Source organism: Argiope bruennichi, chromosome 11, assembly GCF_947563725.1.
Source record: "Argiope bruennichi chromosome 11, qqArgBrue1.1, whole genome shotgun sequence".
NCBI classification, from domain to species: Eukaryota; Metazoa; Arthropoda; class Arachnida; order Araneae; family Araneidae; genus Argiope; species Argiope bruennichi.
This window is the reverse complement of record NC_079161.1, coordinates 66,714,885-66,775,832: the sequence shown is the minus strand read 5'-3', so window position 1 is coordinate 66,775,832 and position 60,948 is coordinate 66,714,885. Positions and strand designations below refer to the sequence as shown.

General features: G+C 39.4%; 3 protein-coding genes across 3 annotated transcripts in view; 2 read left to right on the top strand and 1 right to left on the bottom strand.

Moving 5' to 3' along the window:
• Positions 1–15,436: 15,436 nt before the first annotated feature.
• Positions 15,437–16,714, top strand: LOC129956603 (uncharacterized). The gene has a single exon (XM_056068532.1). The coding sequence runs from the start codon at positions 15,437–15,439 to the stop codon at positions 16,712–16,714; it is 1,278 nt and encodes a 425-aa protein (XP_055924507.1).
• Positions 16,715–39,831: 23,117 nt separating this feature from the next.
• LOC129956601 (uncharacterized) lies at positions 39,832–40,524 on the top strand. Its single transcript, XM_056068530.1, has one exon. It carries the CDS (start codon positions 39,832–39,834, stop codon positions 40,522–40,524), a length of 693 nt encoding a protein of 230 aa, XP_055924505.1.
• A 20,396-nt stretch (positions 40,525–60,920) lies between these two features.
• LOC129956600 (uncharacterized) overlaps positions 60,921–60,948 on the bottom strand; it is a 592-nt gene continuing 564 nt past the window's right edge. Inside the window, exon 2 of the mRNA XM_056068529.1 lies at positions 60,921–60,948. This exon is cut by the window's right edge and continues 50 nt beyond it. Within this exon, the coding sequence (XP_055924504.1) occupies positions 60,921–60,948 (28 nt within the window).

Sequence of the window (60,948 nt, the reverse complement as noted above, 5' to 3'; positions counted from 1 at the left end):
GAAATATCGCAGACCGTGGTGGAATGAAGCTTGTCGTGACAGTCGCAAAAGAGAAAAGAAACTGTGGAATGTTTTCAGAAGGTATCCAACCACAGAAAACCTTATCGCTTTTAAACAAGCCAAAGCCTTTGCTCGTCGCATTCGTCGTCAAAGCCAGAGAGAATCCTGGATCAAATTTGTTTCATCCATTACTTCTTCAACCTCAAGCAAACTTCTATGGAGGAAAATCAGGGCCGCTAATGGCATTTACAAAGAATTCTCAATTCCTGTACTCAACACAGGAAATGCGAATATATCTTGTCCATTAGATGTTGCCAATACTTTAGGTCATGCCTTTGCTAAAGTTTCTTCAGCAGATTCATATAGTCCTACTTTCATAGCGACTAAGAATCGTGTAGAAAATTTACCTTTGGACTTTTCTGCTCAAAATTTTCTTCCCTATAATACTGAATTTAGTTTGAATGAATTGAAAAATGCTTTATCTAAGACACATGATACCAGTCCCGGTCCAGATGGAATCGCTTACAGCATGCTTCGCCACTTAAATGCTACATCGCTCTCCAACCTGTTATGTTTATTTAATAGAATATGGATTGAGCATCAATTTCCTTCTCAGTGGCAAGAAGCTCTGGTGATTCCAGTATTAAAGCCTGACAAGGAGCCATCTAATCCTCTAAGCTATCGACCTATTGCACTGACGAGTTGTTTATGCAAAACGCTCGAGCGCATGGTAAATGCTCGCTTGGTCTTCGAACTGGAGAAACAAGGCTGCATACCGCAATTGCAGAGTGGTTTTCGTAGAGGAAGATCAACCTCTGATAATATAATTCTACTGGAAACCGAAATTCGTAATGCTTTCGTTCATCGTAACCACCTTGTCTCCATTTTCTTTGATTTGGAAAAGGCTTATGATCGCACATGGCGATATGGCATTCTCCAAACACTTTTTAATCTAGATTTTAGAGGCCATTTACCCATGTTTTTAAAGAACTTTTTATCCTTTCGAACATTTCGTGTTCGGTTAGGAAATTGTTATTCTGATTATTTTAACCAAGCTGAGGGTGTTCCACAGGGAAGCGTCCTTAGCGTAACTCTTTTTATACTCCATCTTAGCCAAATACTACATCAGTTACCATCATCTGTTAGCAGAACCTTATACGTTGATGACTTGCAAATATCCTGCCAAGGATCTGATATGAATTTTATTGAGCAGCAGTTACAAAACGCAGTGAATAAGCTAGTAGCATGGTGCGAGGATAATGGACACACATTTTCTCCAGAGAAAAGTCGTTGTGTGCACTTCTGCAGGAAGCGAAATTTGCACCCAGATCCAATTATCTATATTAAAGACATTGCCATTCCGGTGGTGAATGACATGAAGTTTTTAGGAATGATTCTCGATAGAAAATTGAGTTTTATTCCACATATATTATATCTTCGGAAGAAATGCGAGAAATCTTTGAACATCCTCAAGGTATTATCTAATACGTCTTGGGGAGCCGATCGCACCACCTTACTTCATGTGTATACTGCAATCATTTTATCTCGCATAGATTATGGATGCATGGTTTATGGATCTGCTCGGTCTGCTGTTTTACGCAGACTAGATACCATACATCATTCGGCTCTGAGGATATGCTCTGGAGCTTTCCGTACTTCCCCTGTCGAAAGCCTTTATGTAATTTGTAATCAACTGCCTCTCGATTTGCGTCGAAAGAAAGTCTCAGCACAGTACTATTTTCGTACATTATCAGTCCCCCGGCACCCTATTTGTCAAGGTTCTATTTCCTCGTCTCTCCTCCGACTCTATAATGCTCGGTCCTCTCACATCCTCCCTTTCAGTATTAGAGTTAAAAAAATAATTCATGACTCTGGCTTTGATAATATAACTCTTCTGGCTAATGATCCATTAAAGTTTCCACCTTGGGATCTGCCACAATTTACTTTCCTTAACCCATTTTCTGGATTTGACAAATCTAAAACTCCACCAGTTATTTTCCAACAAATGTTTTACTTTCACCGCTATCAGTATGGATCTTACATCCCAGTTTATACTGATGGCTCAAAATCAGACGAACATGTTGGCTGTGGAGTAGTAATTGGATCTGATATCCACAGTTATCGTCTGGAGAGCTCTTGCTCTGTATTTACTGCTGAGCTCACAGCTATCCTCTGTGCTCTACAGAAAATATCACTTTCCACTCACAGCAAATTTTGCATTTATAGCGACAGCATGAGTTCATTGCAAACGCTCTCTAATTTTCAATGTCGGATACACCCAGTTGTTCAGGAAATATTCATCCTTTTGCGCACTATCCAGAATCAGGGTTTTTCAATTCTTTTCTGTTGGGTTCCCAGCCATGTTGGTATTCTTGGCAATGAACTGGCAGACAAAGCTGCTAGAGATGCCACCTTGCTTTTGCAGCGCCCTCTTGCTTATTGTGATGTCAAGAGGTCCTTTACTAATTTCGTACATGGATTATGGCAGGAAACCTGGGATCAAAAAACCAATAACAAGCTGCATGCCGTTAAACCTTCAATAGGTTTGTGGCCAGTTCTACCTTTGCGAAGAGATGATGTGAGATTGACTCGTTTGCGTGTGGGACACACGCGTTTTACGCACAAATATTTACTATTCGGCGAAAGGGCACCTACATGTCCTACTTGCAATATTATTTTTAGTGTTAGTCATATATTGATTGAGTGCCCAAAATTTAATACTCACCGTAATCATTTTTTCAAAACTTCATCACTAACAATGTCGGATATAGTGGGAGTAAATCCCCATGATAATCTTTTTCAGTTTTTAAGGGCCATTGGCTTTTGCGAATATATCTAGGTTTTACTATTTTATCTAATAACATTTTTTAACTTTTTACCGTGTGGAATTTAATCTTTTAAAGTAATTCTTTTACAAATCCTTAGATACAATATTTTAACATTGTTTTTATTTCCCGATCGTCAATAATCTAACCATACGACTGGTGCAGTTTGGCCAAGGTTGGCTCTTGCGCCACTAAAACTCACAACCACAACCACCACCACCGATTTGGACACATTAAGGCAGTGTGCCAAAGTGCGGAAGAGCGTTGTCCCCGATGCACGGGTAGTCACGCTAAGAAGGAGTGCAAGCGTGACACACCCAAAGCGGCTGCTCCGAAAATAATAAGAAGTATAAGAGTGATCGTGCCACTACGAATCACTCGGCTCTCGATAGGAAGTGTAGCACCTATCTGAGAGAAGTTGAACGATTGAAACGTAACACCAACTATGGATAAAGGGACGGTATCCAAGTTGGGGGGCTGGAAATTCCTCCAAGCGAACTTGGGACGGTCTAAACCTGCAACTGGGGAACTCCCTGTTGTCAAAGGCGGCCCGTATGACATTTATGTTATACAAGAGCCGTATACAATCAGGGGCTCATTGGCGGCTCTACCAATGGGCTGGAGAGCAATACACGAGGCGGGTGGTAGACCGCTATTATCATTAAGAACAACAACTTGGATGTTAAAATGCTGGTGAAAACTAGGTTTATCACCGCGGCTGAGATCTCGGACGGCAACCAAAGCGTGACCGTGGTGTCAGTTTACTTCCCCCCAAGCAGTGAGAAGGAAGAGCTCGTCGCACAATTATTAGCGACACTTAACATGCTTAAGAGCTCAAGGGTAATTATAGGCGGAGACATTAACATGCGGCATCCATTATGGGGCCCTGTTATTAACGACCACAGAAGTGCGGACGAAGGGCTGCCTTTCGTCGACTTCCTAACATCCACAGGTCTTAATATCTGGAACAAACCAGATTCTCCGCCAACCTTCGAAACTGTGAACGGGAGGAGCTGGATTGATATTACGGTGGCGTCTGACGTCTTCGACTATGCGGCTCCATCATGGCAAGTGATCACCAGTACGCTGAGTGATCACAATTATATCACATTCGATCTGGGTCCGGCGTGCACAGTAGAACGTGCCCCGACGTTCCGGCTCAATAAATTTAGATTGGTTAAAATGGCAAGTAAGTTGGCCTCTTTACTGCCAGCTCTCCTCGACCAACTGAGGATAGCAGAAAGCCCGGAAGAGTTGGATAGATTTGTGCTGGGGCTCACTGTTACTATTCAAAATGTTAGCACAACCTATCTGAAGCATGTAACAACACGACCCAAAACTGTGCCATGGTGGGACGCAGAACTTGAAGTTCTCAGAAACAAAACTGTTGCTCTGAAGAGACGATACCATCGTACTCTGAGCCCTGGTGATAAAATTACGAGACAAATAACATATAAAAAGTCTAGATCCATGTTTAGAAGATTGCTCTCCAAAAAGCGGGATAACAGCTGGACCGAGTTTTGCAAAGAGGTTTCCAGCTTAAACACGTTTGCGCTTCCATATAAAATCGCGGCGAATAAGGTTATTCGGCCTCTCGTCATTGGAAGCATTCAAAAAGGCGGTAGGCATTGTAACACCTTACGGGAATCCGTCGAGCACATCGTTAATATCTTGTTTCCGGAGGATGAAATCTTGGATGAAACTCCGGAACAAAGTGCCAGGAGGGTCTATGTGGAAAAATATCGAACCACAAAAAACGACCCGAACTTCAAGGTGAGTGAAGTTAGGCAAGCCCTAAAGAAGACAAGGAAAAGAAGGGCACCTGGCTTCGACGGTATTCCCTACGAAGTACTAGTGGCAATTAACAACAAGAGTCCATTGCTTCTGGTGTCCCTGTTTAACAGGTGCATGGACATGGGACATTTTCCTAGGCCTTGGAGAAAGGCAAAGTTAGTACTTCTAAATAAACCGGGAAAAGACACCAGTGACCCGAGGTCCTACCGTCCGATATGTTTGCTTTCAACAATGAGTAAAGTGTTGGACAAACTGGTCTCCCAACGAATTCTGCACCACTACTATTCTAACAACTTGTTGAATCCGCTTCAACACGGTTTCCGGGCTGAAAAGTCCTGCGAAACCGCGGGCTTTGCCCTCAAAACGGTGGTGTTGGAAAAAGTCCAGGAGAACCAGGGAGTTTGCATGATCTCATTGGACGTGGCGGGAACGTTCGATAATATAAGTTGGGAGTCCATTCTCTATCAGCTGACTCAAGCTGATTGTCCTATGAATATCTTCAGGTTGGTGAGAAGCTATCTCAGTGACCGTTGGGTGTTGTTTCAATCAGTGGCAACCAATATAGAACATCAAGTAAAAAGGGGATGTCCGCAGGGATCATGTAGTGGTCCCTTACTTTGGAACATCGTAGCGGACTCCCTGTTCAATGAAAGATTCCCAGAAAATACGTATGTGCAGGCATACGCAGACGACCTTGTGTTAGTTGTTTGGGGCACTAACAGGTCACAAATAGAGGCACAAGGGAATCAGGCAATGAACATCCTTGAAGATTGGGGAAAGCTAAATAAGCTAAAATTCAGCGCACAAAAAACGCTGATGTTGCCCATTACATTCAGGCGGAAACTGAGTTTGGCGGATCCCCCTGACATCAGGATCTACGGCCAAAGGGTTCTGGCCGTTCCTGAGATTTCCTACTTGGGGGTGAAGTGGGATAGTGGCCTCACTTTCCACTCCCATTTTAAGAGTAGGAAAACGGAAATGGACTCCTTTACTTACAAGATTAGTTGTATAGCGGGTAAGTGGTTTAGCAGGCAACCACAACTGCTAAAAAAGATGTACAAAGGTGCGATGGAGCCTAAGTTATTATACGGACATGGTGCATGGGGACATAGATTGAAACTCAAATCGTTCTGTACCTTTTTAAACACGGTGCAGAGAAGACCCTTGTTGGCAATTGCAAGGGCGTATAGAACGGTGTCGACGGATGCCCTGCAGGTCCTTACTGGACTGCCGCCTTTGGACTTGAAAGCAATTGAGATGTACTCAAGATTCCTGATATTAAGAGCATATCAGAGTGTGACCGTCCACTCTCAGGAATTCGATCCTGGCGATTATGTCAGTTATGTATCGCCCTATGAGACCCATCCGGCCCTCAATGAAGGCATCAGCTTCGATCTGCTGGAGCCAACCGGTAATGGACTTGAAATTTTTAGTGACGGTTCGGGTCTAAATGATCGCATTGGTTCGGCGATGGTGGTGCTGTATTTTGGGCAGCAAATCCACTCCGAGAGGAGACGGATGAGTGACCATTGTACGGTCTACCAAGCTGAGCTGATCGGTCTCAAGCTAGCCCTAGAGTTCTGCCTCACCCTGACCACTACCAGGGTGGTAAACATCTATTCAGACTCTAGATCGTCCTTACAATCGCTAGCAGACCCATCTAACACCCACCCACTAGTAGTGGAAGTTAGAAAACTTTGCCGGAAAGCGAAAGCGGAGAGAAGAGTGCAATTGCACTGGGTCAAAGCCCACGTCGGTTATTTCGGAAACGAGTTGGCCGACGCAGAGGCTAAAGCTGCTTCTGAGTTAGAAAATGTGGACATAGAATATCCAATGTCCCACAAAAGCCTAAAAACAGAACTCAATGTGCTGACGGTTCAGGCGTGGCAGGACAGGTGGGATCTGTCAGAAAAAGGCAGAACAACTTCCCTATTCTTACCCCTGGTGAACACGAGACGCCACTTATGGGGGGACGTAGTGGAACTGCTAAGTGGGCATGGCAGATTCCCGGCCTATCTTTATAGGTTCGGAATTGTTGATGATGATCTCTGCTCGTGCGGAGAGGTCGGGGATGGCGACCACTACTTGCTGAGATGTCCGCTCACAAGTAGTCTTAGGGCAAGGCTTCGGTTTGTTCCCAGTAATCGCTCGACGATGGTTAGTAAATATAACTTGTCGATTCTCTGTCAAATGGCGAGACAAGTTAGGACCTTCCTGCCACACATTTCTAGGTAATCTTGGTGTGGTGGGATGTGGTTAGGTCTGCTGAGGATCTGGTTCGTACAGATTGTTACGACTCTTGGAATATGATTTGGACTTGAAAAAGGACTTGATGTTGATAATGGACTGGTTTATGACATAAACTTGGATTATGATGATGATTGGAATGGAAATGGATTTGATATGGATAACGGAATAAGTAGTAGCAGTGGCTTGAAGACTGTTGATGGATTGGACAGGATTTGGCAAAGACCAAAGGACTGGAATGGGTTGGTGGCTGAGATTGGTGGCCTAAAGATATGATTGGCATGAAAATGGACTATTGGTTATAAAGGATTTGATCTTCGTTCGGAGGGAGCGTACTCACCCGCTCTCTTCACTGGGCATGATGACTACGGGTTTGCGAGTGTCTCGACATAGCTTCCCCCTGGAGTCTTGTAATACGGATTTCGATCCCTCTGGGTTTGTTGACACCCTGGCTGTGTCAAAAGGTGGTGCTTGGCTGTAGGCCTCTCCCATGTGCCGAGTAAGACTCAAATTGTTGATCGGCCCGGGGGAGTGTCCCTACTATTTTTGTCCCTATTTACTGTCTCGCCTCTCCGAAAGGAGAGGAGGGTGAGTGATTCCGTCTCAAATAGGCTCTCCTCACCCAAAGTGGAAATGCCTTCTCGTGGCGCGAGACGTTACGGAGGAAGACACTCCGCCAACTTGTCTTGGCGTAGCAGAGTCTTCTTACTCCAAATAGTTTAATTGCAGATTAAAACCCATAACTAACTTATGCAACTCTTTCCATTACTAGTTATTTCGCTCGCTTGTAAGATCCTTTATGCTGTAAATATCTCATAAATTACTTCAAAATTGTAAATAATGTAAATTTCCTTAGTTAGTTTTTCTTAGTTCCTTCTTTTTGTGCGTATTAGCACCTCTAGACTACAGTCCTGGTTAAGTGCCGCACCAAAAATACAAAAACATTTAAAAAAATATAAAACACAAAAATAAGATAAAATTCCGCACCACGGATACTCTTTTGCACGTTGTGCGGTGACTGGGCTAATCGTAAAAACCGAGGAAGAGGAAATCTGTCTTACCTGCCCTTCAATGGCAGCCATCTCACGCCATTGTTGGGAATCACTGGGGTGACCCGGGCCCTTCGGCAGAACGGGGATGGCGGTAAGACAGATGGAGACTTTCGGAGTGGCACCTCTAGCTCGGTACCTGTTGTGCTCCCTTGCTCATAGAAGGGGAGACGGATGGCTCCACATTCCCGATTAACTTAATGTCTTCGAGAAATCCTCTGGGGGGAGTCCCTCGCTGCGCGTAAGTTTGGTGAGGAGGTACCCTCGGATCGTGCTGGGACGGCACGTTGAGACGTGTTAGTTTGGAAAGGGCCCTGTTAGTTTGCCTTCGTAGACTCCAGGGACTATCTCGTTGGAAACTTTCTTCTGACTGGGGGTCCAGAGGAACGGGGCGGTTCTGGTTTCATCTACCTTAAAAAGAAGAACAAACCCTGTCCCAATTATCTAATTATGGCTACGAACAAAATGAACTCGAATTTGGCGCACAGCGACTCACGCTCTAGCTTAACTTTTCTATCAGATGATAGTGATTTATACGAAAATGCTAAAGATAATGATATTCTTGCGGCAGACTCTCCTCTGCGCAATTCTCAAACTACTTCGGAAGTTGTTGAGAAAATAAAAAATAAGAAACACTCGCTCAGCTCCCGGTTTCTTATGGCTAAAGCCAATAAAACTGCAACCACCGCAGATACTACCAAACAAAAGAAGCGCAAAAAGCGCCTAGCTAAATCTATGAAAAAAGCGAAGCAAAAACTAACTGAGAAGCATCTTAACATCTTTCCAGAGGGTATTTCGCTTAAACCCCTCCCTAAGGTCAGTAACACTGACATTGATAATATGGAGAGTGAGGACCTCATCCCGGTTACTCCGGAGTCCCAACAGGGAATTATTAACAGCAATTTTGAGAAGTCCCACTTCTACACAGTAAATGATCTGCAGACATTTATTGCTAAGTACAAACTTAAAAGCAATGCTGCAGAAGAACTAATGGGAATCTTCTCCCGACTTGTCGAAAGTTTCGACTTGAGTGTGGTTAACAAAAGACTTGATGCTATCGAACAAAAAGTGGGCATTATAGAGACACCTCCAGCCGAACCAGTCACAACAAAAACCTATGCCTCAACGGCTCAGGAGTGGTCGCAGGGTCTCCTGCCCACGCCAAATGTGAAAATTCAAAATAGGGTTCATAACCCTCCCAAACCCAATCCAGCTAAACAACGGGCTCCTGAGCCCGCCAAAATGCAGAAAATTACGGAGAAGACAGACTTTGTGGCCTTGCCCACAATCCTTGTTGCTGCTAAAATCTCAGATCCAATGGAGGAGGAAAATATTTCAAAACTCAACATAAAGTCTCTCCTCGAGTCAAATATACGCCCCAAAGCTCTGGGTGTCAAAATTATTTCTTGTAGGGAGGCAAGATCAAAAAATATCCTGATCTCGGTCCCCACCCAGGAAATGGCCTCAAAACTCTTGGAGGCGATTAACGAGCATACTTACCTAAAAACTGTCTGTGAGGCACGCTTTCGGAAAGCGTGACCCCCAAATTATCATCTATTACATAGACAACACAGGTCAGGACAAAAACGTTGAGGAAGAATTCATTACCAGAATAAGGACAGACAATAATTTACCAGCAGGTAAAATTAGAGTACTGTTTAGGAAACCAGGCAGGGGCGCAAGATCACACTGGGTCCTGTCTCTCCCCAAACATCTACAAGGTCATTAAAAATGACAAAAGACTTCATTATGGATTCGGATCCAAAAAATTCAAAGAGCATCTTGAACCGATCCGATGTCAAAATTGCCTCAAATTTGGCCACTCCAAAAACAATTGCAACGCACCTACAGCTTGCAGCAAGTGTTGCGAAAATCATGCAACAAAAACTTGCCAGAAAAACAACAAAACGTGTCGGTTCTGTCGCGAAAGTAACAAAAAACAAAAAACAACTTTCAAAACAGACCACTCTGCCACCTCTCTAAATTGTCCCTTCTACAAGAAGAACATTGAAAAACTCCGTGCATATACCAACTATGCCTAATACACCAATTCTCAACAAATTTGTTTGGTCAATATTTCAGGGTAATCTTGGTCGCTCGTTCAAAGCAACCAAAGAGTTACCAATGCTTTTCAATAAGAATACCCCAGACATCTATTGCGTCCAGAAACCATATTTGCATGCCGGTTCCTCTTTCTTTCCAACTAAATGGCGCACTATTTACCATCCTGAGGGCAGTGTACTCATCTCTATCAGAAACCCAAATATTGCAGTGGTAACAAGACACATAAATAAGTTTTTCGTTTGTGTAGATGTCTCCAAGGGTCCGGACACATTCACTTTAATATCTTTCTATTTTCCGCCTTCCTCAAATAAGAACACCCTATTCCAGAATCTTAACGATCTGATAGATTCTATCAAACCAAAACAATGGTTCCTAGTGGGGGATGGTAACATCCAATCAGAGTTGTGGGGTCCAGACAGGGACGACAGCAAACGAAAGCGGGACATTGGCGCTCCAATGATTGATTTTTTTATTCACAGGAATCTCCACGTTTGGAACGATTCTAACGCAGGGCCCACATTCGAAACAAACAATGGTCGAAGTTGGATTGATGTCACGCTCTCAACGTCATCTCTTTATGACCGCAAAGAGGCGTGGCAATTGGAAAGCAGCTCATTAAGCGACAATTCTTATATTCTCTTTTCCCTTGCTGGTCAAAACCACTCTCCACCTACACGTTCCCGGATCAGCAAACGGAAACTAAAGCTTCTTGAAAAAACACTCGAGAACCGCTTCAACTCTCATCTCGAGACAGTTAAAAACCTTAAAACATCTGTTGAAGTTGGCAATTTTATCGCTGACATCACCACGCTTATGCAAAATACTTGCTTCGTTTCTCCAACAAACAACCAAAAACACAATGCAGTTCACTGGTGGGACTCGGAACTAGAGATCCAAAGGAAACTCACCAGAGCACTGCGCGCTCGTTTCCAGAGATGCCATCATCCAGATGAAAGAACCAAAAGGAGAATCACATTTAAGAAAGAAGAGGCAAAATATAAATGGATGATTGGCACTAAAAGTCGACAAGCTTTAGAAAAACTTTGCGTAGAGGTCACCAAGTTCAACCCTTTCGACCTCCCTTATAAAATTGCCAAAGGCAAATTAAAAAAGCAATTAATTATACAAAACGTGACCGACCAATTCGGGTCTTTGTCATCCTCTCTGCAAGATTCAGTTCAGGTCATTATTAACGCCCTTTTTCCAAGAGACAACGTAACTGACGAAACACATGCACAAGCAGCAATCAGGGCTAACAATATACTTTATAATTCTCCTATCTCTGACCCTGCTTTCACGCGCCAGGAGATCCGGTACGTTCTGCATACTCTTAAGCCAAAAAAAGCACCTGGTCTTAACCAACTTCCTCTAGATACTGTTAAAATCCTGTTCAAACAAAATCCAGGTGTCATTGAACAGCTATTTAACTCCTGTCTCAGACTAGGTTGTTTTCCCACTTCGTGGAAAGCCGCTCAAGTTATTTTAATCGCAAAACCAGACAAAAATCTCAGTCTGGCTAATTCGTATAGGCCCATTTGTCTACTCTCCATCTTCGGAAAAATTTTGGACAAACTTATCACGCAAAGGATAACTTATCTCCTACACCAAAACCAACATGGATTTAGAGTGGGTCGCTCATGCGAAACTGCTCACTTCCAACTCTGGAGAAATATTCAGAACGCTCTTCAGCACAAAGGAAAGGCTTGCATCCTTTCTGTTGACGTCAGCGGCGCATTTGACAATGTCTGGCGCGAAAGCATTTTACATCAACTGACCTTGGCGGGCTGCTCACAAAACCTCTTTGAACTTATCAAAGATTACTTTAAACAACGTATAGGTACCATTGAAATGCAAGGTCAAACATGGTCCTTCTAAATAGAGAGAGGTGTCCCACAGGGTTCCTGTAGCGGGCCAGTTTTCTGGAACATCATTGTCGACACTGCATTAAATCTCCCGCTCCCACCTGGATGCTTCATCCAAGCATATGCTGATGACTTCGTTGTTGTCATTGGGGGCTCTTGCAAGAAAGACATTGAAACAAAAAGGGCTAACATACTGCACACCCTCACTCACTGGGGTAAAGCACACAAGCTAACTTTTGGTCTTGACAAAATGTTACTCATGCCAATTACATACGGCAACAGATTAAATTCAGATGACCCACCGTCTATCTCTTTCCTAAATTTCACCATTAAAGTGGTTTCTTCTTTCAGATATCTAGGGGTCATATGGGACAGCAAGCTTACGTTCACAGAACACTTTAGGCACGTCCGTCGGAAAAGTGATCTGCTCATGTACAAGTTAAATACAGTTGCCAACAGATTCTTTTCCAGACATCACCATCTGCACAGACGCATCTACACAGGCGCCTTCGAACCTTATGTCCTTTTTGGGTACGGGGCTTGGGGGCACCGTCTAAAATTCAAGCAAATAGCTAGAACATTTGAAATAATACAGAGAAGGCCCCTTATTAAAATTCTCAAAGCCTTTCGGACTACCAGCACACATGCACTACAAGTTCTTGCAGGCATTTTGCCTCTTCACCTTAGAGCTAAAGAACTTTTTGCAAACTTCTTCATTAAGGTGCAAAAAACTCAAGTAAAATTTGACGACACATACCTAGATCCCGAACTTTATGAACCTACTTTCAACCCATATGACCAACATCCTTGCGAATGGTTTACTTTCCCTTTCCAGAAAAATCAACCATCTGGTGATGGAATAGAAATTTTCACTGACGGATCTAAAATTGGCGACCGGGTGGGATCTGCCATTGCTTGCTTTTACTTCGGTAAACTAATATATGTTGACTCCCATCGCCTTGACGACCATTCCACGGTTTTCCGAGCTGAGGCCTATGCCTTTTTCATAGCCCTCGATTACATAGATCAAATTAATTCTTGGAGCAAAGTCTCTATCTTTTCAGACTCACTCTCGCTACTTACAGCTCTTGCTTCGCCTAAACGCAAAAGCAGGATGCTGAAGCAAATAGCAGACAAAATAAAAGCAGTCAATTCCCATCAACGACTCTCCCTCCATTGGGTCAAAGCACACATTGGAGTGCAAGAAAACGAAGAGGCTGATAAACAAGCTAAACATGGTACTGAAAAAGATTCCATCGACACACATGTCCCCAGGTCTCATGGCAACTTGAGGGCTGACATTCGGCGTTGCATTCTTGCTGAATGGCAAAATGAATGGGCAAGAAGCTCAAAAGGTCCTCAGACGCGCAAATATTTTCCAAATGTCTCTACTAAAATGAAATCCTTTCATCCCTTCCTGATACAATTCCTCTCGGGTCATGGGAGATTCCCCTATTACTTCAATAAATTTGGAATCACCAACGATCCACTCTGTGACTGTGGCAAAGTTGGAACACCAGACCACTATATTTATGAGTGCATACACACTCATCTACTAAGACAAAAAATCAAAAATGTTCAGGATAAAGATCATCTTCTTAAAGATCCTCACAACTTACATATTATCCACCAAATCATTGCGTGGATAAACGACCACATTCCTAGGCTCTAACAGGCCGCCGCTGTTTGCTCTGCCAAACGGGTGGGTTGGGTGTGTCCCTTGGTGAAGACCTCTGTGGTAGCTTTATGTAGATAATTGCTCGGGTTCCACCACTCACACCAACGATGTGCTTCGCGCACGGTGTTGGGGTGGTAACTCCGTACATAAATGTCCCTATTTACTGTCTCGCCTCTCCGAAAGGAGAGTAGGGTGAGTGATTCCGTCTCAAATAGGCTCTCCTCACCCAAAGTGGAAATGCCTTCTGGTGGCGCGAGACGTTACGGAGGAGGACACTCCGCCGACTTGTTTTGGCATAGCAGACTCTTCTTACTCCAAACTAAATTTCGACTGGATACCAGTTGCGAGGGGATTGGTTGCGAAAACCATAGCGGCGGTGCTGTTCTTGCTGACGACCGGGCGCCCTTGTTGGCATTTCTCCGATGAGCCATTCCGGAGTAGGCGTAAGCTTGAACTTACAACACCGTTTGCGATTGGAAGCAGCTGAACATCCAACCTCTGGTTCCCCCGCTTCCCTCTCTCAGTTCTGGGCTGGGAGAAGACCTCAATCTAGGCTGTGTGTGCTTTTGATAGTTGGAGAACGGATCCCTCGCGGACCAATCTCTGTGCTGTTTCTGATTAACCAGTCTAAGCAGTCTTCTCTGTAGTGAGGAGCCTGGGAGGAGGTTTCTGTGCAAGTGGCCTTAGAGTCTCAATTATCAGATACTATAGGTTACCCCTACACCTAAGTGCAGCTAGATACTTAGTAGTTAATAATAAGTTTCTTTAAGATCCTCTCAACATGTCTTAACTTTTGAATTTTCAGGCCTCTGCAGGCAACAATAAATTGTTTAATAATCAGCTTAAAGCCCATAGTTAACTTTAACAACACTACCTATTACTAGTTATTTAGATCCTTTTTACTAGCATTTAAGATCCTTTTATGCGTTAAATATCTCCTAACTTACTTTAAAATTTGTAAATAACGTTATTTTCCTTATTTAGTTTTTTCTTAGTTCTTTCTCTTTGTGCGTATTAACACCTCTAGACAACAGTCCTGTTTAAGTGCCGCACCAAAAATACAAAAACACTTTAAAATAATAAAAATACAAAAAAAAGATAAAATTCCGCACCACGGATACTCTTTTGCACGTTGTGTGGTGACTGGGCTAATCGTAAAAACCGAGGAAGAGGAAATCTGTCTTACCTGCTCTTCAATGGCAGCCATGTCACGCCACTGTTGGGAATCACTGGGGTGACCCAGGCCCTTCGGCAGAACGGGGATGGCGGTAAGACAGATGGAGACTTTCGGAGTGGCACCTCTAGCTCGGTACCTGTTGTGCTCCCTTGCTCATAGAAGGGGAGACGGATGGCTCCACGTTCCCGATTAACTTAATCTCTTCGAGAAATCCTCTTGGGGGAGTCTCCCCTCAGGGGCTCACCTACTATAGGTGAGTACGGGTGTCCCAATCCCGAGGTACCCAGGGATCTATACTCCCTTTACGTTTCCCCTCCCCTGCGCCTTCTGCTTTCTGCTGTGTTTTTCCTTCGCTCGACGGCAAGCGAGGGAGCTCTCCATGAGAAGCTGTCGACGCTCTGTTTGCTTCTTGCTTCTCATGGACAGCGAAAACCCCACGTGTTGGCCGTGCGTGGCAACCCACTAGAAAGACGGGTGGTGCACTGTGGTCCCCTGTGCATCAATCGGCTGGTAGCTAGTCACCTGAGTGGCTAGTCTGCTAGGGATCAAGCGAAGGGGTTACTCCTTGGGCTTGGCGTTAAGGGTGGTCACTGTCCCCGGGGGTAACTCCGAGCGTATAGGTAACCGATTAGCACTAAGGTAAGTGCCGAGGCTGGGAATGGCCAGAGCCGGTGGCTGCCTTCCCTTGTTGGGCTCCGTGGTGGGCGGTGCCGTCGGGCCCGAATCTTCCGTAATATCGTATGGCTCCTCCTAAGAAATCTCCTTTCAGTGGGCATCGCAAACTACCTAATATCATTACTAACCTTCCACAATTTGACCGCTATTTTATAGTAAAACGAATCACTGAAAAAAACGAAACTTTTAATTCTGTATCGCCTTTTCTAGTGCAGAAGGCAATCACTGCAACAATTGGTGATGTCTCTGCCATACGTAAAATGCGTTCCGGTGACTTGATGATAGAAGTCTCCAGTAAAAAGCAAGCACAGCAAATATTGAAAATTAAAGCTTTAGCTACAATCCCTGTAACCGCTATCTCTCATACATCTTTAAATTTTTCCAAAGGTGTAATCACATGTGGCGAACTGTTCAATGTTCCCCTTGAGGAGATCACTGCGGAACTGAAACCCCAAGGAGTGACCCATGTACGCCAAATTAGTATTAGGCGGGATGAACAACTCCTTCCCACAAAGCATTACATCCTTACATTCCATAGACCAACAATTCCAGAATTCATATATGCTGGATATATTAAACTACCTGTTCGGCAGTACATCCCAAATCCTTTGAGATGCTTTAAATGCCAGCGTTTCGGCCACTCGAAGGTTAATTGCCGCGGGACGCTAACATGCGCCCGCTGTGCGGGAAAAGACCATGATAGCGAAAATTGTAACGCCCCCGAAAAGTGCGTGAACTGTGCAGGTTGTCATGCATCATTTTCTCGAGTCTGCGAACGCTGGAAACTTGAAAAGCAAATAACTGCAATAAAATTTAAAGAATCCATTTCTTATTCTGAAGCAAGACAAAAAGTAGTGGCTCAAACACCCAAACCTGGTGTGAGTTATGCTTCCGTAGTAAAAACACCCTTTTGTGCAAACTGTAAATGCACAAACTGTGTGAAATATAACTCCCAAACTACAACTGTCAAAAACTCTTCCGATTCTGAAATTGAAAATTCACCATCCAGTGCACCAGAAACTAGCAAACCAGTCCGATCGAAATCGAAATCAAACTCCAATTCTCAAAGAGCACTAAAGCTAAAGCTGTCAAAACGGGGACTCTCACCAAAAGAACTAAGAACGAAGTTAAAAAAATCTGCAACACAAAGTTCTGTCGCTTTGGGACTTGCGACGAAAGGTAATGTCCATAAGGACTTAACGTCCATCTTTGGCTCACCTAAAAGTCCCGATTCCATTTCCCTCCATCCGTCTGACGAGGAGGATGAATTGCAAATGAGTTGCGATGTTTCGCCAACTCTTCATAACACTTGCCGTAATAAACTTAATTCTACTGTTTCTTAATGGGAACTTTCATTTCTTGGAACTGTCGTGGTCTTCGGCCCAAAGTTGTTGACATAAAGCATATTCTTAATCAGCTCCATCCTGCTTGTTTTGCTTTTCAGGAAACATTCCTGAAACATGACATTGCTGTGAAAATCCGTGGTTATAACTGTGCTCGGAAAGATGCTAACACTGAAAATAATCCTTCTGGTGGTGTTTGCATCTTGGCTTCTAACCTCTACCCTAGCTCTCATTTAAATTTACAAACTTCCTTACAAGCTGTGGCTATTCAAGTACATATACGGACCCTTGTCACAGTTTGTAGTATATATTTGCCACCACATGCTGTCATTAACCAACACGAACTTAATAGTTTAGTGGACCAACTACCCAAGCCGTTCTTGCTTCTTGGCGATTTTAATGCTCATAGTATTTTGTGGGGTTCGGAAAGTACAAATTCTCGTGGGCGGCAGATTGAACAGTTTATCTCTGATAACTCTCTCTGTCTGCTTAATCATGATGAGAAAACCTATTTCCATGAACCCACATGTACATTTCACAGTCTGGATCTGGCTATTTGCTCTCCTGATCTCTTTCCGTTGCTCAGTTTTACAGTTGGGAATGATCTCTTTGGTAGTGATCACTTCCCTTTAATGGTCTCCTATGTTGATAGAGGCGGCGTGACTTCTTGTCCCCCGCGTTTCCTATTCCTGCGGGCAGACTGGACTGCTTTCTCGCAACAGGCAATAATTTTGGAGAATATGGTCAAAAAGACTGATATCACAGAGGCATTACAAAATGTCCTTTTCGGCTATGGGGCTTGGGGTCACCGGCTGAAATTCAAACAAATTGAAAGAACCTTTGAATTTATTCAAAGGAGACCCCTTGTTAAAATCTTAAAACATATCGTACAACCAGTACACATGCCCTTCAAGTTCTCGCAGGCCTCTAGCCTCTGCACTTAAGAGCCAAGGAACTTTACGCTAACTTTCTCCTCAAAGTTCAAAAGCTTCCACTTAAATTTAATGACACTGTCTTTGACCCACGAACGAACCAACTCAAAACCCTTTCGACCAACACCCTTGTGAGTGGGTTACATTTCCTTTCCGGTAATCTCTACCTTCAGGCGATGAAGACGAAATTTTAACGAAGGTTCCAAAATTGGTAACCGAGTGGGATCAGCAACTGCCTGTTACTTTTACGGTAAACTAATCCGTGTCGATTCCCATCGACTAGAGGATCATGCAACAGTATTCCAAGCTGAGGCCTATGCTTTCTTCATGGCCCTAGAATATATTGATAATATGTACTCCTGGAGCAAGGCTTCAATCTTTTCCGACTCGTTTCCCTTCTCTCAGCTCTTGCTTCACCAAACCGCAAAAGTTGGATTCTGAAGCAACTCGCGGATAAAATTCAAACCATTATTAACCACCGCTGACTTTCGTTCTTTTGGGTGAAAGCTCACATCGGCGTGGGAGGTAATGAAGAAGTAGACAAACAAGCCAAACTTGGCACAAGCAAACAGATAATTGACTTACCTGTCCCCAGATCTCACAACACCTTGAAAACCGATATCCAGCCAAACATCATCACTGAATGGCAACGTGAATGGGTATCTACCACCAAAGTTCCTCAGACCCATCAATATATACCAACAATCTCCACCAAGAGGAAATCATATCATCCATTCAGTATACAATTCCTCTCTGGCCATGGAAGATTTCCATCCTAATTTCAAAAATTCGGCATCACTGACAATCCACTCTGTGACTGTGGTGAAGTCGGAACCGCGGACTATTATGTTTTTGAGTGCATTTACACACAATCTTTCCCACATAAATTTAAAAATACTCCAAAAAAAAGATCAATTCATACTTGATCCTTCGATTCTGTCGGAAAAGAAACATTCACCAAGATCCTTGAATTCGAATTAAAAATATTCCAATTCCTGTGGTGAATGAAGTACGGTTTTGGGGAATAATTCTCAATCGGAAACTCGACTTCCTTTCGCATATATTATATTTGCGGAAGCAATGTGAGAGATCATTGAAACCTCTTCCTCTTGGTTATGTCAAAGCATCCCATATTGTGACTCTAAAAGAGCCATTGTTCTCGACCTGTTATCAATATGGCATGGAAAATGGAAGTGCAGATTGAAAATAAGTTACATTTCATTAAGCCATCCGTTAGTTTGTGGCCCACGATTCCATTACGAGAGTTGGATGTTAAGCTGACTCTTGTCCATACAGGACACACACTCTTTACCCATAAACATCGTTTTTCTGAGACAGCGAACCCTTGTTGAGTCGTTTATAACATTAAACAGAATTTAATCGAATGTTTCTCAATTATCTTTCCCAGAATTCGTTTTTTTTTTTTTTAATCATCGTTGTTAACTTTACCAAACTTGGAAGATGTACCCCCAAAATATTTTCAAATTCTTAAAAGCTATTCGAATTTTTACATACATCTAATGCATTTTTGTGTGTTTTCAATTTGTGTGACAGCCTTTAAAAAGCATTATTACTTTTTACGTTTTTTACTTCTTAAAATATTTTTAAATTTCTGAATTTTTTATATTCATTGTAATTTAATCAAATTTCGCCTTCTCTTATCGAAGTCGAATGATTTTATATTTTAATTAATGCATTATTTTTATCCCATATGCTTGGTCAGCATGTTAAAACATGGCCCTTGCGCCAAAAAATTCCTACACAACAACTCAAATTATTAACAAATATGAAAATAGAGGCTAAAACATTAAATATTTTATAAAAACTATACATACTAAGCTGATTATCTAAAAATCATGAGTCCACAGCTCAAACTAAACAACAATTAGTCAATTTTTTTTAGCTCTGCCAAATAAAGTTTTCCAGAAGAAACGTTCATATTCTGCACAGAACTATTCAATGGATAGTAAGAATCACCATTGAAGTTCACTACTCGTTCTTGAAGAAAGGATGGACCAAATCATCATGAGTTACTTTGTTGAATTCTATCTGGATCAGGTCCGCACGGAATGAGGTCTGTGGGATTTTGTTCCGAAAATACATACTACTACTGATTCATTTCTGTTAACTCTTGGATAATCACCACTCTATTCGCTAGAAAAGTTTTAGGACTCTTCTCATCCACGAAAGCCCGATTGTAGAATCCGAGTAATAGAAGACTGATGCAATATTTGCTTTATGCATCAATTTGCGGTGTAGAACGGCATTGCATAACTGAACGAGGTATAGTTACCTGCTCCATCGGTGACACTGGAGATTTATTCGCGACTTAGTCCCGGCGTAGATTGCAGCATCATGTGCCTTTCTGGACGAGTCACAGAATCCATGGAGGTCAGTTCACTTCCGCATTTGAAATTACAATACATCTTTCGATGTTGATGTCGTTTAAGTTTGTTAAAAATGTCACGAACTCTCGCCACTCACCAGCTACTTTCGCTGGAAGCATTTCACCCCAATCAATCTTGAGCAACCACAATTGTTGCGTGAAGATTTTTTTTAGTGGTCACTGGGCCATGCAATCCAAGTGAATCAGAAAGTCTGGCGATGATGGATAGGATTGACCTTTTGGCAGGATGAGCATTTTGCTCTACATCATTATTAAATATTTTAAAATACACAAAAATACATTCTTATTATCAATTAGAGTATTTGTAACGAAAGTTGTACTTCACTCACTAGAGGAAACAGAACTTTGATCAGAATTCCCCTACCAATTGTGAATTATTTATGATTTCCACGATTTCTATGTACAGAGGTGAAATACTTTTTGCTTCTTTCTGAAAATGTATAAATTCATTGTGAGTTTTGCCTCAGAAATAATTATTATACGGACACTTTTTAACGCCTCAATCGCGCGATAAACATTTAAAGCAAGCGTTTTAGTCTTTTACTGCCTCAACGCGTTCAAGAATCGAAAATTTCTTAAAATGAGGACAAGCATATAGCGGATGATTTTAATTCTTCCGACATAAATCACAATTTTTATTTTTCACTTCATTGAAAAATATTTATGATGCCAGTTTGAATTTGTTGCTATAATTTTTTTCGCCTTTCTTCGTCTCATTTATGATTTTGCCTCTGGAAGCAAAATATAGATAACATTCTTTTCCTAATTCGAGAGGCGTCAACTAGTTTTGGTTTTGTCTAATATTGATTTAATTTGAAGTTTCTTTGTCTAGCGTTTGGAATAGTTTATCCAAAACCATAAATTGTTTTAGGGTCTCGACATCTTTGACTCCTCTTAAGTTTCAATAATATTCAAAACTCGACATTAAGCATGATGTGTATTGCACATGACATTCGTTATCTCTAGAAGCATTTCTAAAATTGTTTAAAACCGCTTGCGCTGTTGGTTCGAATTCTCTTAAAACAATTTATGTAACCTGGTCATGATTATTTAAATCTTTCTCGGCAATATAAGTTGGGATATTAGAAGCTCTTTCCCTTAACAAATTTAACAAAATCTCTGCTTTAAACTTGTCACGTACCTTTTTAATACTAAATAAACTTGTGGGTACTACTGTTTCACCACCCACCTTTCATGTAATCTGGTCGGAAAGTACCTAATATTTCTTTCTCAACTCGAAAGAGCTACTTCTACTTGTTCTGTTGATATTTCTTGTTTCGTTCTTTTTTGCATAAATTTATTCATGTTCATGTTAAAAATGCCGTTGCGTTTTTTGAAGCTCTGAACATTTAAGTAGAAGAATCATTTCATACCCCCACAAGTGGTGGCCTTGATATTAATATTGTTCATTAATAGTGTCGCAGTTTTTAAAATTAATAAATAAATTAAAAGCACTCACCTTTTTTGTCTGTGTTCGAAAAACTTCAACCTTTTCCATGTAATGATTCCCTTAATGATTTTTCTTTACAATTTTTATTATAATAAAAATTATACATTATTGTAAATAAAAAATACTGATACTATTCAATTTTCTAAATAATTAAGGTGTACATGGATCCGAATCTTTAGATTTTTTGCAGTTATTACATACAGCTTCAATTTCTGAGTGTTCTCGACATATAATTTTGTCGCACTTCACACCCATAGTTTTCGATATCCTGTCCTTGTTTCTTGGACGCAAATAGCATCTTCCATAACTCAGCTTTCTTTTTTTCGTTTGCGACTCATCCAGACATTCTTGTTTCTGCAGCGATTTCATATAAGGTTCTATAAGTGAGAACGCTAAATCCTTCAAGAAACGCCTCCTGTTTCTAAACTTTTCTAGTGGGTTTGCGGCTGATAAGAAGATCCTGGAATTTATTCCTGCAATATTTAGAAGTGAAAAAAATATCACCATAGGCCATCGGTTTGATATTCTGGCAACATAATAAGATCCTCCCATTTCATCGACCACATCCATTGCGCCTTTAGTCATGTTGTAGAAAATAATTGCATCCGATTTTTTAAAATCTCCAAAGTTTTCGTCAATCCTTTTGAAACCCAAAGAGAGTTGTAAGTGCTTCTCTATTTTTATGCGACGCAAATTCAGGCGGGATAGCCCTCTTATTCTTGCGTATTGTTCCAACAATAGAAATTTTATGTTTCAATAAATCCTTGGCTAATTCATAGCTAGTGTACCAATTGTCTGTAGTGACATTTCTTCCAGCATTGTGTACCCCTCAGGGGCTCACCTACTATAGGTGAGTACGGGTGTCCCAATCCCGAGGTACCCAGGGATCTTTACTCCATTTATGTTTACTCTCCTCTCCGCCTTCTGCTGTCTGCTTGATTCTTCCATCCCTCGACGGCAAGCGAGGGAGCTCTCCATGAGAAGCTGTCGCCGCTCTGTTTGCTTCTTGCTTCTCATGGACAGCCAAGGCCCCACGTGTTGGCCGTGCGTGGCGACCCATTAGAAAGACGGGTGTTGTACTGTGGTCCCCTGTGCATCAATCGGCTGGTAGCTAGTCACCTTAGTGGCTAGTCTGCTAGGGATCAAGCGAAGGGGTTACTCCTTGGGCTTGGCGTTAAGGGTGGTCACTGTCCCCGGGGGTAACTCCGAGCGTATAGGTAACCGATTAGCACTATGGTAAGTGCCGAGGCTAGACGTCTAGAGCCGGTGGCTGCCATCCCTTGTTGGGCTCCGTGGTGGGCGGTGCCGTCGGACCCGAACCTTCTTTAATATCGCATGGGCTCTTCCAAGAAATCTCCCTTCAGTGGGCATCGCACAGTCCAATCTTTTGTAAAAAATAATTCGTATCATGATTCTTTCTTTGTCATTAAGCGTGTTTCTGAGTTAAATGAAACTTTTAATTCTGTATCTCCTTTTCTTGTACAGAAGGCGTTTGCAGCAACAATAGGGGACGTCACTTGAATCCGTAAAATGCGTTCAGGTGACTTGCTTGTTGAAGTAAATTCTAAAAAGCAAGCCCAACAAATAATGAAATTGAAAGCTTTGGCTGATATCCGAATTACTGTAAGTCCGCACTTATCTTTAAATTATTCTAAAGGTGTCATAACTTGTGGGGAATTGTTTAATGTTCCCCTTGAAGAAATAGCAAAAGAATTAAAACCCCAAGGAGTGACCAATGTACAACAAATCTCAATCCGGCGGAACGAGCAAATACTTCCCACCAAACATTACATACTAACTTTCCATAGCCGAAATATACCAGAATTTATATATGCCGGCTACATAAAATTACCTGTTAGACATTTTATTCCAAATCCATTACGGTGTTTTCATTGCCAGCGTTTTGGTCACTCGAAAGCCAACTGCCGCGGGTCACTCACTTGCGCCCGCTGTGCTGAGAAAGGCCACGATAGTCAGCAGTGTAGCGCACCCGAAAAATGCGCAAACTGCGATGGCAATCATGCATCATTCTCTCGAACTTGTGAACGTTGGCAACTGGAAAAACGGATAATAGCAACTAAAGTAAAAGAAAACATATCCTATCCAGAAGCCAGGCGAAAGGTTTTGTCCCAAACACCTAAACCTGGTATAAGTTATGCAGCTGTTGTCCAAAAACCATTCTGTGAAAACTGTTCATGCTCTAACTGTACAAAAAGCAATCTAAAAACAAAACCGAACCCTAAAATTTCAGACTCTGAATCAGAAAATTCTACAATAAGTATTCCTGAAACTAATGAAATTGAAACGCACAAAATAAAATCCAAATCCAACAAATCCCTGAAGCTAAAGCTTTCAAAACGTGGCCTGTCTGCAAAGGATTTAAATACAAAATTTAAAAAATCAAATTTGCGTTCATCTGTCGCACTGGGACTCGCAAACCAAGGTGTCGTCCATAAGGACTTAACGTCCATTTTTGGTGGAGCATCCAAGAGTCCCGAATTAATCTCGCTTCATCCATCTGAGGGGGAGGATGAAGAATTTAAAATGAGTTGCGATGCCTCGCAACCTCCACCCATTGTCCCTAATTCTTTACCAGCAACAAAAATTTCTTAATGGGTACCTTCCTTTCTTGGAATTGTCGCGGCATTCGGTCCAAACTAAATGACATCAAGACACTTTTAAACAAATTTCATCCTGTCTGCATAAGTGTTCAAGAAACTTTCTTGGCACCAAACATTCCTATAAAATTACGTGGCTACAATTGTATACGAAAAGATGCAGACACAGGATCTCGCAATTCCGGGGGTGTTTGTATCTTTACTTCAAATCTCTATCCAAGTTCGCCTCTCAAATTACAAACTTCCCTACAGGCTGTGGCTGTACAAGTTCATGTACGGAAATTAGTCACAGTCTGTTGTATTTACTTACCGCCACATGGTGCCATCTGTCAGCAGGATCTGGACAACTTAGTGGACCAGCTTCCTTCGCCTTTTATATTGCAAGGTGACTTCAACGGACATAGTACTTTGTGGGGTTCGGGTACTACAAACTGTCGTGGGCGGCAGATTGAGGAGTTTATTTCTAACAACTGTCTCTGCCTGCTCAATAACGACGAATTGACGTACTTACACGAACCCACACGTACCTTCCACAGTCTTGACTTGGCCATATGTTCTCCTGAGCTTCTGCCGTTGCTAACCTTTGCCGTTAGCAACGATTTATATAATAGCGATCACTTTCCTATAATCGTCTCCCATGCTGATAGCGGTGGTGTGACTATTTGTCCTCCTCGTTTCCTGTTCCAGCGGGCGGACTGGACTGCTTTTTCGCAACTGGCAGATATCACAGAGACAATGGTCAATACATCAGACATCTCGGAAGCAGTAGTACATGTCGTTAACACCATAATGAACGCCGCTAATAACACAATACCAAAATCATCCCCACGTCGACGAAAGTTTCGAAGACCGTGGTGGAATGAAGCCTGCCGTGACAGTCTCAAACAACAGAAAAAATTGTGGAACAAGTTCAGAAGGTACCCGACAACAGAAAATCTTGTTGCTTTTAAAAGAGCCAAAGCACTAGCTCGACGCATTCGTCGTCAAAGTCAGAGGAATTCATGGATATCATTCGTTTCTTCTATAACATCCTATACTTCTAGTAAAACCTTGTGGAAAAAGGTAAAGGCTGCTAGTGGGATTTATAGTGAATCATCACTTCCTATTTTAAATACTGGAAATATGATGCATTCTGCCCCTTTAGAAGTAGCCAATATTCTTGGCCAAGCATTTGCACAAGTGTCCGCAATAGATTCTTATGGTCCTAACTTTCTGAGAATTAAGAATCCCGCGGAACGGTTGCCCTTGCATTTTAATGACAGAAATACCTATTCTTATAACTGTGAGTTTAGGATGTTTGAACTAGAAACAGCATTATCTCAAGCCCGTGATACCAGTCCAGGACCAGATGGGATTACTTATAGTATGATCCGGCATTTGAATGCTACTTCCCTTTCCAACCTGTTGCTGTTATTTAACAGAATTTGGAAGGAGCAGAAGTACCCTTCACAATGGAGAGACGCTATTGTTATACCTATCTTAAAACCTGGAAAAGAATCTTCCAATCCTCTGAACTACAGACCGATTGCTTTAACGAGTTGCCTTTGCAAAACATTTGAGCGAATGGTCAATGCTCGGCTCATATACGAATTGGAGAAACAAGGATGCATTCCCCCGTTGCAAAGTGGTTTCCGTAGAGGTCGCTCTACCTTTGACAACCTCATTTTACTGGAAACCCAGATCCGCAACGCATTCGTTAAGAGGAACCACCTTGTCTCCATATTTTTCGATATAGAAAAAGCCTATGACCGTGCTTGGCGCTTTGGCATACTTTCAGCACTTTATAACTTTGGTTTTAGGGGAAATCTTCCCATATTTTTAAAGAACTTTTTATCTCATCGAACATTTCGCGTTCGTTTAGGCAACTTTTATTCAAATCATTTTATTCAAGCTGAGGGAGTTCCCCAAGGAAGTGTCCTCAGTGTCACGCTTTTCATCATCCATCTTAGTCAGATTTTAACAATTTTACCTTCATCTGTACATGCCAGTCTATATGTTGACGATCTGCAGATCTCGTGCCAAGGTAGTGATATCAATATAGTAGAAAAACATTTGCAAACCGCCGTGGATAAATTGGTAGGCTGGTGTGATAACAATGGACACACTCTCTCTCCGGATAAGAGTCAATGTGTTCATTTTTGCAGAAAAAGAAAACTTCATCTCGATCCGAATATTAAAATTCGGAACATTCAAATCCCTGTGGTGAATGAAGTACGGTTTTTGGGAGTGATTCTCGATCGGAAGCTCAACTTCCTTCCGCATATTTTATATTTACGGAAGAAGTGTGAGAAAACCTTAAATATATTGAAGGTACTCTCCAGAACATCTTGGGGTGCCGATCGAACCTCCCTACTCCGTATTTACCAAGCAGTCATCCTCTCCCGTATTGATTACGGCTGTATGGTATATGGCTCTGCACGCCCTACGGTTTTGCGGAAATTAGACACCATCCACCATACCGCTCTAAGAATCTGCTCCGGAGCTTTCCGTACTTCTCCAGTAGAGAGCTTGTACATTATCTGTCATCAGCTACCTCTTCATTTAAGGAGGAAGAAACTGTCTATTTTATACTATTTCCGTTCACAATCTGTACCGAATCATCCCGTTGTTGGTATAACATTGCCAATTAGTCTTCGTAGACTACATGATGCCCGTCCCTCTCACATTGTTCCATTCAATGAAAGAGTCAAATTACTCCTACGTGACACGGAGCTATCAAATATTACCATAGAAACTTTTGATTTCTTTAGTTTTTCGCCTTGGGATTTTCCATGCTTTTCCTTTCTGAATCCCTTTACAGGCTTTGATAAATCTTCGACTGATGCCTTTATTTTCCAACAACTTTTCCATTTTCATCGCTGTCTGTACTCTTCGTTCTCGCCAATTTATACAGATGGCTCAAAAATGGATGAACATGTCGGTTGTGGGATCGTTTTACCATCTGATACTCGGAGCTATCGTCTGCACAAAACTTGCTCCATATTTACAGCTGAGTTAATTGCGATTTTCTGTGCTGTTCAGAAAATCTCGCTCTCAACGCAGCGTAAATTCATAATCTATACTGACAGTATGAGTGCCCTGAAAACACTCTCTCATTATCATAATGGGATTCATCCAGTTGCTGTTCGAATTTTATTGACTTTGCGACTCCTACACAATAGAGGTTTCAATGTCATGTTTTGTTGGGTTCCGGGTCACGTGGGCATCTCAGGGAATGAGATGGCAGACTGTGCTGCTAAGCAGGCAGGCACTCTTTTGACGCATGAACTTCCTTACTGCGATGCAAGAAAATCCGTAGTCAACTACATTTATTCCATTTGGCAGGAGGCATGGGATCTGCAGATCCACAACAAATTGAACTCCATCAAACCAAAAATTGGCTATTGGCCAGTCCTTCCAATTCGAGAGGTCGATGTCAAGTTGACTCGCCTTCGTATAGGGCATTCTCGCTTTACACACCGTCATCTCCTTTTCGGTGAGAGAGCACCTATTTGTCCAGCATGTAACACTGATTTTAATGTGAAGCATATTTTGGTCGAATGTCCATCATTTAATTCTCATCGCCAGAACTTCTTCCATTCATCTTCTGTCAATATGATTGACTTGGTGGGTGAGAAACACCACCCAAATATTTTTAACTTTTTAAAGGCAGTTCAGTTTTTTATTTGCATTTAATACTTTTTGACATTAATTATTTTTTACTATGCAACACCTAATTCCCTTTTCAAAATCATTATTCATATTGTAATTCTAAAATTTTACATTGAGAGTACGTGTAAACAGTTTTATCATTACTTAGCATTTTTATTCTTCTAATAAGTCTATTTTAATATGGCCTGATATCAAACCATATGCTTGGCGCAGTATGGCCAAGGATGGCTCTTGCGCCATAAAACCAAACCAAACCAATCCAGCATTGTGTAATGGAGCTAGCATGCATTTTGCTATTTCACAGGAACTGTTATCTTTCTTGCAAGGTCCATCTGGCTGCTGGCTTGCGTATATCTCCATGTTGAATGTGTAAAACGTTCTAGAATCAACCAAAGCAAAAATTTTTATATCATTTGATTTGATTTTCTTGATTTTATTGGCACAAGAGCCATAATGTTGGCTATGCTGCGCCAAACTGTGTTTTTCTGGCTTAAAATATAAAATTTCAGCTATAAAAACAATGTGAAATTTTTTTAAGAAAGATGGAGAAAACTTAGATATGTGGATAAAAACCTATTGATTTCAAAAATGCAAAAATTTGAACATGTGGTGTCTTACCAAGTAAGAAGGGTAATGGAGTGTTCGTATTTTGAAAGAAGTGCAAACGTTGAGCATTGAAATTTGGACATTCCGACAATATATGTTGGACAGACATTTGACAGTCACACTGGGAACATAGAGGTGGTTGTTCACCTAGTAACAAGTGGCGATGGGTGAATCTCGTATGCCCAATACGTAAACGGGTTAATACTGTGTCTGCTTTCCGATTGGGTAATGAAGACCACGGTTGTACATGAGGTTTAATAGCATGTAATTTATTGTTAGTTTCCAAATCCCACTGAGCTTGCCATTTGGAATAAAGAAGCCTTTTAGTGTGCTTATTTAAATCGCTTACAGGAATAGATGTGACTGCTGGAATACTTGCCAATTTAGCAGCCTTGTCTGCCTCCTCATTGCCCAGAATTCCTACATGAGAGGGTACCCAACAGAATAAAATAATAAAATCTCGAGAAGTCAGTTTGTTAAAAATATCTATAACTTGGAAAACCAAAGGATGATTATGACGATGAAGATAAAATGATTTTAGGGATTGTAACACACTAAGAGAGTCGGTATAAATAATAAACTTTTTTCCCGGTCTCTCAGAGATTTCTTCTAATGCATATAAAACCGCAGTTATTTCTGCCGTAAAAATTGAACAAAAGGAATGAAGTGTAAAAGAAATGACTCTATCTGGTAAGACAACAGCAAAAGAGACATTATTAGATGATTTTGACCCATCGGTATAAATGGGAAGAAAGTCTTTGTATTGCTGTCTGTGTTCACGGAAAATTTGCTGATAAATAACTTCTGTTGTCCCAGATTTGTTAAAAGTGTTGAATGGGTTTAAAAATTGCATATTAAGATTTTTCCAAGGTGGAAAGCCAATTACCAGCTGTGGAGTAACGTGTAGGTTAAGTAAGTTATCTGAAAGGAAGTTTTGGACTCTTGTAAAAAACACTGGTGCGGACGACTTTCTAGCCTCTTGCAGTCTAACTAAGAAAGGGCGAAGTTTAAAATCAAAAAATGGATGATTCATGTTTGACTGAATTCTAAAATAATAATTCAAAGACAGCATTCGTCTTCTTACATCAAGGGAAGGTTCATAACATTCAATATAAAGGCTTTTCACAGGGGATGTCCTAAAAGCTCCAGAACAAAGTCTGAGTGCTGTGTGATGAACAGGATCCAGTTTTTTTAAAACACTTTTCCTGGCAGATCCATAAATTTCGCTGCCGTAATCCAATTTAGAGAGCACCGTGGCTTTATAAATTTTAATCAAGGATTCTCTATCCGCTCCCCAAGCTGTAGATGACAAGACTTTTAAGATATTTAAAGATTTTTCGCATTTTTTCCGTAATAATTTTACATGAGGGAGAAAGGTTAGTTTTTTGTCAAAGATTATACCTAAGAACCGGATCTCGTCTAAAAATGGAATAATTTCCTCATTTAATTTGATTTCTGGGTTAGAGTGTAAATTTCTTTTACGGCAAAAGTGAACACCCGCAGTTTTTGATGTAGAAATATTAAAACCATTATTATTGCACCATTGTGTGATACTATTAACTGCAATCTGCAATTGTCGTTCTATAAAATTCATATTTATCCCCGTACATGAAATGTAGAGGTCGTCAACGTATAAATGGCCCTTCACCGTAGGCGATAGTTGTCTTAAAATACTATTGATTTTTAAAATAAAAAGCGTCACACTTAAAACGCTGCCTTGAGGAACCCCTTCCTCTTGGATAAAGAAGTCTGAAAATTCGGACTGAACTTTAACTTGAAATTTCCTGAGTTTCAAAAAATTTCTTATAAATATAGGTAGGTTTCCTCTTAGTCCTTGATCATGCAGATCTTTCAAAATCCCGTATCGCCAGGTTCGATCATATGCCTTTTCGATATCGAAAAATATGGCAACTAAGTGCTTTCTTTGTAAAAAAGCGAGGCGGATGTCTGTTTCAAGAGTCAAAAGATTGTCGGTGGTGCTACGACCCTTCCGAAATCCACTCTGAGAAGGATGAAGGAAGTTATTGTTTTCCAGGTAATAAATTAGTCTGCGATTAATCATACGCTCAAGTAATTTACAGAGGCAACAGGTCAAAGCAATGGGACGATAGTTTGACGGATTCTGAGGATCTTTTCCTGGTTTCAACAAAGGAATTATTATTGCGTTTTGCCATATAGTAGGAAAGTAGTGTTCGCGCCAGATACGGTTGTAGAAAAGTAATAAGGCTTTTTGAGATTCGACTGTTAAATGTTTGATCATGGAGTAGCTAATATTGTCCGGTCCTGGAGAAGAGTTGTGGACACTAGATAAACATGATTGCAATTCCAGAAACGTTAGATCGCAGTTGTAGGGCAATGTAATCCGAGAATTAAAGTTTAACGCTTGTTTTTCTGCATTCTTTTTGTAATTCAAAATTTGAGGAGGGTAATTTTGGCTGTTAGAAGTATGCGCGAAAGTTGAAGCAATGCAATTTGCAATATCTTTTAAGGATGAAATTGTATTTGCTTTATGTACTAAAATAGAAACGGCGTTAGTGTGAGAAACACCTGAAGCTCTTTTTACTTTATTCCACAGAGAACGGCTGGATATTTTGGAGGTGATATTAGAAACAAAGTTTCGCCAAGAAATTTTTCGACTGCGTCGTTGAATTTTTCTGGATTCTGCTCTGGTCTTTTTAAAATAGATAAAATTTTGTGTGGTGGGATATCTTCGAAAAATACTCCAGGCCTTTTTCTGTTTTTTGTATGCCTGTTGGCAATCGGCATTCCACCAGGGCTTGTTTTGTTTTCTTCTAATGCCAGACGTTTTTGGGATAGAATTCTCTGCCGAGTCGATTATAGTGTTAACAATGTGTTTTAATGCTTCCTCAATAGTTGAAGATTTAATTATGTAAGAATTAATATTAGCCAGAGAGGTGAACTTCTGCCAGTCTGCTGCATTTAAAACATATTTAGGAGTATGATAAGAGCCAGTGATACTGTGTCTATTATCTGTTAAAATTAAAGGAAAGTGGTCACTATTATATAGATCATTGTCAACCGTTAAATTTAGAAAAGGCAGGAGTGCTGGAGAACAAATTGCCAGATCAATTGAATGGAATGTTCGCGTTGGTAAGTGAAAATGTGTTTTTTCATCTGTGTTTAAAAGGCATAAATTATGATCAACAAGCAGTTGTTCGATTTTTTGACCCCGTGTGTTTGAATTACAGCTACCCCATAAAGTGTTATGACCATTAAAGTCTCCCAAAATAATGAACGGAGTTGGGAGTTGGGAAATTAAGTTATTCAAATCTGTTTGATCAACTTTTTCGTTCGGAGGCAAGTAGAGACTACAAATGGTGATTAAAGATTGCATATGAAAGCGGATTGCCACTGCTTGAAGATTAGTGTTCAGAATCAAAGGTATGGATGGAATATTACTCGCTGTAAGAATTGCAACGCCACCAGACGCTCTATTTTGCATTTGGTGCTTACTAAAAATTTGGTAATTAGGAATATTATTTTTATCTGTTTTAAGATACGTCTCTTGTAGTGCAATACAGGTTGGTTGATATTTATAAATGAGGTCTTTAAGTTCTGAAGACTTGTTCATAAACCCTCTGCAATTCCAGGAAATAAATGAAGCCATTAATTACAAACCAAAAAACAGAAAAAGGAGAGACTGAAAGAAGAAGACAACTAAGGGAGCTAGAAGTCACCAGCCTCACTGGTGGACATTTCATCTTCAGATGGATGAACATTAAAAAGTGAATCACTATCTTCGCCATCATTAAAGTTTTTCTTTCGTGAATCTTTTAAAAAATCTTGTCGGGTAGGTGATCGATTTGCAGAAGTCTTTAAAATATTTTGATCTCTTTTATTGGCTAATAGGCGAACACGTTTGCTAGATTTCGATTCTTTCACTTTCTCTTTATCATTTGACTTCTTCATCGTTTTTTTATTTTCCCGATCACTTTTTGCATTAATCTTTACAGGGGATGAATTGTTATTTGTTGATAAGGATATATTGGTATTATTTGGAGACATATTTGATGCCGTCTTTATATTTAATAAATTATTTGTAGGAGTTGCAGACGCATTTGCCTGTTCATCACTGCTAATAGTGGGATAAGGTGGGTTTGGTTGAATTTTTGGTACAGGAGTTAAATTGGTAGTTGCCTGTGATATAGCGGGGGACAATGAAGCATTTTCCCAAGACTTTTTAATTGCAAGAAGTTCTAGCCAGTCACTTTTTTTAATTGTTATTAATTCATTATTAATGAGAGTATTTGCTGCTGTAGTTGATGTAAGATTATTTGTGGCAGAGTTTGTTTGTTGTGATGGGGAGACTGATGGATTTAGTGCAGATGCATAAGAGAGGTTTGGTTTGGGTGTTCTGTCGGCGACTATTTTTCGAGCGTCAGGAAAAGAGAGATTTTTTGTTATTTTAACTGTCAAGATTTCCTTTTCTAATTTATAATGTGGGCATGATCTGGAATACGATGGATGATCACCATCGCAGTTATGGCATTTTGCTTCTGTAGAATTGCAGGTGTTACTTTCGTGATCTGGAATAGAGCAACGAGCACAAATTTGTTTTCCCCGACAAGCTGTTATTGTGTGGCCAAACTTTTGACATTTAAAGCAGCGCAGTGGATTAGGTATAAAGTGTTTAACCGGACAGTTTATATAAGCTATTTTAACGGATTTTGGCAGTACAGGAGTGTCAAATGTAAGAATGAGATGTTTTGTTGGGAGGTTCAGACCATTTCGTTTGATTGTAATTCGGCGAACTGCTATGACTTTTTGGTTTTTCAAACATTCTAGTATATCTTCTTCAAGATCTTTTTGAAATTCTCTTTCGGAAATAACGCCTCTTGAATGATTGAGTGTACGATGTGGAGCGACTTTGACATCTATGTTCCCTATTTTTCCTAGTTTCAATATATTTTCCGATTGTTTCATATTCATGACTTCTATTAAAAGTTTTCCACTGTTCAGTTTTTTAATTGATTTTACCTCTCCGACGAGGGCAGAGATACTTTTATGAATTAATATGGGAGATATGTTCTTTAAATCATTATTTTCAGAAAAAATTACAAAAAATTTAAAAAAAGCATTACTTTGTTGATTATTATAAAGTCCCATGCGATATGGTGAATGATTCGGGCTCGACGGCACCGCCCACCACGGAGCCCAACAAGGGATGGCAGCCACCGGCTCTGGCTCACCCCAGCCTCGGCGCTTACCATGGTGCTGATCGAAACCTATACGCTGGGAGTCACTCCCGGGGACAGTGACCACCCTTAACGCCAAGCCCAAGGAGTGACCCCTTCGCTTGATCCCCTTGAGCAGCCCAGTTAAGTGTCTGAGATACCGGCCGATTGATACACCGGGGACCGAAATGTACCACCCGTCTAATGAATTTTTATATATCATATCTTGCTGGTTTTTTCGGCGTATACTGCCGAAAGGAGCATCGTCTTCGAAAAGCTTGTAGTTTTTTATCCAATGTCATGTATTCACCTATATGATATAATTTCTGACAAAATTATCAAATACATCTCTTATTGGAGCTAACTTATCAACCTTTCGTCTGTCATCACGAGTTCTGACATCGAATAGCAAAACGCGAAGTATAAAAAGAAAACCCTTATAGTTCATAGTTTTACGAAAAATGTCCAATTCTGTGCCATCTGTTGCCCATACGTCTCGGACATTCACATGAGAAGATTTGTGCAATCCAGCTATATACAAATTTGCATGGCGCATCTTAGCCAAATGTGGCTCTTGCGCCAAAAAACCTCACAAAACAAAGAAACCAGCTATATACAATAGTCCTATAAAGGCACAGAACTCTTCTTTTTCTAAAGGTTTCGTATCTCTTTGCCTCTTGTAATTTCCAGAAATGTTTTTTTGTATAAATGTTAGTGCATTTTAAAACTATTTCAATGATTGAATCATCAGATATTAGACTCTATGCATCGATTGGTGAAGTAACATTCTTAGAAAATTGTGTATTGCCAGGTTAAAGTTTGATTATATTTTAGGAAGCTATGCGCTTTTGAACTCGAAAGGGTTCTTTTTGCCACTTTGTTGTTTTATCTTTTCCGATAAAACAGCTAGTTTGGTCGAAATTTTTTTCTGAAAAATCGCATTCTCCTGATTCAGATTGATGATCACTGAATATGTCTTCATTATCTGAATCGTTCAATTCTTTGATATTCTGCTCAACATCTTCTGAAGTCTGTTCATTTCTTGCCCGTACGTCAAACGAGGAAAAGACTGAACAGAACGACTGGAGCTAGCCATGATTTTGCACTGAAAAATACTAACACGAGCGTGCGCACGAGGTGTCCGCACACCCGAAATCGTTCTATAAGACTAAAATGGTGTCTGAATTCGCCGTTTTCAGACTCGACGCGTGGAAGGTGGCCTTTGAGACAGGTACCGATGGACCAGACCACTTCGGTTTATAGGGGGAGACAGCAGATGGATATTTTTGGGCGTGGGGTGTCGAAACTCCCCGCGCCCGTCCTGCCGGGTTAAATGTTTTCACATCAGAAAAAGATGTCGGGCCCATAACCTCATGAAGTAATAATCTCAGATGGAAACATTCCGAATTGCTTGGGTGAACGGTACAGACACAACGAAGAGCATCACTTGATTTAATTCCTGGGTAATCACGTACAGCTTGTCCAGATTTCCTAGGAACCCATTTCTTGTTCCTTTTATTCCAAGTATAATATTTAGGCACTTGATGGTACGATAAAGATCGAGCAAATTCATCACTTTGACATAAAGAGAAAAATGTAGTTACAGTAGTTTTTCTGGTGTAGTTTGCACTCGTTCTAAAATATTTCTTCTATAAACTCTCTCTGCCTTTCATGAATAGGAAACCCCAATACCCCCAAACTGCTTCATTGGTGCTGAGATATCCTATTTCATACGTTTGAATTTCGTCATACTGAATCTCATTATTTGTTAAATTAAATATAGCCATTTCAGAACCTTTGCTTATGTATTTGCACATATATTTCATAGATTTTATAGAACTATAGTATTCGGCGTTGACATATACATCTTTTCTTGATAAAAATGTTCTTGATAAAAATGAACAATCCACCGATTATCTATCACAAACTCAGATTCACGAACTATATTTATAGTTACTGGACGTCCGTCTTCAGGTTTCCGTCTACGATAAAGTGGATATCTGTCATGACCTGTATGTGTTTCTTTTTAAAAAATCTCTAGGATACATTTTCCATCTTTCATACATGGTGACAGAGGTGATGTAGGATCAATTTCAGGATTTGACAATTCAGTAGTAATTAAATCGTCAATCTTAAGAGCATAAAATTTATCCTGAAACCGCAGACGAATATGCGCTTCTGACATTCAACTGTATAAATGAAGCATCTTATTTTCTATAATATTTTTCCTTTGTTTATAAGATTTATGAGAGATATCAGTTTCAAATAGAATACTCGACCAATTTTATCATGCCTATCAAGGCTTTTTTTGTCTTGATATGAACTCGTCTGTAATCTCTCTCCACTGTGGATTGCATTTGAAGGTACTAAATAAATGAGGACTTCCATTATTTCTAACTTATGGCATGGCATCTTGAGTTCTTTCATGCATGTATCGGGGATTGCCTGTGAAAGTAGATGGTGAAATTGTTATTTTCCCAATTTCTTTTTATATTTTCATCATCTCTTAGATTGATATAATCTTCGCCACGGAATTTCTTTTGATACAAACTTATAAATATTGCAATCCCTCGGTTTCAATTTTAGCAAACGTATCTTCAACAAATTGTTGTAAAAGTTCTTTTCACCTTAAAATAATGTTGAAATTTGATGCACGAAACATAATCCTAAATGCATAAAAAGCCAATGCTGAAATTTCTTTTGTAGTTTATTCCCCTGTAAGATCAGCTCGTCGCAATTCAAAGTTATATCCATCCTCACCTTGACAAAATATGAATGGATATTCTAATGCATCGTGAACGCGATGAGTTTTTCTATTTCATTACACCTCATCTCTAATGAAATATCACGACTGCCATGCTTATCGCCAATTAAGATAATCGCAACTTCTGATATTGTCGGCGCATTAAATTTTTTCATGTTCACCGGAAGGTATTTTATCTACATGACTGACAATTTTCATTTCTGGCGTGATTTTTTCCATTGCACATTTAAAACTTCGAACATAACTATTTTGCCGATGTAGAATTTCTTGTAGCTGCGACTCTATTCCTGGTTTTATGTCTCTCGCATTCCTGCAGCGCTGTTCAATCTGTTGTTCTTTATCAGCAACGAAATAAACTTGAAGAAATTTTGGTCCTCATTCGGTTGTGGCTGTAAACTACCTATTCAATGTTACACTTGTCTTTGAACTTTAAATGTTGGCATAAAACCTTGCTCTCGAATTTCCTTTCCTAAACCAAATGAAGTCATTTCAAAATATGAGTTATATCTTCTTATGTTACTTTGAAAATCAATCCCATCAGGAGAATCGGTCGAGAGAAGCATGAGGAGTGATTCTGGAGGTGTTTGTGGCAAAGGAAGAGCCTTGCAAACAGTGCATTCAAGGGTGAATCATAGTTTAACTTCCTTCTTCGTCGTTGGCGATAATGCGCCAAAGCTGGCAACCCCCGTTTTCTCTAATCTACAAATTTAACATTGCTTGTGACGAAAGAAAATCATGATACTGATTCATTTCTTATTACCGGAATTTCACCAGTTCACCATCGTATAGTCCACAGACATGATTTTATATAAAAAAAAATTTCAAAAATCGTCAGATAGTCCGCACCACCGGATAGTCCGCGGACTATACGTCCGAAATTACGTTATTTTAATACGGCAATATTAATGTATTTTAGAAACAAAGAACTAAGTATAAATAGAGAAAAAGTACATACTAATATACTTTCAGAAATAAAACGCTAAATACAAATAAAAAACAGTGCTTACTAATTAATCACACATTCTACTACATTAACGAAACCCTTCAAAGTCCGATTCATCGGTATCAGAATTAAACAGTTCTAATATATTTTCGGGAAGAGTGTCCGAAAGTTCATTTTCAGCATCACTATCTTCACTGTCAGTGATTTCCTCGCTTTCACTAACAATCCCGGCTTTCATAAATCCCGATCGGATGATTGACACTTTAACACTTTTCCAGGATTTATCGACCCATTCGGCAACTTCAGTGTATGAAGCGCGTCTATTTCCTCCTTTTGTGAAAGTATGTAAACCTTTTGACATCCAGTTCTCCCAGCAAGCACGTACGTGGGACTTGAAACTTTTGTTCACGCTAATATCCAGAGATTGCAGGATTTTTGTTAAACCTCCTGGAATAACGCTAAGTTCAGCACCGAAGTTTTTTTTTAGCTTCCGCCTTTACACTGTTTTTTATGAGTGCCCTCATGGAATCCATAATTAATACTCCTTTGGAATTGAAAAATTCACCTTCTCTCTTCTTCCAAACTTCTTGAAATCAATCGAGCATAATGTCCTCGTTGCACCAACCCTTTTCATTGCACCGTGTTACGACGCTTCGAGGAAAATTTTCCTTGAGAATTGTTTTTCTCTTAAACATTAAGAGCAGCTTCAACTTTGTGCCGTCAGCACAGCAGGCGAGCATCACTGTGAAATGGGTCTTTTCTTGACCAGTTGTTATTATTGATACTGTTTTCACTCCACAAGTATCGACTGTGCGATTCGGTGGGCAATCAAATGTTAATGGAACTTCGTCCATATTTATATTTTTTTAGGGAATACTTCCCTTCTGCAAATAACTTTCCTTGTAAACTGAAGGAAAGAAGCATTTTTTTTTTCATCTACGTCGTCTGGAACAGCCTGACACATTGTCGTTCTGCTGCGAACTCTCAAGTTTTTACGACGCATGAAGCGGTAAACCCAATTTATTCCTCCCTTGAAATCCGTTATCTGCATCTCTTCTGCCATGGACTTCGCTCGGAGGCGGATTTTAACTGTTGAAATGGAGCGTCCGGCATTTCTTTGGTCGAGAACCCATCTCAGTAAATTTTCCTCTAAAGCTGGCCATTTTACTCTTCCGTGCCGATTGGATCGCTTTCTTCCCATGCTTTTTAACACATCCTTTTGTTTGTGCCAATTTCTCACCGCTTTCTCGTCCACTTCAAAATAACGGCCCACTTCTCTATTTCCATCTTTTTCAGCTTTCTCAACTACCTTGAGTTTAAACTCAGCAGTAAAACTCCGGCGATGTTTCTGTCTTCGATGTCTTTCCTCTTCGGCTCCGCATTGGTCATACACGCTTCAGCCATAAACACCTTTTATTTGGTGAACCTTGTCCGAAATGCAAGACATGCCATACAGTTTTAAGTGTTCGTCATGTTTTAATCGATTGTCCTGTTTTTAAAAATCATCGGTTACGGTTTTTTAATGCAGTTTCTATAGACATGCTTGAACTACTGGGCGAGAAACCTCACTCTGATATTTTTAAATTTCTACAGACAATTGGTTTGTTACATTTTATTTAAGATTTGATCAATTTGGAATCTTTTTTCGAGTGTCGGTAATTTTCGAACTTTTACTTTTTTCATGAATGATTTTTAAATACCGTTTTAATGCATTAGCTTGCGATTGGAATTTTTAACCTTGCCTAGTTTTTAATCGGAATAACCTTTCTTAATACCTTCGAAATTCTTCTTACCATTTGATTGGCGCAGCATGGCCAGATATGGCTTTTGCGCCAGGAAACCTAAACAACCAACCAACCAACCAACCAGGGGCTCATCTTCAGATGCGACAGGTTTCACGAACCCAACAAACCCTAGTGATCTGGTCTGCCTTCCAAATTCCCCTCCTCTCAGTCTGCTGTCGTTCTTTCTTCTCTCGATGGCAAACGAAGGAGCTCTCCATGAGAAGTCGTCACCACCCTGTTTGTTTCTTGCTTTTCATGAACAGATAGAAACCCCACGTGTTGGCCATGCATGGCGACCCATTAGACGGGTGATGCACTGTGGTCTCCGGTGTATCAATAGGATGGTAGCTAGTTACCTGATTGTTTAGTCTGCTAGAGATCAAGCGAAGCCCATGGTACTCCTTGGACTTGGCGTTAAGGGTGGTCATTTTCCCCGGGGTAACTCAGAGCGTATAGGTTCCGGCTAGCACCAAGGTAAGCGCCGAGGCTGGGAAGGGCCAGAGCCGGTGGCTGCCTTCCCTTGTTGGGCTCCGTGGTGGGCGGTGCCGTCGGGCCTGAAGCACTTATCATATCGTATGGGCTCCTCCAAACGTGGTCCCTTCAGTGGGCGTAAAGTTTACTATCCTCAAAACAATACACAATATTTTGACAAGTATTTTATTATCAAACGTACATCAGATAAAGAAGAAACCTTTTCATCTGTTTCACCGTTCCTTGTACAAAAGGCAATAGCAGCTACCGTCGGTGATGTCTCATCGATTCGGAAAATGCGATCTGGTGATTTATTAGTGGAAATCAGTACCAAAAAGCAAGCACAACAAATTATGAAACTAAAAGCTCTCGCTCATATTCCCGTTTCTGTGAATCCGCACACATCTTTAAATTTCTCCAAAGGTGTTATTACCTGCGGAGAATTATTTAATGTCTCTATAGAAGAAATATCCTCTGAAATGAAGCCACAAGGCGTGACGCATGTTCGCCAGATAACAATTCGGCGGAATGGTCAACTACTTCCAACGAAGCATTACATACTTACTTTCCACAATCCTAATTTACCCGAATCTATATATGCAGGCTATATCAAATTACCAGTTCGCCCGTACATACCAAATCCATTGAGGTGCTTTCAGTGCCAGCGATTTGGCCATTCAAAAGTTAATTGCCGCGGGACACTCACATGTGCCCGTTGTGCCGAAAAAGGGCATGACAGCCAGCAGTGTAGCGCACAAGAGAAGTGCGTGAACTGTGGTGGCGATCATCCTTCATATGCTCGATCTTGCCCGCGCTGGCATTTAGAAAAACAGGTCACAACTTTAAAAATAAAAGAAAATTTAACTTATCCAGAAGCCAGGCGTAAAATTCAGAATCAGACCCCTACTCCCGGTATCAGCTATGCTGCCATTGTACAAAAATCCTTTTGCGCTAACTGTTCTTGTGTCAATTGTAAGAAACAAGTATGAAACTTCCTGAAAAGACATCGAATTCTGATTCTCATCACTCAATAAAAAGTGTTCAAGAATCTCCTGAAATAGATATTTCAACTAAAAAAGTCCGGAAGAAAAAAACGAAGAACTCAATGACATTAAAATTGGCTAAACGTGGTATTTCACAAAAGGATCTATCTGTGAAACTTCGAAAATCTGCTTCACGAAATTCAGTCGCCTTGGGGTTGGCGAATCAGGGTGTTGTCTATAAGGACTTAACGTCCATTTTTGGTGACACATCTAACAACCCCGATTTCAAGCTCCATCCATCTGAGGATGAAGACTCGCTTGATATGAGTTGCGAAGATCCTGCAACCACAACAAATGCTCAATCTCTTTCCTCCTCTAAAGTTCTCTCTTAATGGGTACCTTCGTCTCATGGAATTGTCGTGGCATTCGCTCCAAACTTCATGAAATTAAATCCATTTTTAATAAATTTCATCCCATCTGTTTTGGTGTTCAAGAAACATTCTTGACACCAAATATTCCCATCAAATTACGCGGATACAACTGTGTTCGGAGAGATGCAGACACAGGATCACACAGTTCTGGTGGTGTCTGTGTCTTTACTTCAAATCTCTATCCCAGTACACCTCTCAATTTGCATACTTCTCTGCAGGCTGTGGCTGTGCAAGTTCACATACAAACTTTAGTCACAGTCTGCAGCATCTATTTGCCGCCTCATGATACCATACATCAGCAAGACCTTGACAAGTTAGTGGACCAGCTTCCAAAGCCCTATATTGTACTCGGCGACTTCAACGGACATAGTACTTTGTGGGGTTCGGATGATACGAACTCTCGTGGGAGGCAGATTGAACAGTTCATTTCTGATAACTGCATCTGTCTGCTCAATAACGACGAGCAAACATACTTTCACGAACCTACACGTACTTTCCATAGTCTAGACCTGGCCATGTGTTCTCCCGAACTCCTACCATTGTTGACTTTTACTGTCGATACCGATATGCATAATAGCGACCATTTTCCTATTATCGTCTCCCGTACTGAAAGCGACGGTACAACTCTTCGTCCTAAGCGTTTCTTATTCCAGAGAGCAGACTGGAATGCTTTTTCACAATTAGCAGACATCACTGAGACGATGGCCAATACTCCAGACACTTCGGAAGCAATACAGCTCGTTGTTGAAGTCATAATGAACGCAGCAAATAACAGTATCCCGATGACTTCCCCACGTCTAAGAAATTTTCGTAGACCGTGGTGGAACGATGCCTGTCGCAACAGTTTAAAAAACCAGAAAAGACGTTGGAACCTTTTTCGAAGATACCCAACGACAGAGAACTTCATCGCTTTCAAAAGAGCCAAGGCACTAGCGCGGCGCATTCGGCGACGAAGTCAGAGAGAATCATGGATTAATTTTATTTCCTCCATCACATCCTCTATTTCCAGTAAACTTTTATGGAAAAAGGTTAAGGCTGCTAATGGGATATACCATGAAACTGCTGTTCCTATTTTAAAAACAGGAAATGACATACATTCTGCCCCAATAGATGTGGCTAACATTCTCGGTCAAGCATTCGCACAAGTGTCCGCAATAGATTCTTATAGTCCGACATTTCAGGCAGTTAAGAATCGCGCGGAACGGTTGCCTTTGCGGTTTAAATCCCGAACCAACTTTTCATACAACTGTGAATTTAGGATATTTGAACTGGAAATGGCCTTGTCTAAAACCAAAGATACCAGTCCCGGGCCAGATGGAATTACTTACAATATGCTTCGCCATTTGAATAGGATATCTCTGTCCAATCTGTTGCTACTATTTAATAGAATATGGACGGAGCAGAAATACCCTTCACAATGGCGTGAAGCTATTGTGATTCCAATATTGAAACCAGGCAAAGAGCCATGTATCCCTCTGAATTATAGACCGATTGCCCTTACGAACTGCCTCTGTAAAATATTTGAACGCATGGTCAATGCTCGTTTCGTATACGAATTAGAGAAAAGGGGAAGCATTCCCCCTATGCAGAGTGGTTTCCGTAGAGGTCGATCAACTTTCGACAACCTTATCTTATTGGAAACACAAATAAGAAATGCCTTTGTGAAAAGGAATCATCTTGTCTCCATATTTCTCGATATAGAAAAAGCATATGACCGTGCATGGCGCCATGGCATACTTAATACACTTTTTAACCTAGGTTTTAGGAGTAATTTACCCATTTTTTTACAAAACTTTTTAAGACATCGCACCTTTCGTGTTCGAGTTGGCAATTTTTATTCTAATCATTTTATTCAAACTGAGGGAGTTCCCCAAGGAAGTGTCCTCAGTGTAACACTTTTTAGTGTTCATTTCAGCCAGATTTTGAATCATTTGCCTTCATCCGTTACTGGAACACTTTACGTTGACGATCTGCAGATATCATGCCAAGGTAGCAATATGAATTTAATAGAGCGACAAATTCAGAATGCTGTGGACAAATTGGTGGCTTGGTGTAATAAGAATGGACACAATATCTCGCCAGAGAAGAGTCGCTGTGTGCACTTTTGCCGTAAAAGAAACATTCATCAGGATCCTAACATTCAAATTAGAAATGTTTCCATTCCTGTTGTGAAAGAAATACAGTTTTTGGGAGTGATTTTCGATCAAAAGCTCACTTTCCTTCCGCATATTTTACACCTGCGGAAGAAGTGTGAGAAGTCCTTAAACATTTTAAAGGTACTATCCAGAACATCTTGGGGTGCCGATCGAACCTCCCTTCTTCGCATTTATCAAGCAGTTATTCTTTCTCGAATCGATTACGGGTGTATGATATATGGCTCCGCCCGCACATCTGTTTTGCGGCGACTGGATACCGTCCATCATTCTGCTTTGCGCATTTGCTCTGGTGCGTTCCGTACTTCACCAATAGAAAGCCTCTACGTTATTTGCCATGAGCTACCCCTTTATATAAGACGTAAGAAACTGTCCGCTCTGTTTTATTTCAGAATACAATCGGTTCTAAATCACCCATTAAGAGAAATATCATTACCAGTAGGCTTGCGTCGCCTCTATAACGCCCGTCCTTCACATATTCTACCATTCTGTGAAAGAGTCAAAATGCTCCTGCATGACTCAAACTTGAGCGATATTCATATTAAATCAGTTGACCCTTTTAGATTTCCGCCTTGGGATATTCCGCAATTTACCTTTCTTAATCCTTTCAGAGGATTTGATAAATCCTCCACTTCTCATATAATCTTGAAACAGCTCTTTCTACAACATCGCTATCGATATTCATCTTTTCTGCCTGTTTTCACGGATGGCTCGAAATCAGATGGCCATGTTGGTTGTGGAATAATATTTCCGTCTGATATACTGAGCCACCGCCTTCACAACAGTTGCTCAGTTTTTACTGCTGAATTGGTAGCCATTTTCTGTGCTCTCAGGAAAATTTCGCTTTCCACACAACGTAAATTCATTATTTACACTGATAGCAGGAGTGCGTTGGAGGCACTCACCCACTATCACAATCATCAAATACATCCAATTGCTATACGAATTCTGTTCACTTTGCACACCTTGCAAAATGAAAATTTTGATATCCTTTTTTGTTGGGTCCCGAGTCATGTAGGAATCTATGGCAACGAACTGGCGGATTCTGCTGCAAAATCTGCAGTGTCGCCCTTGAACCAAGGTCTTCCCTACAGTGATGTTAGGAAGGCCTTTAATAAACACGTCTATTTTACCTGGCAAAACACATGGGATCTGCAGATCCTGAATAAACTTCATTCTGTGAAACCAGTTATTGGACACTGGCCTAATCACCCTATACGCGAGGTTGATGTCAAGCTGACTCGCCTCCGCATTGGGCATACTCGCTACACGCATAAACATCTCATTTTTGGCGAGGCGGCACCATAGTGCCCTGCATGTCATATGGATTTTACCATTAATCATATTTTAATCGAGTGCCCATCTTTTAATTCCTCACGATTAAACTTTTTTAAATCATCGTCATTAACTTTACAAGATCTGGTGGGTGAGAAATTCCACCCAAACATCTTTAAATTTTTAAAATACATTAGCTTTTACACATGTATTTAATACTTTTAACTTTCATTAACGCCTGATTTTTACATTGCTTCAATGTAATGCGTTTTTATACCACTGTTTCATTTAAATTTATTAAGGTTGTACGTACAAGAACTTTTTTTTTGGAATTTGTATGTTGATAACTTATGCTTTTATATTTTATCATGTGTATTTTTTTATATAGTTGGGTCTATTATTTCACCATTTGCTTGGCGCAGTATAATCAAGTATGGTTCTTGCGCCATAAAACACTAACTACCAACCAACCAACCACCAGCACCGAAGTTTTTTTTTAGCTTCCGCCTTTACACTGTTTTTTATGAGTGCCCTCATGGAATCCATAATTAATACTCCTTTGGAATTGAAAAATTCACCTTCTCTCTTCTTCCAAACTTCTTGAAATCAGTCGAGCATAATGTCCTAGTTGCACCAACCCTTTTCATTGCACCGTGTTACGACGCTTCGAGGAAAATTTTCCTTGGGAATTGTTTTTCTCTTAAACATTAAGAGCAGCTTCAACTTTGTGCCGTCAGCACAGCAGGCGAGCATCACTGTGAAATGGGTCTTTTCTTGACCAGTTGTTATTATTGATACTGTTTTCACTCCACAAGTATCGACTGTGCGATTCGGTGGGCAATCAAATGTTAATGGAACTTCGTCCATATTTATATTTTTTAGGGAATACTTCCCTTCTGCAAATAACTTTCCTTGTAAACTGAAGGAAAGAAGCATTTTCTTTTTCATCTACGTCGTCTGGAACAGCCTGACACATTGTCGTTCTGCTGCGAACTCTCAAGTTTTTACGACGCATGAAGCGGTAAACCCAATTTATTCCTCCCTTGAAATCCGTTATCTGCATCTCTTCTGCCATGGACTTCGCTCGGAGGCGGATTTTAACTGTTGAAATGGAGCGTCCGGCATTTCTTTGGTCGAGAACCCATCTCAGTAAATTTTCCTCTAAAGCTGGCCATTTTACTCTTCCGTGCCGATTGGATCGCTTTCTTCCCATGCTTTTTAACACATCCTTTTGTTTGTGCCAATTTCTCACCGCTTTCTCGTCCACTTCAAAATAACGGCCCACTTCTCTATTTCCATCTTTTTCAGCTTTCTCAACTACCTTGAGTTTAAACTCAGCAGTAAAACTCCGGCGATGTTTCTGTCTTCGATGTCTTTCCTCTTCGGCTCCGCATTGGTCATACACGCTTCAGCCATAAACACCTTTTATTTGGTGAACCTTGTCCGAAATGCAAGACATGCCATACAGTTTTAAGTGTTCGTCATGTTTTAATCGATTGTCCTGTTTTTAAAAATCATCGGTTACGGTTTTTTAATGCAGTTTCTATAGACATGCTTGAACTACTGGGCGAGAAACCTCACTCTGATATTTTTAAATTTCTACAGACAATTGGTTTGTTACATTTTATTTAAGATTTGATCAATTTGGAATCTTTTTTCGAGTGTCGGTAATTTTCGAACTTTTACTTTTTTCATGAATGATTTTTAAATACCGTTTTAATGCATTAGCTTGCGATTGGAATTTTTAACCTTGCCTAATTTTTAATCGGAATAACCTTTCTTAATACCTTCGAAATTCTTCTTACCATTTGATTGGCGCAGCATGGCCAGATATGGCTTTTGCGCCAGGAAACCTAAACAACCAACCAACCAACCAACCAGGGGCTCATCTTCAGATGCGACAGGTTTCACGAACCCAACAAACCCTAGTGATCTGGTCTGCCTTCCAAATTCCCCTCCTCTCAGTCTGCTGTCGTTCTTTCTTCTCTCGATGGCAAACGAAGGAGCTCTCCATGAGAAGTCGTCACCACCCTGTTTGTTTCTTGCTTTTCATGAACAGATAGAAACCCCACGTGTTGGCCATGCATGGCGACCCATTAGACGGGTGATGCACTGTGGTCTCCGGTGTATCAATAGGATGGTAGCTAGTTACCTGATTGTTTAGTCTGCTAGAGATCAAGCGAAGCCCATGGTACTCCTTGGACTTGGCGTTAAGGGTGGTCATTTTCCCCGGGGTAACTCAGAGCGTATAGGTTCCAGCTAGCACTAAAGTGTTGTTGTTGTTTATGGTTTATTGGCGCAAGAGCCATATTTGGCTATACTGCGCCAAGCATACGGTAAAATCAGATCAGACATTGAAAACAACACATCTTAAAAACAAGTGAAAGTAATAAAAACCACGTAAAATGCGTCGATACAAATATTAAAAAACTGCCTTAATGTAGGACAGTGATTAACGTAAATGTAAAATAATAGCACTAAAGTGAATGCCGAGGCTGGAAAAGACCAGAACCGGTAATTGCCTTCCCTTGTAGGGCTCCGTGGTGGGCGGCGCCGTCGGGCCGGATTTATCTTTCATATCGTATGGCTACTTATAAGGGTACCTTCAGCGGACGTCACATTGTTCCACATTAAGCAAATTTTGATTTTGACAAGTTTTTCATCATGAAAGATGATTTCATTTTTCGGACAATAATGAAACATTTGAAACTGTTTCACCCTTTTTAGTGCAGAAAGCGATCGCTGCAACCGTTGGCAACTTGGTTGTCGAGGTAAACTCTCGAAAGCAAGCCCAGCAAATTTTAAAAAAAATTAAAAACACTCTATATTAACTGAAATAACGAAATCTTTTCCCCCTAGACAGTTGCCCCATCTAAAAATCACACCGCAATAGCATCCATCATCTATTTAATCTCTCACTCCCCCTTAGTATGTCTCTACCCCCCCTGCAATTATTAAAATCTGTAACGAAGATATATCCCCAACTTTCAATGCCACAAAGCTGAAATTAAAAATAGTCCCCTTCTCTCCCCAGTAGCATCTAAATTCTAAGCCCCCCCCCCAATTTCACCATTATTTCAAATTCTATTAGAAACACGAATCTGCTTCCAATTAAATAGAATACCTCGTCCTAATACCCTCCAAACACCTCATGGCTTGTCATACGATGCATAACTCCAGAAATAAAAACAACCTTAATTTTTTTGATTTTCAAACGCATATATCACGAAAACTTACACCCTACAGTAAAAGTAACGAAATTTTCCCCCTAGACTCAAAGCCCCATCTAAAAATCACACCACAATCTATTTAAGCTCTCCCCCTGAATAGGTCACTATCCCCTTCTGCATGTATTAAAATGTGTAACGAAGATATCACCTCATCTTACAATGCCACACAGCTGAAATTAATGAAGCCCCCCCCACAGCATGACGTGCACGACTCCCAACAAGAGGAAACACGCCCTTCCTCGCCTTTCCAGATAAAGAAGCATATCCAAGAAAAAAATCTACCAAAGGAAACACTTTGTCCCATTTCTCTTGTTTGAGTTCTCTCGCTCTTGTTTGAGATCTCTCGCTCTTTCCCCTAAGGAAGTGACTGTCCACCACTTCCATACAATCTAACTCGTCAAAAGGCGAACAGTTCACTTTTGATGAGAGCACCTCGTCTCAAACTGTTTTAGACCAACTAAGAAAGATAATAAACAATAAAAAGGAGAGTAGACATGACTTCCAGGTAGGAAAAAGAGATATGGCCAGTAAACAGTTCGACCATCTTGGGAGCATCATTTCTTTTTTAAAGAAATTCTGAATTGCGAAGTGATGTGTGTAAATGACTACAAAACAAAATATTGCAAGAAAACGACCGTTTTGATGATCTTTTGGTTGTTTGCGAAATCTGCAATATTTCATTCAGCACAGGGGGAAATTGCAAGAGGCATTTAAAAAGATTACATTTTGAACAAGTTACTACGGTGCAAGCGAATCAGACTTGTGGACTCCGCAATCAGAAATTTTGCAAAATTTGTCAACTACAAGAGCATATACAAAACCAGTATTCTATTCAACTAAAATTTGCAAGTGAAATTTTTCATAAAGAGAAAGACTTCTTGAACTGAAAAAAAAAAAATCGATAGTGGAAGCCAGTCATTTTTAACTATAGAAACTTCTGTGATACAGAAAATGGCAAAATAACCTACTACATCTATAATCGGATTGGATATTATCAACCTAAAAAAGATAAAATCAGACACATGAAAACTTCTGGTTTCACATGTCCTGCAGTCATGAAAGTGATCACGCAAACTGTTGAAGGAATCACAAAAATAGATGTTCAATACCAGTTAATTCATACTGGACATCAATTGGAAACAGGAAAGCTGCCTTTACCGAAAGAAGATAGAATAAATCTTGCTGCACGTCTAGCTCTTGGTTTTCCTTTGATCAAAATATTAAATGATGCAAGGCAGAATTTTGATCCAACAAAAAAGACTAAGTCTTACAATTCGAAAAGATCTGCACAACATTTGCAGAGATTTTCGAATTGGGGAACATGTTCTAGATCCTGATGATTCAACATCTGTAGATTTGCTTGTAAAGAAAATGAAAAAAGGATAATGATAAGCCTATACTAATTTATAAGGCAGTAGGAGACATTTTATTAGACTTCCCTTCTGTGAAAGAAAAAGATTTCATCTTAGGAATGATGAACGATGCACAACAGAAACTTTTGGAACTATATGGAAACAGTTGTGTCATGGTAGATTCAACACACGGAACAAACTAGTATGCGTTTGAACTATTGACAGTAATGATTCATGATGAAAATCATGAAGAGTTGCCAGTAGTCACTCTATTTTCTTCAAGACTTTTGCCTTATTTTTGCAGCCATAAAAAAACGCTTGCCAAACCTGCGTCCAAATGTTATAATGACAGATGATACGACTTCATTCACTGTTGCATTGGAAGAGATATTCTATGATAACTTAAGACATTTAGTATGCAGTTGGCATATTAATAAAAATTGGACTGTAAATATCAGTTACAAACTATGAAAACAGAACAGTTATCAAAAAAATTTTGAAGAATTGTATGACAGAAACAGACATTCCAAATTTTGAAAAACTTTAAGTAATTTTCTTGTATCATTTAAAGAAAAAGAAATGAAATTTGTTGAATATTTTATTTCTAATTGCAAAAATAGATCTAAGGAATGGGCATACTGCCATAGAATTGGGTTTCAAATCAACACAAACATGAAATTAGAACGATGGCATCGCCAGCTGAAATACGAGGAAGGTGATGGGAAAGTTATGAAAAGAATGGACAAGGCTCTATCCCTCGTGATTAATGCAGTGGCTAAAAAACTCCTTTCCAGAGTGATTTCCATGGAAAGGGGGAAATTTACATCTAAAGTCGCTCAAATCAGAAAACGTCATACAAGCAGTAATGGGTAGTGAATATGCTTTTTAAAATTTAGAAGAAAAAAAAATTGTCATCACAAAGCAGAATGGATGAATGCTTATATCGTATGATATTAAAAAATCAAAAGATATGTGTGAATGCCCTATGAGATGTGACGAATGTCATGTTAGCATTCATATGATGGTATGTGCTTGTATCAATTACAGCATTCGATTTATAATATGTAAACATATTCATTATGTATGCGAAAAATCAAAAAAATATTATTACTAGAGAATCTGAAACAATACAAGACCAAGAAAATTTAGACAATGAAGATAATCTTGTAATTATTGAAAATGATCCAAGAGAAAAACTAGGAATTGAAAAATCTGCTATAATATCCCATTTACAAAATGAATGTAGTAAATATTTCGGTTGCAGGAAAAGTAAAATAGTGAATCAGCTGAAAGAAGTACTTGTTAAAGCACAAAACTGGGATTCCCTCTGCCAGATGTGGAAAAGATAAAAGTGCTTAAAGCATGCTTTGATCTTTCTGTTGTCTCAACTAATGCTGCATATTTATGAAATGCATTACCTGTAAGCTTCAAATCACCAGCAAATAAAAATATCACTACACAAAGGAAATACATTATAAAAAAGATAAGTGAAAACCAGAACTAATTTTCCTTACTGAAAGCTGTTTTACTTTTATTCCTTATGAAATTAATCAGAGAAATCTATCATGAGTATCATTTATATTTAATAAAAATAATTTCTGTTTCAATAATATATTCTTGCATGATTATTTACAGAAGATTTAATGCATTGTATAATTCATATTTGAACAATAATGTTAATATAAAAATTATGGCATAAGTATAAGGTATCAATAATACATAATGATTCAATGAATATATATTCAATTCTTAATTATATTTTACTCAAAATTCTTGCATGATTATTCAAGAAAAATTAACAAATTGTTTAAAGACGTGCACATTAGTGTTCTAGCAATCATATAAAATATTTAAGTATAATTTAATTGCAATTACTAAAATGGCTCACGGTGGAAAACTTTGTCCCACTGAAAGATGCTTTACAAGCTGTCTGATCAGTAAAAAAATGGCAAGGTAATTGAGACGAGCAGCACACAAATAAATTACACGCCTGTTTCCCTTTTATCGGTCGCTTCAACACATCTAATTTATGCAGGAAACAAGCTATCATATTGACTCGAATTAGAATCGGTCATATAAGACTTACGCACAAACATTTGCTTTGCTCAGAGCCTGCACTTATTTGCTCCCATTGTCAATGCATTCTTTCAGTACGACATATTTTAATAGAATGTCAAAATTTTAATACATATATACTTAACCGATTTGGAACAAATAACATTACCTTAAGCCAACTGATTGGAGAAAATCCCCTTCCAAACCTTTTTAAGTTCCTTAGAGATGTAAATATTTACAAACTCATTTAAGCTCTTTTCTTTTAAACTTTAAAATTTCCTTTTACTGAACTGGTTATTATCACATTAAATATGAAGAATGTATATATCTAGTGTTTGGCGCAGTTTAATCAGCGCTTATAGTTATGGCTCTTCCGCCATAAAACGCAACTCAACCAATTACTAAAATAATAATTTTATTGAGTGAAAGAATTTTTTTTCCAAATTAATGAATATTTATTTTAATTTAGGTTTCAGCTAAATATAGTAATACCTAAAAAATATGTAAGTAATATAATAAATGTTCTTTTTATGGATTAGATAATGCAAACAAAGATATTTACATAAATACTACAGATAACAAATCTGTGCATGATGACTTGCAAGGGGTCAATTCATGTGACGTAAAAGTCACATGTCATGAACTTCTGCGCATGACATTTAAGTCTCATCCGCACCACTTTCGTCGATTAGTCTGCCATTAACGTTCTCCGTCAAGTATAAAGCGGATTTTTTTTTTTTTTTTTTTTTTTTTTTTTTTACATTTGAAGCTGTAATTTTTGAGTCATTTTCTTTCCTCTTATTACGTGTTAAAAGAGGAAATACTGGTGTGCTGATGGATGTTTTAATGCGAAACACAAGAGTGACTGTCATGATAAAATGTTTTCTTATTTTCCTTTCAACAATCCTGACCTGGGTTGTTAGCTTTGATATAGATTTTTTCAAGCCTTCGAAGTCTGTGATATGCTCCGATCATTTTGAAGAATTCATTCAGTGTGTTGCGAAAATAACTGCTATAATGCTAAAGTTAGTGAATAAATTTCATAAAGATTTATTTAGTAAGTGAATCCTTTACTAACTACTGAAAATTCAATTTTCTTATTGACTGTTATAATATATACATAATTGATGTATTTCATTAAAAGTTCTCTTAATTTGATAAATTGAATGCTATATATAAGTTTTGAAATACATTCATTTAGTTAAATTATATGAATTCTGATTTCAGTGGAAAGTACTCTGCTTCTTCCCAGACTATTACTTTTTCTGAAATAATCGACAGGATCAGCAATTTGCAAAATGAGCTACAAGAACTTCAGAATTCTGCTAGAAAGAAAGAGATTCATTCCAGAAAATATTGGACTTTTATTTTTCTATTTCTTTAACATATCAATTTTGAATTATAAAATTCTGTAAAGGCTTAAAAGTGTTTCAACTACTCTTTATATCCTATTTTACTTCACTCTCTCTATATATATATATAACATGACCTTACTCTTGTTTATTAAATTTACTGTATTATATGTTTTTGTTTTATTTTATGATATTCAATGTAATTTTTGTCAGTGTAACTTTAGTATAAAAAAATTCATAAATGTTCTGTTTAAAAGTATATTGTTCAACATTATGTTTTTATTGGTGATAAAAAAAAATTGTTGTTTAGTATCTAGGATGTTTCTGTTGAATAAAACTTTCATCATTTACATTGACATTGCTGTCATACTGCGTTTATATTATTTCTCAGTGTCTTGAAAAATAAATATTGATAAATAGTAAACAGTTTTTTGAATTAGTGAGTACATTGAAACATCCATTTGATTATATTTTTTCAAATAATTACATATATTTTATCTATATTTTTTTTTATGTGTAAATAAAAATTATGAAAGTGATTTTGTTTGTTTTCCTTTAATGATTTCTACAAATTAAAATGAAATAATTGATTCATAAGTTGCATAGATTTAAAAAAAACTATCTATACTTTTTATATTTCATAATTTGAAATTGTAAACAGAATTTATTCAATATATACTAATTTGAGTTTCATGTTCTTTCCTCTGAGCAAACTGAAAACATCAAAGTCTCACTATTTATAAAAGTAATTACATACGGAAAAAAAATAATTTTATTAGTAAGCTTTAAAATATTAACTTTTCTGAGAGTTATAATTATTTTTAAAAAGAATTAATTGAGGGAACTATATTCATAAGATTCAACATTCAATAATATGTAAAAAAGAACATATGTAATTTTTCAAAAACACTGCCATAGTCATTTATCAAAATGTATCCTTCGGTAAAAGAAAGGGGGGGGAGGATATGGGAAAGCAAAGAATAAAGCGGCACCTAAAGAATTATAAAGCGATGTTAATTGTGCAAAAACAATAATTCCATTGAAAATACTAATTAAAATTTTAATATAAGAAATAAAATTATATAACTAAGAAAATTTGGAGAAAATAATTCAAAATAATATTTTTTTAAAAAAATCAGAAGTTTTCAATAATTGATCGGCTAGCGTAATATTTACTAAACAATGGTTTCATCAACGTTGTCGGCAAACTTCACTACATGCGCAGAACGGTTGAAAATTGAACAGAAGCGGTTTGTTTGGTACCCGACACATGACCATGAATTGACCCCATTCTGTTATTTTGGTTAAATGTTAGAAACAATGTTTTGGTTTATATATTATAACTATACGAAATATATTAGTGAAACTGTGGAATTTTAGCTCTCAAGAATTGAGAACTAAAGCTCATTGATAGTTAATAGATATTTCATACAAATTTTTAATTTAATAAACTTAAATAATAACATTTTATAAAATATCTATTGCGATCAATTTTTTTTATTATCTTTATTGAATATAGCATATGAATTGAAATACTTTTTTAACTTAATTTACAAACAGATCTTAATTTTTCTATCACGGATGCAATTCAGTTTCTCCATAGGTATGTTGTATCTCATTATTAAAAAATATATAGAGAATTTTAGTTTTATTAGAAACAAATAATTTTGTAAAAACATACAATATATTTCATTATTTCGAAAACTTAATTTGTGCTATTTGACTTCAAGAGGCAGAAAAAACCTAAAACAATAAATCAAAAGAATATAATGAAAATAGTTGATCAATCAGTGCATGACAATTCCATTAATGACGAAACAGGAGTTGAAACTTTCATAGGTTTTATTTTCACACATATATAGACCCGGGCATTTCTAAGCTACCACACAAGCACATCGCAACACAAAGACGAGAGAGAGAGTGTGTGTACATGTCGCGTCGGCGTCTCGAATACATCTGGTTAGGAATTTCCCCTTTTCTCCACCGGAGGGAATCAAAATTCTTAACATTTCAGCCATAATTGTTAGAAATTCTTCCAGAGTTAGTTTTTGATTTCCTAGTACTCGTTTTAAATGGAATTTAAAGGATTATATTCCGGCTTCCCAAATACCTCCACCCCTCAGGGGCTCACCTACTATAGGTGAGTACGGGTGTCCCAATCCCGAGGTTCCCAGGGATCTTTACTCCCTTTATGTTTAATCTCCACTGCGCCTTCTGCTGTCTCCTTTTTTTTTCTTTCCCTCGAGGGTAGGCGAGGGAGCTCTCCATGAGAAGGTGTCGCCACTCTGTTTGCGCCTTGCTTCTCATGGACAGCTAATACCCCCACGTGTTTGCCGTGCGTGGCGACCCATTAGACGGGCGGTGCACTGTGGTCCCCGGTGTATCAATCGGCCGTAGCTAGCAACCTCAGTTACTAGTCTGCTAGGGATCAAGCGAAGGGGTTACTCCTTGGGCTTGGCGTTAAGGGTGGTCACTGTCCCCGGGGGTAACTCCGAGCGTATAGGTTCCGGCTAGCGCTAGGGTAAGCGCCGAGGCTGGGAATGGCCAGAGCCGGTGGCTGCCTTCCCTTGTTGGACTCCATGGTGGGTGGTGCCGTCGGGGCCCGAAGCCCTATCAATATCGTATGGGCAAAAAAAACCGTTCTCCCTTCAGTGGGCGTCAAATGTTACCGAATCAAATGCAAACCATTTCACATTTTGATACATTTTTCACCATTAAAAGAGTTTCCGAATCCAAAGATACTTTTCACTCGGTATCACCATTTCTTGTACAAAAAGCCATAGTAGCAACCGTTGGTGATGTTGCAGGTATACGTAAACTGCGTTCTGGTGACTTGCTTATAGAAGTTAATTCTAAGAAGCAAGCACAGCAAGTAATTAAACTAAAAGCATTAGCAACAATACCAGTTACCGTTTCCCCTCACTCTTCCTTAAATTATTCGAAAGGTGTCATAACCTGTGGAGAGCTGTACAATGTTTCTCTTGAAGAGATATCTAAGGGATTTCAACAGCAAGGAGTAACTCATGTACGCCGCATAACCATTCGGCGGGATGGCCAACTCATTAATACGAAACATCTCATCCTCACTTTCCATTCGCCTAAACTGCCTGAATTTGTATACGCCGGCTATCTGAAATTACCTGTTAGAGCATATATACCCAATCCCTTGAGATGTTTCCAATGTCAACGTTTCGGTCACTCCAAAGTTAATTGCCGCGGGACAGTAACTTGTGCCCGATGTGCTGAAAAAGGTCATGAAAGCCAGGAGTGCACTGCACCAGAAAAGTGCGTCAATTGTGGTGAAAATCATGCTTCCTTTTCGAGACTTTGCAAACGTTGGACTCTTGAGAAACAAATAACCACTCTTAAGTTCAAAGAAAACATTACATATCCTGAAGCTAGACGTAAAATACTAGCTCAAACACCTACGCCTGGTTTAACCTATGCTTCTGTGGTACAGAAACAGTTTTGTGTAAACTGTTCTTGTCCAAATTGTGTAAAATCTACCACCCACACAAAAACACTTGAAAAATCAACTGATTCAGAAACAGAGCATTCCACAAACAATGAAATTGAATTCTCGAAACCAGACAAACCTAAAAGAAACAAATCAAAATCTGGAAAGCATTTAAAATTACAACTCTCAAAACGTGGTCTTTCTCCACAGGATATTAGAACAAAACTTAGAAAATCAACCTTGCGCAATTCGGTTGCTTTGGGACTCGCAAATCAAGGTGCAGTCCACAAAGACCTAACGTCCATTTTTGGTGGCACATCCAAAAATGTAGACCTAATCGCACTTCATCCATCTGAAGAAGAGGATGAAGAACTTAAAATGAGTTGCGATACTTCGCAACTTCTCAACAATGTTCCTAATCCTTTACTTGAAGCGGGAGTTTCTTAATGGGTACCTTCGTTTCATGGAATTGTCGCGGCCTTCGGTCCAAATTGAATGACATTAAGACCATCCTTAACAACTTTCATCCTATCTGTTTTGGTGTTCAGGAGACCTTCTTGACACCTAATATCCCCATCAAAATACGCGGTTATAACTGTGCTCGTAAAGATGCAGAAACAGCATCTCATCCTTCTGGTGGAGTTTGTATTTTCACGTCGAATTTATATCCGAGTACACCTCTCCTATTACAAACTTCTCTGCAGGCTGTGGCTGTTCAGGTTCATACACGAATTTTGGTCACAGTCTGCTACATTTACTTACCGCCTCATGATGTCATTCATCAGCAAGATCTTGATAACCTTGTGGACCAACTTCCTTCGCCATTTATTATACTCGGAGATTTTAACGGCCATAGTACGTTGTGGGGTTCGGAGAGTACAAATTCTCGTGGGCAACAGATAGAACAGTTTGTTTCTAATAATTGTCTCTGTTTGCTCAATACTGATGAGAAGACGTACTTCCATGAGCCCACACGTAGCTTCCATAGCCTTGATCTAGCCATGTGCTCTCCTGAACTTTTGCCAGTATTGAACTTTGCAGTTAGCAAAGATCTACATAATAGTGACCATTTCCCTATTATTGTCTCCCATGCTGAAAGCGGCGGTGCGACTCTCTGTCCTCCGCGTTTTCTATTCCAGCTGGCAGACTGGGATACATTCACTCAATTGGCAGATATCACAGAGACCATGATCAGTACTTACGACATTACGGAAGCAATGCAACTTGTTATTGACAACATATTAAACGCCGCAAACGCCACCATTCCAAAGACCTCCCCACGTCTCAGAAAATTTCGCAGACCGTGGTGGAATGAGGCTTGTCGCAACAGCCACAAGCAGCAGAAAAAATTATGGAACATCTTTCGGAGGTACCCGACAACTGAAAATCTCATTGCTTTTAAGAGAGCCAAAGCGCTAGCTCGTCGCATTCGTCGTCAGAGTCAGAGGGATTCCTGGATTAAATTTGTATCATCTATTACATCATCGACCTCCAGCAAACAGTTGTGGAAAAAAGTAAAGGCTGCTAATGGTATCTATTGTGAATCTTCCATTCCTGTTTTAAATACAGGAAGTGGGATACATTCTGCTCCATTAGAAGTAGCCAATATCCTGGGCCAAACATTTGCACAAGTTTCCGCAATAGATTCTTATAGTCCTGAGTTTCTGGCGATTAAGAATCCCGCGGAACGGTTGCCTCTGCATTTTAATGACCGTCGCAAATTTTCATATAACTGTAAATTTAAAATTTTTGAACTCGAACAGGCCTTATCTAAATCTCATGACACCAGTCCAGGGCCAGATGGGATAACATACATCATGCTCCGTCATTTGAATACCACTTCCCTATCCAACCTGTTATTGTTATTTAACAGAATCTGGACCGAGCAGAAGTACCCTTCACAATGGCGCGAAGCTATTGTTATCCCAATCCTAAAACCCGGCAAAGAACCATCCAATCCTCTGAACTACCGACCAATAGCTTTGACGAGCTGTCTCTGTAAAACCTTAGAACGTATGGTCAATTCTCGTCTGATTTTTGAATTAGAAAAACAAGGATGTATCTTTCAGTTGCAGAGTGGTTTCCGTAGAGGACGGTCAACTGTTGACAACCTCGTCATTCTGGAAACGCAAATCCGCAATGCATTTGTGAAGAGAAATCACCTTGTATCTATTTTTTTTGATATAGAGAAAGCGTACGACCGTACGTGGCGTCACGGCATACTCTCAACGCTTTTTAACTATGGCTTTAGAGGAAATTTACCGGTCTTTTTAAAAAACTTTTTATCTTGTCGAACGTTTAAAGTTCGCATGGGTAACGTCTATTCAAACGATTTTATTCAAACTGAAGGTGTCCCGCAGGGTAGCATTCTTAGTGTTACTCTTTTTACTGTCCATTTTAGCCAAATAATTAATGTTTTACCTCCATCTATTCAAGGCACATTATACGTGGATGATCTCCAGATCTCTTGCCAAGGGAGCAATATGCACCTGATAGAGCGTCAACTGCAGGTTGCTGTAAACAAACTTGTAAATTGGTGCAATGAAAATGGGCATACGATTTCTCCAGAGAAAAGTAAATGCGTCCATTTTTGTAGGAAAAGGGGTATTCATTTGGATCCCAAAGTTCAGATTCGTAATGCTACCATCCCTGTGGTAAATGAAATAAAGTTTTTGGGAATAATATTTGACCGTAAGCTCACTTTCCTTCCGCATGTCCTACATTTGCGGAAGAAATGCGACAGGTCATTAAACATTCTCAAGGTACTGTCCAGAACCACTTGGGGAGCAGATCGAACTTCCTTGCTCCGAATTTATCAAGCAGTGACTTTATCCCGTATAGATTACGGATGTATGGTGTATGGCTCTGCTCGTCCTACGGTTTTACGTAGACTTGATACTATACATCATTCTGCTTTGAGAATTAGCTTAGGAGCATTTCGCACCTCACCTGTGAATAGTCTGTATGTTCTCTGCCATCATCTACCACTAAGTTTACGGCGTGAAAAATTATCTGCCCAATATTATCTTCGAGCACTGTCTGTTCCGAAGCATCCTGTGTGTTCTTTGACATTTCCGGTTAGTCTTCGGAGACTTTATAATGCTCGTCGCTCTCACGTACTTCCATTCTGCGAGAGAGTTAAACTGCTCCTTCGTGATTATGGACTTCATGATAAGGTAATCCAGACTACCGATTCATTTTCCTTTCCTCCTTGGAATATTCCTCAATTTTCATTTTTAAATCCCTTCTCTGGTTTTAAAAAGCAGAGTACTTCCCCTATTGTTTACCAGAATCTATTTTATTCTCATTGCTGTCAGTATTCAGATTACTTAAAAATATTTACGGATGGTTCAAAATCAGATGGTCATGCTGGTTGCGGTATTGTTTTTGATACCGACATATTTAGTTACCGTCTAGACTCATCTCTATCTGTTTTATCCGCTGAATTATTAGCCATCTTTTATGCTCTTCAGAGGATTTCACTCTCTTCTGATCGTAAATTCTGTATCTATACTGACAGCATGAGTTCACTGACAATGTTTTCCAACTGTAATAATCAGATGCACCCGATTGCCTTGGAAATCCTTGATCTTCTAAGGACTTTAAAAAACAGGGATTTTAAGATATTATTTTGCTGGATTCCGAGTCATGTCGGAATAACTGGTAATGAGCTGGCAGATAATGCAGCAAAGAAAGCATCTTTGCTTTCACAGCGAGACATCCCGTTCTGTGATGCAAAAAATATTTTTCAACGTCGTATGAATTCACTCTGGCAGGAATCATGGAACAATCATACTAATAACAAACTTCATAACGTAAAACCTATTATTTCACCCTGGCCTTGTTTACCAGTGCGAGAGCTAGACGTCAAATTGTCTAGACTCCGCATTGGTCACACTCATTTCACTCATAAACACCTTTTATTCGGTAATCGAGCTCCTATCTGCTCTAGATGCCAAGTGATTTTAACCGTTCTTCATCTTTTAATAGAATGTCCTAATTTTAATCATCACCGTTTGAGATTTTTTAATGCTTCATCAGTGGATATGCAAATGCTTGTGGGGGAACATCCCCACAAAAACCTTTTTCAATTTTTAAAAGCAATTGGATTTTACCATTTTATTTAACTTTGTTGTTTTTACCTTGTTAAAATTTTTAAGAGTTATTGCTTTGCAATTTTATCAGTGTTTATTTAATCAACTGTAGGATGTAAAGTCTAAGACTATATTTTAACCATATGTCTGGCGCAGTATAGTCAGATATGGCTCTTGCGCCAATAAACACCAATATCCATCCATCCATCCATCCCAAATACCTCCAAAATTCGGTGATTTAGGTGGAATGAATTTCCATTCAATAGATTCTGAAATTAAAAATTCACTTAAGCATTGATCATGAGAGTTGACAAGATTATACAGCTTTTTAAGTTCTTTGTTTGCACCGACAAATGTTTTGGATGTGTCAGTAAGAATTTTTGCACATTTAGCTCTCCTTCCAAAGAAACGCTTCAAACTTGCAATAAAACAGTCAGGTGTTTGATCTGTTACGAAATCAAGATGCAAGGCTTTAGTACATAAGCACACATAAATTACAACATAAACTTTGTTCAATATACCTTTTCTCTGATTTTTGAATTTTAGGAAGAATGGGCCAGCAAAGTCAATACTAATAATATTGAATACATGATTAGGAGTTATACGATCAGCTTGTAAATCACTCATTAATTGGGATGTTGTAACAGGTTTGTTTTTCACAAGTAATGCAATTGAATACCACCTTTTTACAATTATGTTTACCATTGATTGGCCAAAATCTCTGACGTACTTGATACAACAAAGCCTGTGCTCCCAAATGTAAATATTTCTTATGATAATGCACTAAAGTATTGTTAAGTTAAAATATGATTCGATGGTAACGCAATAGGATATTTTGAGTAAACATTTAATTTGGAATTTTTTAACCTGCCTCCCATTCTTAGAATATCATTTTCGTCCAACAATACATTTAAGATTGACAGTTTACTTTTTTTTTTAACATTCTTACCTCTTTTCAAATCTCTAATTTCCTCCTTAAGCTTACCACGTTTAATTATTCGGATCAATTGGTTTTCTGCCTCAATCCTTTC

What these genes read in the sequence shown, in the direction of transcription:
- LOC129956603 (XM_056068532.1), top strand. Translation starts at nt 15,437, where the DNA reads ATGGCTCCTCCTAAGAAATCTCCTTTCAGTGGGCATCGCAAACTACCT.
- LOC129956601 (XM_056068530.1), top strand. Translation starts at nt 39,832, where the DNA reads ATGCGATCTGGTGATTTATTAGTGGAAATCAGTACCAAAAAGCAAGCA.